This window comes from Lynx canadensis, chromosome B1 (assembly GCF_007474595.2).
Source record: "Lynx canadensis isolate LIC74 chromosome B1, mLynCan4.pri.v2, whole genome shotgun sequence".
In the NCBI taxonomy this organism is placed as follows: Eukaryota; Metazoa; Chordata; class Mammalia; order Carnivora; family Felidae; genus Lynx; species Lynx canadensis.
Window position 1 is genome coordinate 38,032,658 of NC_044306.2, and position 72,089 is coordinate 38,104,746.

Here is a 72,089-nt window from a genome sequence, read left to right on the forward strand (position 1 = left end):
AATCTGGGCAATTTTATGTTCATCAGCGGACACTTCTAGGATTCTGATTGCTTATGTCTTGATTGCGCCTCTAGGTACTGTCTTACTTTTACACACACACACACACATACATATGTATATATATATACATATATATACACATATATATGTATATATATTTCCATAATCAGTTGCTCTAGTAACGAACCCTCTACCTTCACTGCCCTCTTTTAGCTTCTCTCGGTCTTTTTTCTTCCTACCATTTCCTTTGAGCATCTGTTGGGTCATTCTTTGTCCATTTGATAAGCTTAATGAGGTACTGCATCTTTGTGAGATCTGTGAGATCATTTTCGTGTCTATTTGCGTGGTGTTTGTGTTGTACTTTCCTATGATCCTGTTGCCAGAGATTGATTCTAGAGCTACTTTAATTAAGTGGGCTGGGTTGTTGGTGCACTACTAAGAAAGAATGAGTTCATCAGTAAGTATATTTTGTCATGAAGCCCTTGGCTTGCCTCCTATGTCTTCGCCATTGTGTCTTACTTGAACATTCAGGACACTCTCTTCTATAGATGTGATCTGACTGGCTCTATCACAAACCTCCTGTGGACCTTGTCATATGCAGATAAGATAAGCCAAGAGATTCACATTGAGTTTTCATTGACATTAAAATATTTTGACAAGGGCTCCTGGTAACCCACAAATCCTCACAACAGTTGTGGAGATGTATACTGTAGTTTATATTTTTTGAAAACTGTAAATGGGGTGCCTGGGTGGTTCAGTCAGTTGAGCGTTTGACTTTGGCTCAGGTCATGATCTCGCGGTTTGTGGGATCACCGAGTTGGGTTCTGTGCGGGGCCTGGAGCATGCTTCAGATTCTGTGTCTCCCTCTCTCTCTGCCCTTCCCATGTTCATGCTCTGTCCATCTGTCTGTCTCTCCCTCTCAAAAATAAAACGTTAAAAAAACCCTGAAATTGAGGTCAATATATTTATTTTAATTCTATTTTACATTAACATTCTTCATCTCATCTTGTTAAACTTGTCAACATCTGTTCGGGTGGTGTCTCCGTCCATTCGGACTGCTCTAACAAAATAGAATAAAGAAATTTATTTCTTATGGCTCTGGAGGCTGCAGATGTTTCGGGAAGAAACACAAACTCCACACACACATGCACAAACATACATACACACACACAATGAGAGTTACAGCACATGGATTCACATGTAGACACACCTACTTCCCTGCACACAAACTCACACCACCTAATGACACTACTGTGCTACCAGGGACGCTCCAATGTGACCATCGCTCTTTTCCTGGGAAACCCCTACATAAAGCCATGCCCCTTATTCTCTTTCCAAAAGGAGGCAGAATCCGGGTGGCTCTGCACAATAAGCCTGCAAAACAGCCCCACCTTTCTCATATTCCAGATTTCTCCTCACATAGGTAGGCACTGCAAAATACTTTCCCCATTCACATTCCCACAGGGTGCTCTGCAATGTCAGAAAAGAAAACACTATGAGGAACAGATCATGCTGTGTTTTTTTGCACATCTCTTTTGTTATGTTAGTGACAGGAACAAACCAGATGGGAAAGAATGATAGAGGCCAGGGAACCCCAAAGCAAGAGCAGAGCAAATATAGTCACAAAGGTATCATATATTCCTACAGGATGTGTGTTTCAAGTCCTCTTTAATTTTTTTATGCTTTTTTATTTTTCAGAGAGAGAGACACAGAGTGTGGTCAGGATGGCGGCTGATACACAGGGATACACAGAATCCAAAGCAGGCTCCAGGCTTTGAGTTTCAGGACACACCCCTATGCAGGGATCAGCTTCTTGCACTGTGAAATCATGACGTGAACCATGTTCGGGCATTTAACAGACTGGGCCATCCATGCATTCCACAAGTTGGTTAGGAAAAATGATATCCAAGAATGCAAATTGGATGCTCGTGAAAAGCTCAGGATCCTGCAGACAGTAACTGATTCTGATATTTTGCAACAGTTTTGTAATCACGTATGTGTTGGTAGTGGACTGTCACTGGAAATTGTCACTTTTGACTAAGTGGTATATAACAATCAGTGTGCACACACTGAGAGTCATATGCCTTAATTCTTTTTAAGGAGAAAGAAAATAATCTTCATTCTTACACAAGGAAAGGGAAGCTTACCTCCGAAGTCGATGTGGAATCTCCGTCTCTGTTCTCCATGGAAATTCCATCATTCAGTTCACTGATGGAACGTAAGAAGATACACAGATAGTTTCAGGACACCAGTGGGAGTGCTCAGGAATGGTTCCCTGGTTTTTGCTTCATGGAGTTATTGACACAAGTATATGGAGACCGGTTGTTCCTGAGTATCAACTGACCTGCTGCTGGGTCATCCTTGGTACATGAAAGAAGGTAAAGGAAAGGAGCAGGGAAGCAAATGGAAACAAGACCTGTGAATTTTCGCTGCAGGGAATATAATCAATGGGAAATATTGGAAACAGTGAGATGCATGCTATGTTTTGCTGATGGATTCCAATGACGCTAATGCTTGTTTCAAGATCAGGAAATGATCCTGCATTGCGGACATTTTCAAGACAATGTGTTTGCCCTGACTGTGCAGGACATATGCAACCAGGGTGGTGGGAACAATCCTCACTACCAAAGTTTGCTCTGGGTTCCTGTTTACCACGGTCCTTTCAGTGTGCACATTAAGGTTTGAGTACTTCCTAAGGCTTATGATACTGTTATGAAATTGACTAGAAATCTTCCTGATTCTTCACTGCCTAGACCCCATATGAGAGATGCTGTTAAGTGTGAAAGATGTTGGGGCATTTTTTTCTCCTTTATCTCCACCTCCCTAGAGGGAATACCAAACAAACTTTCAGGTGCAGCTGTCCTGAGGGAAGAATGTACTGTTGTAGGCAGTGTGCACTGACCCTGACTTAGAGTCCTGGAAATTGGTCACCTAAATTGTTGTGTATGAGTAGCACATATCTTCTGAAGAAACACCCACTACACACACACACACACACACACATCACAAAGAGACATCCACCACCCTCATACACAAAAACCACACCAGCTATATGGTCTATGTGCTGTCCATACCGGTAGGACAAGGTTTTTGTTTCACCGTACAATCCGTTTTCCTAACAAAACCCCATCTGCCACTCCCAGCAGGAACCCAGAAATCAGGGATTCTCTCCAGACCAAAACAGATGAGAAAGCCTCACCCTCAGAGTCATCAAGAGTTTTTCTCAAGAAGTTTCCAATTCAGAATATATACCATGAACCTTTACTGTGGCCTCACTCTGTAATTACAGAATAGGCAACAGTATGAGGTTCACATCATCCTGCGCACAGGGTTTACACATGGATTTTGTTCTCTTGGTGATGTTAGCAGCTAGTCGGGATGCAGGTTTTTGAGTCAATGACTTCAAACAATCATACAAAGGTGACCTGTGAAAAGGCTTCCGTTATCAAGGTCACATCTCCCAAGTCAGTTTAATCAGCACATACAAAATTCTTTTCCACAGAGGAAAATGATCTGACAAATGCTGACTACCATACAGTTTCTCACTGGTGGTGTAATTATTACTTTTTTCCCTTGGGGAAATCATATCAGTTGGTGATAGAATCACAGGAAAAACCTTCAGCAGTAATAAATTGGATATAACCTCATGGATGGCAAAGCACAGATGTTCATATCTTAATTCCCTTGAAATCAAAATAAAGCAATCGTGCTCTTTCAGGTACAGAAAATATCTTTACCTCAGGAAGAGTTATGGGTGCTTTTTCCACCTTTGTTCTGGGAAGCTTTTGCATCAGGTCTTCGGGGACAGCTAGGAGGAATCAGAGCAACCATCAAGACACTGGTGGGGCAGCTCAGGAACTAGTCAGGGGTTTTATTTATTGAACATGAGGCAAGCGTGTGCATGTGGGTGAAGAGTAATTATGGACTGTGCTGCAGCTGGGCATTCTCTAGGGGGACCAAGGATGGCACAGAAAAGGAGCAGGAAATAAATGGGCTACAGGGGGTTTGTCTTTCCAGCAGAGATGATCCTGAGGGAGACGAGATAATGAAAGTCGTGGAAAGCCTGAAGTGCCTTGCATGTCAAGATTGAGTCTCCTGGCCTCTCTTGATTGTTTGAAGGTCAGCCGATTTATCACTGTCTGCCTCTTTGAAAATCTGTTCTTCTGCCAGAATCCCCATCGTGTATTTGCTAGGATTTTGTATTCATCATGTCTATTTTGGAATTTGTCCTTGACGAAATGCAACTTTGAATGTGAAGGTGTATTTCATCCTAGGAAAACAATCCGCTTAGAATTCCTCATGAATCATTTTGTCATAAAGATTATTACATCTAGAAACCTTGAAAATACTGACATCCCATCATGTGGAAGGAAACACTATTGATCCCCTTGCTATACTCCTCCCACTTTTCTTTTGTCTGTAAGATGTACGTGTGTCCAGGGAGTCAGTGCTGTCCATCATGGCCCATGCCATCCAACAAATGACAAGTTCCTTGTGGAAGGGAGGCCTGGAATGAGCACTGAAAATGTCTACCATTGCCATGCAGGAGGTTTGAAATAAAAGTGCTAGACACCTAGCTTACTACCCAGTTTTACTTAAGTTCCTGTTTCAGAATGGCCTATGGGTGTGTGCTTACAGTTTTGTGGTATTTCTTTCCTTTTGTGTTCATGGTTATTTCTTTAGTTTGAGAAAGTGCATGAGACGGGGAAGAGCAGAGACGATGAGAGAGAGCATCCCAAGCAGGCTTCGTGCTGTCAGCATAGAGCTTGACGTAAGGCTTGATCTCCAGAAACTTGACAACATAACCTGGACTGAAATAGTCAGACGCTGAACCGACTGTGCCACACAAGAGCCCACAGAATTGGAGCACTTTTAATGCTTATGGTAATGTTATCAAATACACTAAGTTGTCTCTCTTCCTTTTCTGCTATTGGCTATGTGTAAGCAATGACCCCAGCTATGAGAGATGTGGACTTGCACTGTCCTCCATGCAGCGTCACACTTTCCAGAATCTCTGGGCTGACCAGAAAATGTGGTACTTTTATGTGCATTTGAGACAACGACACGCCCAAATCATCTGCACCTACTTCTGTGCCCTGCTTATGTGACTACTTAGGACACTGTGTAAGTTTAGGAGGTGATTGGGCCTTGTAGAGCCTAGCATTTCCAGGCATCTAAACATTGCTAAAATTCCTTTCCTCTGTGACTAATGGTGCCATGGCTGAGTGCTAGGTGTATATTAGTAGTGCAGAGCAACTGGGGACTGACTTCTGGGTTCAGACCTTGGCTCTCCATGTAATAGGGCAAGTTTTAGGGTCATAAAGCAAACATAGTCATAGTGCTTTACTGGACATCTCTCTCAGTACACCTTAACCATCATTCCCAGGAGGAACACAGACACAGGACACAACCTACTTTATCCCTTAGAGTTTTCCACAAAGACTGATTTTGCTAAATACGAACACTTTTCCTTTGCCCCAGCATCAATCTGTAGTTGAGAAAATAAAACACGATGAAGATCAAACCATCCTATACACTTTGGCATAGGTCTTTCATTTGGTGAAGATCAGGAGATAAAACACTATGTACAGTGGTTGAGTCATTTCCCACCCCCAAGTTAAGGAGGACACATGTAAGGATTTTGAGCTTGTTATGCCAGATGTGAGAAGTTCGTTCTTATCATCAAATCCTAAATTCTTTTTAGGAGGAACATGTCCTGAGGAAAGTGTTCACTGGCATATAGTTTGAAAGAGGGGCTCTCACGTTTTATTGCCCTTTTGTACTTGCTGTCACTGGGTAATAGACTTTCACTCAGCATTCCCCCAAGCAAGGAAACTGCATATCTCATCATTAAGGTTCATTGTCAGATTTACCTCTCTGCATTGGATTGAAGAGGTAAGAAAGGAAGTAACATTTCTCAGAGAAAGTCAAATGAGCTTACCTCGGAAAGAGATGGGACCACTTCCTCTGCCCTGTCTCCGGGAAGGTCCTTAGATGGCTCCTCTCTGGCATCTAAGAGGACACAGAGTAGCTGTCAGGACATTGGTTGTGCTGCTCAGGAATGACTCAGGGAGATTTGCTTGAGTGGACATGGAGCCACAGTGCATGCATGCGATTCCTGAACAAGCAAGGACTGACCTGCTGATGATCCAATGTCTTTGGTGGACAAAGAGGAGCAGGAAGGAAATGAGATAGAGAGCCTTTGCTTTCAAGCCAAAGGGATCTACTCAATGTGAAATCATCAGTCTCCATTAGGGAAATGCTCAATGCACACTGTGTTTCAGTGATGGAGTCCGCTGACTTGTCCTGCCCACTGGAAAGGGCCATTTCAGGTTCCAGGCCTGCATATATGCTGCTGGCGAATTTGTCTTCTATCCTTCTGCGTTATTAGGTTTGTACAGGATGAAATACACATTAATTTGATCCTTCTATGACTCTACAAGTACACACTGGGTGGCATTCTTTACACGAATAATGCTGTGGACTCAGCACTAACATCTACTTCCAAGACGTTTCCATTCTATTGTAAATAACCTCTGTCTTTACACTGCTGCAGCCATCCTTCCTTCTACTTTCTGAGTCTACAAATTTGTCTACTCTAGTTTCCTCATATAGTTTTATGTCTTTCCAGGTGTGTCTTCTTTCAAAGAGCATATTACTTATTCAACGTTCATGCATTTTTAGCATATGGTAAAATTTATGATATTTTATGTTTGAATGATTTTCCATTGACTGCACGGATCATATTTTATTTATACTCTCATCACTTGATGGAATTTTGGGTGGTGTCTCTATGTCTACTGGAAAATCTTCTGCCATGAATATTTGGTGCACAATTTCTGTCAGTTACTGTAATGGGGATACTTGGAATTCTGCATTTGTCAGTCGCATAGAACCCTGAAGCACATAGAATGTCTTTCAACATAAACTGTGTTTTGACTGCATAAGAAGTATGTATGTTCTTTCCTGAATTGTGATATATGTAATACCCTCATGTAAGATGTTGTGAATAGGGGAAAGTGGAGGGGTGGTATATTGGAACTTGCTGTATTATGTGTTAAAAGTTTATGTTAAGTGAACCTGTTGCTAATCATATCTATTTTCGAAAACTAGGAAAACACTGTTTCATGGGGAGATCTATATTGATCTCTGTTCAAAAGGTAGCTAATGTGCATACATTCAGGTACTAGACACTTGTGTACCATTCAACATGGATCCTTCATTGATATAAATGTTTCTTAATTTCTATAGTTATCGTACTATGATTGACTTAAGGAATTTAAATTTTTAGCCTTGAAATCGCTGAAATGCCTGCCTCGACATTTTATACTGTTCTGAAAGTACAGGACAATGAATGAAAAAAATTATTCTTAATCAACTTAATGAGTAAATTTCCACGGTACCTTCCTCTGGTACAGGAAGATTGTGCACCCTGGTGTGCAACCAGAAGCAGTCTCTTATCTTTATGGATATTGTTGTCCTGGGTGGCACATCTTGTGCTTCATTTCCAAAGCAGTTTCCTGGGCAATAGTATGTTGTATAGTATACAATATAGGAAATAGTATAGTACTATTTCCTAGAGAAGTAGTAAGGATGGTATCTTGATGGAAGAAGACCATAGAACAATTTGTCATGCTTTTCTCGTAGTTCATCCTTCCACTCTCCCTGCTCACCAGCTGCCTGACAAATCTCATGCATCAAAAATGGACTTAGGAAAATGTTGAGCTTTGGTTTGCACCTCAAACGGCTCACAGCCAGGTTTGGTGGGCCAATCCTGTTATTTAGCAGAGACATTAATAGAAATGCAGTAAAGTACAGTCACCACACATGATGGCCAGGGTTGACATCCCAATAAGAATCTACACATAACTGACAGAAGTAAGAGAGGGCTCTGTTCCTCAGTTTCCTGTTCTCACATGTGAACGTGTTAAGATGCTGTGCTCATTCATGTGCTCTGATGGGGCTAAAAGTGATGTACTACAAGTGAAACCTCGAGAACAATAAATGTTGGGTTCTTTACAATTTCTCTGTAAGTGTTCAGTTACTGCATGTCTACAGAAGGAGTTAGACACATGATAATGGTTGACTCCAGAGAGGATACTTGGAGGGCTGCACCATGTTGGAGGGTGGAAGCTCACTGTTTCACCTTCCCATGGTAGTGATTCTCTACAGCTCAGAGAATACATGTATTATCTACCCATCATCCCCATGTCAGTACTCGGGAGGGCAAGCAGAGGCTGTCACCAATATTTCACAGTGGTTGACAAAGAAATTAAGGGACACTAAGTGACCTGATTGGAGTGTCCACCATGATGTATGACATATCCTGGAGAGCAAGGTAGTTACATCTCTGGGTCAGAGATTGCTGACCACCTGAGACCTGCCCAGGGTCTGTGAGGAAGTGCTTTGTACCTCTGAATCAGGAACTGTCCTCACTTACGGACATCCTCCTGTCCCAAGATTCTGTGGGAGACAGTGTGTGCCGGGAAGGAGGTGCCTGTGCTATGGAAATAATCTGCATCCTACCCCAGCCTCCTGCCTCTCTGTTTCAGTCCGTGACAGAAAATATGGTGCAGTTTTCCAAATGAAGACCCAATGGAAGACCAGGGAACTGTACCTTTAGCCATCCTCCCCCAGCTTTTCAGAAAGCTCACTCACCTAGTGCATTCCCAATAGCTATTTGAACATTCACATGGACCAGTGGTCTACTTGGCCCCAAAGATCATTCAATATTTGGGCCATTCCAGACCAACTGCCACACTAGGACTCAGACAAGAATTTGCTTCCCTTCAACTGACCAACCCTGATGAGAAGTTTGTGGGGATGAACAGGAAAGTTACCATCTGTGCTGGGGCTTGCTGATTGAATGAATTGTTTATGATGCTCAGAGTGTTACTACTGATCTGAGGAAAATCCTAAGGGGCCTGGAATAAGGTCTGGCCTAGAGCCACTGGCTTGGATGCAGTGGCTGCAGTGAACACCTCCTTGCTCCTTCCTTCCTCTACCACGTCTAGTCTTTATTTTTACCTCTCTTTATCCTACCTGGACACAGTAGGTGTAGAGTTCAGACTCCTGTCTGTTTTTAGAGCGTCTCCTCCTTGTGCCCAGCTTGGAGACCCCACCTGAGGTCTCCCTTTGTTATCAGGCAGTCCGTTACTAAGTTGCCAAACATTGCCAAACATTTATTCCACCCACCCAATGGCATGTTCCCTTCTCCTTTGCCCTCAGGCATCACCCAGACAGCTCGTGGTCCCTTCCATACCAACCCAGGACAATACCCAAGAAATCCTAGTTTCTTTCCATCTAAAAATGTCGCGATTTAGACTACTCATATTTACGTTCAGAATTTGACATCTGCATTCAGAAGAGTTGAGCTCCAATTCCCTTCCCTGTCATGTCTGTTGCTGGGGTGGAATCAAGATTCTCCTGACCCAATGAGAGCAGTGTGGGTGTGTTCTCTGTGTGTGTACTCAGTAAGACTGTGTACATACTGGGAATTCAGAAATAGCACTGTTTTCTGTATTGACGAAGATCTTTATGAAACCCAGCTCCATGGAAAAATCAAAAGTAGAACTTAAGTTTTACAGCAAAATAAGATAGTACATTCATAGAACTGAGTTGACAAATTAGGGGTGGAGGTGAACACCAAGAGAAAAGTTCAGTGGCAAATAGCCTACTTGAAAGAACAGAATTCAGAAAATGAGTAGGAACATACCTAAAGAACAATTCACATTTCCCATCATGAGGGAACTTCTCACCAGTGACCAAACTGCAACAGCTCAGCTCACACAGTAACAATTGGAATGGAAGCAAAGGTGCATCATCACATCTCCATGGTGATGGGTCATCAGGCAACTTTCAGAGTGAAGGCACCTCTACATTCTGTGGTTCCAGCTTGATCCTGTCTTGCCTAGTGTATGTCCTCATGGGCAAGTGGGCCATTTAAGACAGTATGTTTTGTTTTCAAACATGATTCCTATCCCACACCATATTCTTCTCTGTGAAAACAGGGATAACAGAAAAAAAAGGAAAAAAAAAGAAAAAGTCCTGATTTCTAATGGAGTTAATGGTGAAATTTTCAGTGTGGAGAGGAATAAATGGAATATGTTCAGAATACAAAGATATTCCTTTCTTGGGTGGAAATCCCAGGTCATCCCATTTCTGATATTCCTCACTGATGGGACAAATTTAGACAAAACAATTCACATTTGTTCTAGGGAGAAAATGAGCATCAGTAGGAATTCAATTTTAAAAAATTATAATACTTTCTCAGAACATAACTATCAAGTTATATCTTATCATAATCCTATATTACATATGTTTACACTGTATGCAACAAAATCCGTACACTTAGTTAACCCTTCTGAGCTTCTTGAATATTGTCGCTGGTGCAATACATATACAGTGAGCAATTAATAAAGTAAGACTCAGTATATTCCCATCCAAGTGTTCAGTAAAAACATAATCAAGGCTATTTTTGTCTCAATGTAGTTATTAATGTGTTTATTGATTTCTTTGTTCATTTTCATGTGTATTTACCTAATTTATTTGGAGAGCTTGAGATGGGGAGAGGGTGTGAGGTAGAGAGAGAGGGAGAAACAAAAGCATGCTTCATGCTAGCACGGAGGTCAACGTGGGGCACTAGGGAGGTCCTGAGAAGGCCCGGATTTGTGCAGGGTCACCCTCATGGTCAGGGGCAGGAGCCTGGCCTCAACCCAGCCCTGTGTCCTCAACTCTGAGGCACTGGCTGCACCCAGGTCTCCTGGGGGCTTTTGGTGAGGTGTGTTGGTGTCACTGTATGGACAGGGTATGGGGTGGAGTGGAGCCCTTCTGCAGCCGGAGGGCATGGTTCTTGCATGAGGAAGAAGCCTGGTAAGGGGACCCCAGTCAGTGACCTCACTTTCTTGACAACAGAGCACAACAGAATTCACAACCCGGTAACTAGGCACCCACATTCTGGAGACAGCGTCTTGCTGGGCTTATTTGTTTGGAAACCTGCACATAAGCAACATGCTTTCCTGCTGTGTGCCCATGTCACAAGGCTATCAGCTCAGGAGAGCCAACAGTGACACTGGTTCCCGATCCTGGAGACAGTGTGTCATGTCTCACACTGGGCGCCTCTGGATTCTAGCTTGGAAAGACCCAAAGGTAACAGGGAGAGTCCCAGATCTGGCCAGTCAAGCCTGATACCTCTTTTACTGACCTGGGCGGTCCCACTTCCCCTCCCCATGTGTGTGTCTATGTGTGGAAGCAAGGGTCATGTGTGGCAGGCCCGCCTGAGGAGGTGCAGTCTGATAAAGGTTCAGATGCCCTGTGGATGGCCATGCTCACAACCCAGGTCAAGGCTGGCTGAGAAGGACAGGGTGTTCTGGGGCTTCCCTCTTGTCCCCAAGGTTCATCCTGAGACCTGAAGTTGTATGTCACTGCGTCCTGGGTGCAGGGCTGTAGACAGGTTAGTTATCAATCTGGGAGCATCAGTGGAAGAAGGCAGAAGGACCGTGACGATGTCTGGGAAGGTCTGTGATACCTCTAGGACAGCAGCTATTCAGTGCCTTTGCAGAAGACTACAGATAAGATCAGGGATTGGCTGGCAGACCCATGCTCCGTCTACCCTGTTGAGGTGCCCATGAGTCCAACCTCCCAGGAGGGCCACTCTGGACACAGGGAGAAAGTGACCAATGGGGAGTCTCCAGAAACAAGGGCTGACCCTAGCCCTGTTCCTGCTCCTGCCCGCAGCCCTCCCACAGTTCCTGCCCCTGGCCTTGCTCCTGCCCCTTTGGTGCCACTGCCCCTGCCCTGCCCTTGGTCCTGTTCTTGCCTTGCCCCTGCTCCTGCTCCTGCCTCTGCCCCAGTCCCTGTTCCTGCCCCTGTTCTTGCTTTTTCCCCTGACCTTTTCCCTGTCACTGCCCCCACCAGGATCCCAGAGACATTGTGAGCCCCCACAGCCCCATGGGGACACCCAGTTGTAGGATGACCCTTAGTTCAATCACCCAAGCCCAACACCCTAGCAGAATGCTTCTTCCTCTCCCTATTTGTGCTTTCATCCCCTAGGATGTCCCCATCCAAATCTTCATATCTCTAATGTGAGTACAATAGTTTATGTGTCAATTGTAGAAGAACGATTAATTATCTGATTTTAAAGTGAGATCATTCTGAATTATTAGGATAAACCCAATGTAAAAAAGATTGTTCCTAATTGTGGAAGGAGGAAGAAGAAAGGGTCACAATTCCTAATGGAAACCTCACCTGGACATTATTTTTCCCAAATGTTTGATTGAAAATTATTTCCCATTAACATAAAATATACAACAGTGCAACTACACAAACACTTGTGCATTGTTTTTATGACTGTTAGTATTCTTGGTACTGAATATGAGACAGGATAATGCAGAACAGAAAGTAAAAAAAAAATGCATGTACCATAGCAGTGTGAGAAATGGACACATTATCTTGACATGAAGTTGAATATGTTGCATGAAATCTGTCTCTCCCTCTCTCTGTCTTTGCCCTCTTTCTCTCTCTTTCCCTAGTTAGGTGATAAATAGGTGATGGATATAGATTGATAGGTAACATACAGATTTCAGATATGTATGTACATATATAAAATACTCACATACTCAAATTGGATGTAAAATAATGTTGAGAATGTATTTCTAAGACAACATAGCTTTTCTGACAAATTGGATGAAATACATTTGAGTAAAATAAAAACTGTGATATGGTGATGAGTTTCACAACAATGTAAATGACATTAATGTTGTGAGGTCTTGTTTTTCAGATACACAAAATATGTTTTTTCTTGGTGCCTATGATAAACATATTTTCCATTTACATTACTGTTAAACTATGCCAACTTTTACAAATAAGCATTAGAATCAGCCAACCCAGTCCTCCTTCTCTTCCATACCTTCATACTCCTGCATCACAGGCCTAAACCCACTGACCTTATGATTGTTCACTTTGCCCTTGTCCACACAACGAAACAATTCACTATACTGTTTATGATGTCTACGGATCTGATTGAAATATTAAACTTTTGGAATACTTTCAAGTGTAAGGCTTTATTCCGCATAGACACTTGGTCTCTCTCTGAGCACCACCTGCCTCCTGAGCATCCTCTAGGCCATCATCATCATCGCCAGCACCTCCTGGTTGGTCAGATTTAAACAGAAATGCACAGGGGCACCTGGGTGGCTCTAAGTGTCTGTCTTCGTCTCAGGTCATGATCTTGTGGTCCATGAGTTCAAGCTCCACATCGGGTTCTGTGCTGACAGCTCAGAGCCTGGAGTCTGCTCCAGGTTCTGTGTCTCCCTCTCTCTCTTCCCCTCCCCTGCTCTTGATCTGTCTCTGTCTCTCTCAAAAATAAATAAAGATTAAAAGTCTTTAACAGAAATTCACAAAGTACATCTTTCATTCTTTTATCATCCAATGGGTTCCGTTTGTCTCTCAATAGTAACTGTATCTTCCATACTTCTGTTTCTAACGTGACCCAGAGGAATCTACTGCATGTCAGTAAATACTGTCCATTTTACCACATAAGCTCCATCATCAGGTGCTGTTTTTCATTTTGACATTATCCAGGGATTTTTTCTTCATGGGAGTCAGGCTGCTCTCAAGTGCATACCTGGTGACCCTCTTGTCCAGGCATCAGAGGCAGTGCCAGCACCTTCACAGCACCAGCCTCTCCTCAAGAGTCTCCCCAGAGACAAGGGTCACCCAGAACATCCTGTTGTTTGTGAGTTTCTTTGTGGCCATGTACTGGGTGGACGACATCATCTCCTCCTCCGCAACTCTGTTATGGACATAAGATAGAGTCATCCTGGATTTTCATAAGCTTGTGTCCAATGTCTATGCCACTATCAGTGCATTGGTGTTAATTTGTTCTGATAAAAGAAAAAAATGTGTTTCAAAAGTGTAGGAAAATGACAGTCAATTTACAATTATTTATTCATGAAGTAATTCACCTGAAAATTGGTTCTTTTCCTTTAATCAAATGTCAGATTGTTTGTTTATGTAACATTTAAACTGTAGTTTTAATTTAAAGGTAATTTAAAGTTAAATTTTGGGGATACCTGGCTGGCTCAGTCAGTTGAGCATCGGCTTCAGCTCATGTTATGATCTCACACTTTGTGAGTTACAGCCCCATATTGGCCTCAGATTCTGTCAGACTGCTAGCAAGGTGCAGTGTTTGGATATTCTGTCCCTCTGTCTTCCCCTTCCCAACTCGTGCTCTCCCCAAAATGAATAAATATTTATAAAAATAATATCAGGAGTTCTGGGTGGCTCAGTGCGTGTTAGCGTCTGATTCTTGATTTCTGCTCAGGTCATGATCTCATGTTCTATGAGTTCAAGCCCCACAGCAGGCTCTCTGCTGACAGCACAGGGCTTGCTTTGGATTCTGTGTCTCCCTCCGCCTCCCTCCCCTTCTCTCCTGATTGAGCTCGCTCTCTCTCTCTCAAAAATAAATAAACACTAAAAAGTTAAAATAAATAAATAAACTTAAAAAATAAAAATAAATAAAACAAAAAATATCTTAATTTATCTAAATATTTTTGAAACCTGTGATGTGAAGGACCCTCCAGTTTGTTTAGTTTAGTATTCAGGAAGATTAGATATTCCTATGCATTTACAATTCCTTTCTCTTTCACTTTAATTCTCAAACTCCCTTTAGGAATATTGTCTCTTGTACAAGAAAATTACACTCCAAATTATTGTGAATTAGTACAATGTTAGTATTATCTATTGGTAATGCAGTATTTTTAAACTTAAATTTACTCTTATTCAAGACACTTAGCTATGTATCCAATTTTACTTAGCAACAATTTCTCTCTGCCCTCTTTATACTTACTTCTCTGTGTTCTGGCTTCTATTAAGGCTGCAGAGATTTTACCCTCACCTTTGTAGTTTTTCTCTATTTTATCTTTCATTGCTTTTAAACCTCTCCCCCCTTTTCCTCAGTGCTTTTACTTTTTTTTTTTTTTTGCTTTTTTTTTGCTTTTTTGCTTTTCTTTTTTTATTTTTTTTAATTTAAATTCCTGTTAGTTAACATACAGTGTAATATTAGTTTCAGAGGCACAAAATAGTGATTCAACACTTCCATACATAACGCCCTGCTCATCAAGACAAGTGCACTTTTTAATCCTCATCAACCTTTAAACACAGCATCCACCCATCTCCCCCCTGGGAACCATCAGTGTGTTCTTTATACTTACGAGTCTGTTGGTTTGCCTCTCTCTCTCTTTTTTCCCCCTTTGTTTTGTTTCTTGAATTCCACATATGAGTGAAGTCATATGGTATTTGTCTTTCTCTGACTGACTTATTTCACTTAGCATTATCCTCTCTAGCTCCATCCATGTTATTGAGATTAAAATGTTTTTGATGGCTGAATAATATTCCATTGCATACATATATGTCACTTCTTTTTTATCCATTCATCAAATGATGGACACGGGCTCTTTCCATAGTTTGGCTATTGTTAGATATGCTGCTATAAACATCAGGGTGCATGTATACCTTTGAATTAGTATTTTTTTTTTATCCTTTAGATATTTCCTTTTCTTTTGTGTTATCCAGTTTGGTGAATATTTTACGTGAGTAATTTTAATACATGTTTGTTACAATGAATTTCTGATTTGTAACATTATTGTCTAATTTTGAATTTAGAAATTTATTAATCATTTCTTTAATTTTATTTTCTTATTTTTATATACTCTAGTGAACCAACTTTTTTCTTCTCATTTTGATCTTCCTACATCTGTAGTGAAAAGTGAGTTCCTCATAATACTCCAGTCTTTAATGTGCTTGGTTGCAATATTGCTTCTCAAGATTCTAGCTATTATATCTTTCACCGACTTAGATTAATCTTTAAACTTTTAAAATTTATTATTTAAATTTAAGTTCATTAACATACACTATAATATTGGTTTCAAATGCATAACCCAGTGAATAACCACTTACATGCAATACCCAATGCTCATCCCAACAAGTGTCCTCCTTAATGCCCATCACCCTGCTGCCCCATCCTTCACACAGCTCCCCTCCAGCAACTCTCAGTTTGTTCTCTGTGTTTGTCTTTTATGGTTTGCCTCCCCCTCTGTTTTTCTCTTATTTTTTTCCCTTTCCCTATGTTCATGTGTTGAGTTTCTAAAATTCCACATATGAGGGAAATCATGTATTTGTCATTCTCTGCCTGACATATTTTGCGTATCATAATACCCTGTAGTTCCATCCACATTGTTGCAAATGGTAAGATTTCACTCCTTTTCATCACTGAGCAGTATTTCACACTGCTCTCTCTCTCTTTCTCGCTCTCTCTCTCTCTCACACACACACACAAATCACCTTTTCTTTATCCATTAACCATTTGATGGATTTGGACTCTTTCCATAATTTGGGTATTGTTAATGGCACTGCTATAAACATTGGTGAGCATATGCCCCATCATAACAGCTTTTTGGTATCATTTGAATAAATCGCTAGTAGTGCAATTGATGGGCCACCAGGGTAGTTCTATTTTTAATTTTCTAAGGAAACTGAATACTGTTTATCAGAGTGCTGCATCAGTTTCCCTTCCCACCAACAGTGCAAAAATATTCCCCTTTCTCTCCCACCTTGACAACATCTGTTTTTTCCTGAGTTGTTAATTTAAGACATTTTTTTTTCAGGTGTGACATGATACCTCATTGTGGTTTCAATTTGTATTTCCTTGATGATGAATGATGTTGAGCTTCTTTTCATGTGAGCATTAGCTCTCTGGATGTCTTCTTTGGAAAAGTGTTTATCCATGTCTACTACCCATTTATTCAATGGATTGTTGTGCTTTTATTTTTTTGTTTGTTTTTAATTTCTGGGGGTGTCTGATAAGTTCTTTATAGATTTTGGATACAAACTCTTTATCAGATGTGTTATTTGCAAATATCTTGTCCCATTCAATTTACTTTTATTTTTTTTAGCAGAAGTGTAAATTTTTTTTAATATATGAAATTTTTTGTCAAATTGGTTTCCATACAACACCCAGTGCTCATCCCAAAAGGTGCCCTCCTCAATACCCATCACCCACCGTCCTCTCCCTCTAGTTTTGCTGATTGTTTCCTTTGTTGTGCAGAAGCTTTTTATCTTGATGAAGTCCCAATAGTTCATTTTTGTTTTTATTTTTCTTGGCTCCAGTGACGTGTCTAGTAAGAAGTTGCTGTAGCTGAGTTCAAAGACATTGTTGCATGTGTTCTCCTCTAGGATTTTGATGGTTTCGTGTCTCAAATTTTGTTCTTTCATTCATTTTGAATTTATTTTTGTGCATGGTGTAAGAAAGTGATCCAGTTTCATTTTGCTGCATTTCGCTGTAAAGTTTTCTCAAAAACATTTGCTGAAGAGATTTTTTTAATCTTTATTTTTCAGAGAGAGAGAGACAGTGCACAAGTTGGGGGAGGGGCACAGAGACATAGAGACAGAATCTGAAGCAGGCTCTGGGCTCTGAGGTGGGCTCTGAGACCCTGATTTGGGGATGGAACTCACGAAAGGTGAGATCATGACCTGAGCCAGTGTTAGATTCATAAACGACTGAGTCACCAAGGCACCCAAGACTATTTTTTCTTCCATTGGATAATCTTTCCTGCCTTCTTGACGATGAGCTTACTATATAGTTGAGGGTCCATATCTGAGTATTGTATTCAGTTTCAGTAATCAATCTTTATTTGTTCCAGTACCATACTGTTTTCGTGACTTCAGCTTTGGAATATAGCTTGAAATCCAGAATTGTAATGCCTCCAGTTTTATTTTTCAGGATTTCTTTCGCCATTCAGGGTCTTTTGTGGTTCCATACAAAGTAGGATTGTGTGATGTAACTCTGCATAGAATGCTGGTGGTATTTTGTTAAGGGTAGCATGAAATGTGTAGGTTGATTTGGGTAGTCGTTTTCAGGTTGGTTTGGGTAGTATTGTTCAGAGTATAAAGCTCTTTAGTTAGGTTTATTCCTAAGAATCATATGTTTTCTGGTGCAATTGTAAATGGGGTTGATTCCTAGATTTATTTTTCTGTTGTTTTGTTATGTTGTATAGAATTGCAACAAATTTCTGCACATTGATTTTATATCTTGCAACTTTGCTGAATTTGTGGATTAGTTCTAGAAATTTTTTGGTGGAGATCTTTTGTGTTTTGAATATAGAGTAGCATGTAATTTACACATAATGAAATTTTGAGTTTTCCTTGTCAATTTGTATGCTCCTTTTATTTCTTTTTGTTGCCTGATGGCTGAGGTTAAGACTTCTACTACTTATTAATTAGTAATGGTGAGTGTGGGCATCCTTATCTTGTTCCTGACCACAGGAGAAAGGCTCTTGGCTTTTCCTCAATGAAGGTGAAATTAGCTGACGGTCTTTCATTCATTGTCTTTGTAATGTTGAGGTATGTTTCATCTACTCCAACTTTGTTGAGTTTTTTTTTTTTAATCAGAGAAGGATGCTGTACTTTGTCAAATGCTTTTTGTGCATCTATTGACAAGATCATATCATTTTTTTTTTCTTTTATTAATGTGGTTCTGTCACATTGAATGCTCTGCAAATATTGAACCAGCCCTTCAGTCCAGGAATAAATCCCTGATCATGATGAATAATTCTTTTAATGTACACTTGAATTCAATTTTCTAGTATCTTGTTGAGAATTTTTCCATACATGTTTATCAGGGGTATTGGCCTGTAATTCTCCTTTTTAATGGGGTCTTTGCCTGCCTTTGGAATCAAGGTCATATTGGCTTTATAGAATGAATTTGAAGTTTTTGTTCTGTGTCTATTTTTATGGAACAGTTTGAGAAAGATAGGATGCACTCTTCTTTAAATATATGGCAGTATTCCCCTGGGAGTTGATCGGGCCCAGGACTTTTATTTGTTGAGAATTTTTTGATACTGATTCAATTTCCTTGCTGGTTGTGGGTCTATTTAAATTTTCAATCTTTACTCTTTCAGTTTGCAAGTTGGTAAGTGTCTAGGAATTTGTTCTTTTCTTCCACATTGCCCAGTTTTTGGCATATACTTTTTCATAGTATGCCCTTACAACTATAACAACTTTGTTATAATTAACTTTAAACCTTATCCTTGTCATAACTGCATTTATGTTTCTGTATCATACACCATGTGTTACTTCAGTGGTGACTTTATCCTATAAACAACCAAGGAGGCTGAATATGCATGACTTGTACTCTAAGACATTCTGTAAATATCAAAATTGCAGAGAAATGAAAAGATCAATGATTGCCCACCTTTACAAGAAGAAACAGTGTTGAATATTTGGAATACAGGGGACTTTTATGACAACAGGGACACTGTGTATGATTCCAAAATGGTGCCTAGAAATAACTATCCATTTCTCCAAACCCACACAATGTGCAACACCAGAAGGGCACAATAATGTAAACTCTGGAATTTGGGGGATTATGATGTGCCAAAGTATGCTAAGCAATTGTAACAAATTGTACTACTCCAGTAGAGGATGGGTATATGGAGGAGGCTATGCATGTGTGGAAACAGAGTATATCTGTAGCTTTATCTCAAATTTTCTGCAAAACAATAATTTGAAAACTTGAAATGTTTACAAAACATAAGATTTACTATATAAGAAAATTGAACAAAAGTCTATTTGCACCACTTGCCACCTAATCATAAACAAGGTCATCAATGACAGTCCCAGAACTTTCTGGTTGCAATATTAAAAAAAAATCCACCATCTAGGAATATAAACTAAGAAAAAAAAGAACTATTAATGAATTGAAGAGCAGATTCTTTAAAAAGATTTTCAAAAATGATGAGGCAATTGGAAAATAGATAAAACTCAGAAATTGTGCTAGACTTCTCAAAAAAAGAGAAGACAACTAAGTGAAACCATAATGAATGGGGAGAAATAAGAACCAAGAACACACAAATGGAAATAATTATAAGATTATATTAAAATTATATGCAAACAAATTGAACACTACGGAATAAACGTATACATTGTGAGAAACATATAATCTTCCAAACTGAATCAGGAAAAATATAGAACATTTGAACAGACCCATAATTTGTAATAAAATTGAATCATTAAACAAAAAAATCTCCCAAAAACCAAACTCCAGGGACTGCATTGAATGTGTAGATTGTTTAGGGTAACATAGATATTTTACCAATATTAGTTCTATCAATCCATGAGCATGGAATGTTTTTCTATTTCTTTGTGTCTTCTTCAATTTCTTTCATAAGGTTTCTATAATTTTCATAATACAGAACTTTTACCTCTTTAGTTAGGTTTATTCCCAGGTATCTTATGGTTTTTTTTTTTTGGTGCAATTGTAAATGGGATTTATTCCTTGATTTCAATTTCTGATGCTTCATTATTGATGTATAGAAATTCAACCAATTGCTATACATTGATTTGATGTCCTGTGACTTTGCTGAATTTATGTATCAGCTCTAGCCAATTTTCAGTGGATTTTTTTGAGTTTTCCCTATAGAGTATCATGTCATCTGTGAAGAGACAGAGTTTGACTTCTTCCTTGCTGATTTGCATCTTTTTGATTTCTTTTTGTTGTCTGATTCGGAGGCTAAGACCTCCAGTACAATATTGAACAACAATGGTGAGAATGGACATCCCTGCCATGTTAAGATCTTAGGGAGAATGCTCTTAGTTTTTCCCCATTGAGGATGATATTAGCTGTGTGGCGGAAATGAACAACTCAGGAAACCACAGCTGTTGTTGAGGATGCAGAGAAAGGGGAACTCCTTCGCACTTTTGGTGGGAATGTAAACTGGGGTAGTCACTCTGGAAAATAGTATGGAGCTACCTCAAAAAGTTAAAAATAGAACTCTTCTATGATGCAGCAATTGCACCACTAGGTACTTACCCAAAGGATACAAAGTGCTGATTTGAATTGGACCATGCACCCCCAATGTCTATAGCAGTTCTATAAACTATAGCCAAATTATGGAAATAGCTCAAATGTCCATCAACTGATAAATGGATAAAGATGTGAGATACACACACACACACACAAGGGAATGCTACCTGGTAAAAACATCTAACATTTTCCCCTTCCCCTCCCCCATGGTCTTGTATTAAGTTTCTCAGGATCCACATAAGAGTGAAAACATAAGGTATCTGTCTTTCTCTGTATGACTTATTTCACTTAGCATAACACTTTCCAGTTACATCCACGTTGTTATAAAAGGCCCTATTTCATTCTTTCTCATTTCCAGGTAGTATCTCAGCTATGATTTGTTCAAGTACACCTTCAGCCCCTTTTTCTCTCTCTTCTTCTGGAATTTCTTTGATATGGATATTGTTCCATTTGATTGCATCACTTATTTCACTAATTCTCCCCTCTTGATCCTGGATTTTTTTTTTATCTTTTTCTCAGCTTCCATTTTCCATAATTCTACGTTCTATTTCATGTATTCTCTCCTCTGCCTCTACAGTCCGTGCTATGGCCATCTCCATTTTATTTTGCACCTCATTTATAGCATTTTGTAACTCCTCATGACTATTTTTTAGTCCTTTGATATCTGTAGCTATAGATTCTCTGTTGTGCTCTATGCTTTTTTCAAGCCCAGTGATTAATTTTATGACTACTATTCTAAACTCTTGTTGTGTTGTATTGCTTAAATCGGTTTTGATCAATTTGTTACCTGTCACTAATTCCTGGAATTTCTTTTGAGGAGAATTCTCCCATTTTGTAATTTTGGGTAGTCCTTGTGGTAGCTCCAAAGTACAGGGCATTTTCCTGTTGTCCAGAGAATCTTGTGTTGGTGGGCAGGGCCACAGTCAGACCCGATATCTGCCACCAGCCCACTGCTGGGGCCACAGTCAGGCTGTTGTGTACTTTATCTTCCCTTGTCCCAAGGGAAGGACTCAAGGTGGAGTGGTGTGGCCTCTGTCTGGGCTGCTTGCACACTGCCAGGCTTGTGGTGCTGCATCTATGGAATCTGGCCCAGGCCATATTAGCCTGGATGGATAAGTAAGTTGCACAGGCACAGGAGGGGCAGGCTTAGCTAACTTTCCCATAGCTGGTGCCCTGTGGAAGGGGCTGGGTAGCTCTGGGAGAGGGCAGTCCTTTCAGAAGGATGGATCCACAGAAGTCTAGTGTTGGGTGTTTGTGTGGTGCAAGCAAGTTCAGTGATGGGAACTGTTTCCCTTTGGAATTTCAGATGGGGGATAGAAGGGGGAATGGAGCTTTCCAGCACCTTTGTTCCCCCAGAGTTCTGTCCTTCTGGGCCTTAACAACTCTCCATCCTGACATCCTCTGGCCCTCCTTGCTCTCTGAGAGCAGAGATGTTGACTTTTAACATTCCAGAAGTTAAGTCCCACTGGCTGTCAGAACTCATGCAATCTGGCTCCTTCTCTTTTGCAAGCTAGACTTCAAGAGCTCTGTCTTGCTCAGCAGGCTGCCCCTCCAAAGCCCAGGCTCCCTCCTGCCAATCAATGTAGCAAACTCCTCCTCTTTGCCCTTCCTACCATCTTCCAGTTTTAATACACACAGTATCATGTCATCTGCAAGTAGCGAAAGTTTGAATTTTTGCCCATTTAGATGTCTTTTATTTCCTTTTTCTGTCTGATTACTGAGGCTAAGACTTCCATTACTATGTTAAATTCCAATGGTGAGAGTGGACATCACTGTCTTATTTCTGACTGTGGAGGAAAAGCTCTCAGTTTTTTCCTTCCCATTGACGATCAAGTTAGTTGTGAGTCTTTCATACATGATCTTTATACTGTGGAAGTATATTACCCATACTCCTACTTTACTGATGACTTTTCTCAAGAAATGACACAGCAGTTTGTATACATTTTTTTCTACGTAGTTTTAGAGGACCATATAGTTCTTATCCATTTTTAATTCATATTGTACATCACGTTGAAATTTGTGAATATTGAACCACCATTTCAGTCCAGGAATAAATCCCACTTGAATGATTACTTAAATGTACTGTTGGATGTCACTTGCTAGGGTCTTTTTGAGAATTCTTGCATCCATTTTCATTAGGGTTACTCCCTGTATTATCTTTTTTAGTGGAGTATTTTCTGGTTTTGTATTCTTGCATTGAAAGGTAAAGATTGCCTTGTAGAATGATTTTGGAAATTTCCTTCATTTATATTTTTTTTGGGGGGGGAGCTGCTTGAGAAGAATGGGCATTAACACTTCTTTTAATGTTTGGTGGAATTCCCCTGGAAAACCATCTGGCTGAGGACTGGTTTGCTTGGGGCGTGGGGTTGATTATGAATTCAGTTTCTTTGTTGGTTATAAGTGTATTCAAGCTTTCTATTTCTTCCCGTTTCAGCTTTAGTAATTTGTGTGTTTCTAGGAATTATCCAATAATTTCAGATTGCCCAACTGGTTGGCATCAATTTTTCATAATATCCTTTTACAATTTGTTGCATTTCTGTGTTGTTCATGGTAATCTCTTCTTGCTCATTCGTGATTCTACATATTTGGTTCCTTTCTCTTTTAGTTTTAGAAGTCTGGATGAGGGTTTATGAATTTTACTAACTTTTCAAAGAAACACCTCCTGTTTCATTGATCTGTTCTACTGATTATTTTTCTTTTTTCTATATCATTTATTTTAGTATAATTTTTATTATTTCCATTTTTTCTGCTAGTTTTCAGACGAATTTGTCGTGCTTTTTCTAGCTCTATGAGGCGTAAATTATGGTTGTGTATTTGACCCTTTTCCTACTTCTTCAGGTAAGCCTATATTTCAAAACACTTCACTGTTATGATTATTTGCTCCATCCCAAATGTGGACTGTCATGTATTCATTATCATTTGTTTCCATGTATTTCTTCTTCTTTTTTTTAATTTCCTGGTTGGCTCAGCCATTCTTTAGTAGGATGTTGTTTAGCCTTCATGTATTTGTGGTCTTCCCAATGTTTTATTTGTGGTTGACTTCAAGTTATATACTGCTGTGGTTGGAAAATATGCATGGTACAATCGCAATATTTTGTACTTATTGAGGTAGTTTCTGACTACGTATGTGATCTAATCTGGAGAATGTCCCATAAGCACTTGAAAAGAATGTGTATTATGATGTTATAGGATGGAATGTTCTGAATGTATCTGTTAAATCCATCTGGTCCTGTGTCTCTTTCAAAGCCATTGTCACGTTGTTGACTTTCTCCTTAAATCATCTGTCCATTGTTGTAATTGGGGTGTTAAAGACTCGTATTGTATTATTATCAAAGGGTTCCTTTATGTTCATTAGCAATTGTTTTGTGGATTTTGTTTGTATCAAGTTGGGACATAAGTATTTACAATTGTTAGATCTTGTCAGACCTCTTTACTATGATATAGTGATGTTCTTCATCTCTTGTTAGTTACAGTCTTTTGCTTAAAATCTTGTTTCTTTGATAGAAATATTGCTACTCTGGCTTTGTCTTGACTTCCATTTGCGTGATAAATGCTCCCCAGCCCCTTACTTTCAATCTACAGGGGTCTTTAGGTATAAAAGCAGTTTCTTATAGGCAACATATTGATGAGTGTTGTTTTTCTTTTCCATTCTGACACTCTGTGACTTTTGATTGGAGCATGTAATCATTTTACATTCAGATTGATTATTGATAGATATGAATTTAGTGCATTTTATTATTTTGTCATTGCTTCTGGAGACTTTCTCTGTTTCAATCTAGTCTTCATTTCATTGGGTCTTTCTTCTTGAGTCCCCCTTTAATATTTCCTACAGGCTTGGTTTAATGGTCATCAACACTTTCTTTTTTTTTTTTTTTTTTTTTTTTTGGTCTGGGTAAGTCATTATCTCTCCTGATATTATGATCAACAGCCTTAATGGATAAAGTATACTTGGCTGCATATTTTTTCCCATTCAGCATGTTGAATGTATTATGCCACTACTTCTGGTCAGCCCAGTTTTTATGGAGAGGTCTTGTGCCAACCTCATTCATCTTCCCTTGTAAGATGCAGACTTCTTTTCTCTTGCTGCTTTTACAAGGTTTTCATTATGTCTATACTTTGCAAATTGTACTATAATATACCTTGATGTTTGCCTGCTTTTGTAATTTTGATGACACTTCTTTGTGCCTCTTGGATTTGGATGTCTCAGATGAGAGAAACCTTCATTTATAATTTCTTTCTCATGCAATTGTAAATGACATTTTTTTCTTTCTGCTACATCATAATGAATGCATGAAATGCAACAGATACCTGCATATTAGTAGTTAATTTTACTTTACTGAATTAATTTTCAGTTCTAATATGTTTAGTGGATTCAATAAGGTTTGCATATAAAATGTCATGTCCTAATTCCTAAACACCCACACTCTTCCAAAACTCAATCAGGAGGAAATAGAAAGCTTGAACAGACCCATAACCAGCGAAGAAATTTAAACAGTCATCAAAAATGTACCAACAAATAAGAGTCCAGGACCAGTTGGCTTCCCAGAGGAGTTCTACCAGAGGTTTAAAGCAGAGATAATACCTATCCTTCTCAAGCTATTCCAAGAAATAGGGAAGGAAAACTTCCAGACTCATTCTATGAAGCCAGTGTTACTTTGATTCCTAAACCAGACAGAGACCCAGTAAAACAAGAGAACTACAGGCCAATATTCCTGATGAATATGGATGCAAAAATTCTCAATAAGATACTAGCAAATCGAATTCAACAGCGTATAAAAAGAATTATTCACCATGATCTAGTGGGATTCATTCCTGGGATGCAGGGCTGGTTCAACATTCGCAAGTCAATCAATGTGATACATCACACTAATAAAAGAAAAGAGAAGAACCATATGATCCTGTCAATCGATGCAGAAAAGGCCTTTGACAAAATCCAGCACCATTTCTTAATAAAAACCCTTGAGAAAGTCGGGATGGAAGGAACACACTTAAAGATCATAAAAGCCATTTATGAAAAGCCCACAGCTAACATCATCTTCAATGGGGGAAAAACTGAGAGCTTTTTTCCTGAGATCAGGAACACGACAGGGGTGTCCACTCTCACCACTGTTGTTTAACATAGTGTTGGAAGTTCTAGCATCAGCAATCAGACAACAAAAGGAAATCAAAGGCATCGAAATTGGCAAAGATGAAGTTAAGCTTTCACTTTTTGCAGATGACATGATATTATACATGGAAAATCCGATAGACTCCACCAGAAGTCTGCCAGAACTGATACATGAATTCAGCAAAGTTGCAGGATACAAAATCAATGTACAGAAATCAGTTGCATTCTTATATACTAACAATGAAGCAACAGAAAGACAAATAAAGAAACTTATCCCTTTCACAATTGCACCAAGAAGCATAAAATACCTAGGAATAAATCTAACCAAAGATGTAAAAGATCTGTATGCTGAAAACTATAGAAAGCTTCTGAAGGATATTGAAGAAGATATAAAGAAGAGGAAAAACATTCCATTCTCATGGATTGGAAGAATAAATATTGTCAAAATGTCAATACTACCGAAAGCTATCTACACATTCAGTGCAATCCCAATCAAAATTGCACCAGCATTCTTCTCGAAACTAGAACAAGCAATCCTAAAATTCATATGGAACCACAAAAGGCCCCAAATAGCCAAAGTAATTTTGAAGAAGACCAAAGCAGGAGGCATCACAATCCCAGACTTTAGCCTCTACTGCAAAGCTGTCATCATCAAGACAGCATGGTATTGGCACAAAAACAGACACATAGACCTATGGAATAGAATAGATACCCCAGAACTAGACCCACAAACGTATGACCAACTAATCTTTGACAAAGCAGGACAGAACATCCAATGGAAAAAAGACCGTCTCTTTAACAAATGGTGCTGGGAGAACTGGACAGCAACATGCAGAAGGTTGAAACTAGACCACTTTCTCACACCATTCACAAAAATAAACTCAAAATGCATAAAGGACCTGAATGTGAGACAGGAAACCATCAAAACCCTAGAGGAGAAAGCAGGAAAAGACCTCTCTGACCTCAGTCGTAGCAATTTCTTACTTGACACATCCCCAAAGGCAAAGGAATTAAAAGCAAAAATGAACTACTGGGACCTTATGAAGATAAAAAGCTTCTGCACAGCAAAGGAAACAACCAACAAAACTAAAATACAACCAACGGAATGGGAAAAGATGTTTGAAAATGACATATCGGACAAAGGGCTAGTATCCAAAATCTATAAAGAGCTCACCAAACTCCACACCCGAAAAACAATCCAGTGAAGTAGTGGGCAGAAAACATGAATAGACACTTCTCTAAAGAAGATATCCAGATGGCCAACAGGCCCATGAAAAGATGCTCAACGTCACTCCTCATCAGGGAAATACAAATCAAAACCACACTCAGATATCACCGCACCCCAGTCAGAGTGGCCAAAATGAACAAATCAGGAGACTATAGATGCTGGCGAGGATGTGGAGAAACGGGAACCCTCTTGCACTGTTGGTGGGAATGAAAATTGGTGCAGCCACTCTGGAAAACAGTGTAGAGGTTCCTCAAAAAATGAAAAGTAGACCTACCCTATGACCCAGCAATAGCACTGCTAGGAATTTACCTGAGGGATACAGGAGTACTGATGCATAGGGGCACTTGTACCCCAATGTTCATAGCAGCACTCTCAACAATAGCCAAATTATGGAAAGAGCCTAAATGTCCATCAACTGATGAATGGATAAAGAAATTGTGGTTTATATACACAATGGAATACTACGTAGCAATGAGAAAAAATGAAATATGGCCTTTTTTAGCAACGTGGATGGAACTGGAGAGTGTAATGCTAAGTGAAATAAGCCATACAGAGAAAGACAGATACCATATGGTTTCACTCTTATGTGGATCCTGAGAAACTCAACAGGAACCCATGGGGGAGGGGAAGGAAAAAAAAAAAAGACGTTAGAGTGGGAGAGAGCCAAAGCATAAGAGACTGTTAAAAACTGAGAACAAACTGAGGGTTGATGGGGGGTGGGAGGGAGGGGAGGGTGGGTGATGGGTATTGAGGAGGGCACCTTTTGGGATGAGCACTGGGTGTTGTATGGAAACCAATTTGTCAATAAATTTCATATATATATATATAAAAAAAATGAAAAGTAGACCTACCCTATGACCCAGCAATAGCACTGCTAGGAATTTACCTGAGGGATACAGGAGTACTGATGCATAGGGGCACTTGTACCCCAATGTTTATAGCAGCACTCTCAACAATAGCCAAATTATGGGAAGAGCCTAAATGTCCATCAACTGATGAATGGATAAAGAAATTGTGGTTTATATACACAATGGAGTACTACAGGGCAATGAGAAAGAACAAAATATGGCCCTTTGTAGCAACATGGATGGAACTGGAGAGTGTTATGCTAAGTGAAATAAGCCATACAGAGAAAGACAGATACCATATGGTTTCACTCTAATGTGGATCCTGAGAAACTTAACAGAAACCCATGGGGGAGGGGAAGGAAAAAAAAAGAAAGAGGTAGAGTGGGAGAGAGCCAAAGCATAAGAGACTCTTAAAACCTGAGAAGAAACTGAGGGTTGATGGGGGGTGGGAGTGAGGGGAGGGTGGGCAATGGGTATTGAGGAGGGCACCTTTTGGGATGAGCACTGGGTGTTGTATGGTAACCAATTTGACAATAAACTTCATATATTGACAAAAATAAAAAAAGTAAAATGTCATGTACTTTGCCAATTGTAATTTTTCATTCTCCTTACCAATTTGAAATACTTGTCTATCTTTGTCTTCTGTTATTGCTGTGTTTACCACGTTCAGTACTATCTTGAACAAAGGTGGTGAAAGTGGGTATTTGTGTTTCCCTCCTGATCTTACAGGAAATGTTTTCATTTTTTTCACTATTGAATATGATTTTAGCATGTTTTCCCCATATTTGAACCTTTAATATTGAGATATGTTCTTTCAAAAACCGCTTTCTGAGCCTTATAATGAATGAATGTTGTAGTTTGTCAAATGCTTTCTCTGCATCTACAGGGAGGATCCTATGGGTTTTACCCTGCATTATTTTGATGGCATTTATCAAGTAGTTTTAATTGTGAATTTTCAACCACCCATGCATCACTACAAAAAATCACAGTGGAGGATGGGTAATGATTTCTAAAATTTAATATTGAATATTGTTTGGTAAATTTGTTGAGGAATTTCTGCATCTATATTCATCAGAGTCATTGGCCTGTAGTTTTTATTATTTTATATTTTAGTGTCTTTGGTTTTTGATATCTGCGTAGTAGTTGCCTTTATAATCGATTTGAAAGTTTTTCTTTATCTTCTATTTCGTTTTGGTTACTTTGAGAATGGTTGTTAATGCGTCTTTAAATATTTGATAGAATTCACCTGTGAAGCCATTAGATTGTGGATTTGATTTGATTTGTGTGCGTGTGTTTTGGTTACTGATTCAATTTCATTATAATAGCATGTTCAAACTGTCTATCTCCAGGAATTTGTCTGTTCCTTCTGGTTTGTTGAGTTGTTACCATGTAATGTCTTTCTATATTATTTTATAAATTTTCTCATTTCTGTGTTTCTTCTGTCAGTTTAGTTTATTTCTGATTTTATTTATTTGAGTCTTCTCAAGTAAATGTTTTGAGACTGGCTGTAGTTTTTCATTTATGATTGTTTTTTCAAAGAACAACCTCTTGGGGCACCTGGGTGGCTCAGTCGGTTGGGGGGCCGACTTCAGCTCAGGTCATGATCTCGCGGTCCGTCAGTTTGAGCCCCGCATCGGGCTCTGTGCTGACAGCTCAGAGCCTGGAGCCTGTTTCAGATTCTGTGTCTCCCTCTCTCTGACCCTCCCCCATTCATGCTCTGTCTCTGTCTCAAAAATAAATAAACGTTAAAAAATTTTTAAAAAAAAGAACCACCTCTTGATTTAAATTATATTATTTTATTTTAGTGTTTTAGAAGTTTGACTTTTTTTAAATTTGAAAAACAGGAAATGCTGAGTCTGTTATTTATGGCCTGGTACCTGCTTAGGTAGCAAGGGTTGTAGATGGAGACCACTCTTCGTTGTCATGGTGAAATAAATCTTACATTTTTAAAGACTATGTGCCAACAGTGATTTTTATTCAAAGAAAAATGAGAATAAGGTATAGAGAATTTCATTATACTTTATGCTTCCACACATGCATGGCCTCGTCCAGAATCAACATACTCTACCAGAGTAGAACATTATTTACAATAGATAAAGCTACACTGACACATTACAATCAACCAAAGTGAAGCCCCATTAATGTTCCCAAACCAGAAGAAAGTTATAGGACTACTGTGTAGAAAGACACATCATCATCCTGGCATTCTTTCCTGCAGGCAACAGTGAATGTACAATGCAACTAAAAATATTTTGTCTACTGACTATTTCTAAGATGGAATGATGAGACTTTATAAAGACCAAAAGTCTGGTTGGGAGTGGGAATGTTTCAGGAAAAGTGTGTTCTGTGTGTTGAGGATATTGGAGAATTTTAGCTTACAGCACAGGAAGTAGGTAAGCATATGCTTTACTGGGACATTTGGCATTAATTTTGGGCTTGCTCAACCTTAAAGCAAGGTGGCCTCTCTTAGTGTCTTCAGCTTAGATAGTATATCCCAGGGCCTGCCAACAGAGATAAGTTCATTAGTGGGGATGAGCCCTGAGCTGTTGTGGTTACTTGTGTGGACGGGACACACTCCTCTATACCCACTCTCCTCATATTCCTGCTTGGGAATGACCTTTGCCCACATCACCACCGGCACAGTGGAATCACAGAGGGAGAAGAACCTGGTGGTCAGCTCACCTGGAAGCCTAAAGGTCAGTCTCTCCTCCTTTGCGCATGAACCTGGGGCAAGTGTGGGGTACTCTGACATATACCTTGACACCACCTAGAGAGTGTGGATCTCTCAAAACTGGCTAAAGGACCAGAGATCTAAAGGAGGGTTATCACTTCAGACATACACCCAGGACCATTCCCAGTTCTGATCCAGATATCTCTCCTCTGCCAGCCACAGGTATTTATTTCCTGATGACTAAATCTTCTTCTGTTTAACCAAATCAAGCATCTCCACTTGAACTGGAGAACCCACGTGACATGGAGCAGCTGGAATAAGTTGACTTTTCAGATCATCCCAATCAGACAGGATGAGACTATCCTTGTGACTCCCAATGTGTGTATCATTCATTTCAACCCAAGTCTGCCTTTATGAGAACATCTGCCCCTACAGTCCATCAGTCTGGCTCCACAGATGGGGGTGTCCATTCATTCTGGGCAAACTAAAACATATCTTTGGGGGAAAATTTTTTGCCAAATTTACCATTACCATTTCCTGCAAGGAGTGGGTTTCCTGAAAATGGAAGTGATGTCCTTAGTCACTTTTCAAAGTCAGACACTTTAATTCCACACCAGAAAACTGAAGATGAGTTCAGAACCTCCTTAGGTGTGTTACTAAACTTAGTAACTTATGTGCTTATCTCAAATGAAAAATCAACTGGCATTTACATGTACAGCTCAACACCTCTACAAGGCCAGACAATTTAAAATTTTTCTCAGCCACAAATTTTGATATACCTCAAAAACAAACTTATCTCACACTCCTAATGTTCTAGGTTGCTCTAGCCTCAAGTATTCATACCACCGCTGGAATAATATTCCTTAGACAAACTGGTACGGAGAGACTGAGCATAATATTCACTAGGTCACTTGGACTTTAATTGACTGGGGTCCCAGAGGCCACCTTGAAACAAAATATTCGAATAAGACCATATCCTTCGACCAATCTAGTAAGAATAATAAGACAGAGGTTGGTCTGGCCCTATATTTCTACTCATAAAGGAAAATGTAAAATGGTTGTTAATCTTTGAGACCTAGGCCTTCCCTTCTTGACTCATAGTGTTAGCCATGATGAAATTTATATAAATACACATATTAACAAAACATGGGACTCCCTGACCAGTTTGCATGGGCCACTATTTGCATTCCTTCTCCCTACATTCTCTTTATTGCCTCCACTTTACAAACCCAACAAATAGAAATAAGTATAACATTTCTACCATCATGGACTGGTTTATGTCCTGAGTAAATAAATATAACATCCACCAATTAAATCTCTCCTCTTTGTTAGTACTTAGTGTGTCTCAGCCTGGGTTTCTGTTAATAGCTCTGAGCCCTATATGCATCCATCAGGAAGAGGCTCACTTTCCAAGATTGTTCAACACTGGTATTCAGCTGTAAGGCAAAAGTGATTTGTTGGCCTGTTAATCATGGGCGCCTTAGCAGCAGTAAGCATTATCACCTCTGCCACTGTCACTGGAATCAGCCTGCACCAAACAGTCCATGTCCTCAATACATTTATGGTCAACAGTACCAAAGAATAATAAACCAAATTTCTATTCCTATACAAGTTTTGGCCTGCCTTGAAGCTTTTGTGCTGCAGTGGAATTTATTGGAAAAAGACAGGAAGCCTTCTTCCTCCACTCTAAACTGCCCCGTGACCCTAACTACCAGCATATTTGCATAACTGCCATTCCTTATAGTCATTCCCAAGCCTGGGATGCTTTCCAGACACACCTTTGCAGTGTTTTGTTTTTCTATGTCTCTAACAATATAGGAAATTTGGATGTGATATTGAGCCAACAGCTACAATATTACAGATGACCAAATTAGAAATGAATGGCCTGATTCCTGGGCAGTGTGGCATGACTTAAATCTTTTCTCACTTAGAGCCAGCACACATATCAAATTCTGGATAACTCTGAGAAGCAGAATACTTATACCGTGTCTCTTTTTATAACTTTGCAGAGTCACCCGCCAGCCACCCAAAAACAAAAGAAGGACCAGGAGCTTGTCATGACCGTCTGTGAACAAAAAACTAGAAAAAAAAAACCAAAGAAAAAAAAGGTGGGATTGTGGGAATTGAGTATAGGAATCCCTGAGCTTGTACCAATGGGTTAACAAGGCTAAGGATGAAATCATCCATGATTAGGTAAGCAGAGCAAAACTTCCCTGAGCATGGAAATAGAGGAATAGGAAGCCACAGGATGAAAGCATCCAGAAGAGGTAAAGAGGGTGAAAGCACCCCCAGCATAGAACAAAGACACAGGAATAGGAAGCCACAGATAAAAGCATCTAAGATTAAGTAAACAGGGCTAAAGCACCCTTACATTCCCAGGAAATGGGCACCAGGAAGAGGCCTGAGCAGGGTCTTCCAGGAGTGCCCTGCCCTAGAGGATCATGTGGCAAACTGCCAGGTGTCTCTTTATATCTTGTAGGCACCAGGGAATGATTCCACCTCATCTCTCAGAGAATCCAACAAACAACCCATGAAGATGGCCCAGTTATGTCCCCCAGTCACAGTTGTGGATACTGAGGCTAGTAGCACAGCCTGGGGTCACTAGTAAGACAAGCTAGGTGAGAATCGCAGTCCCTTTGACATTTGATTGTCCTAACCTCAGGCCTGCATCTCAGCATTCTGGAAATCAGGTCCTGCCTCCGGAGCACCCCACCCTCCTGCCATGAGGCCCCTCTGAACTCAAGGGAGCTGAGCTGACCCATCTGCCTGGGACCAGACATGGTGGCTGGGGAAGGAAGACCCTGGGCTCTATAGGTTCTCCCGGTACTGGACCATCTGAGCTCTGTTGTCTCTCCCAGTAACAGACCAGCTGGGCTCCATGGACTCTCCTGCTATTGAACAGCTGCTCCCCTTCAGGTGAGGACTTCTGACTGTGGATCTCCTGGGGTTTGGTTTCCTTATGCTATCAACTGGCCTGCTGCTCCCCAGACCATAAGCCGCCAGGTGATCAGCACTGCCCCCATAGGGTTTCATTTGCCTGAATTCCTTCCAGGTAATTGCACATCTCTGACAACTGCTCCCCATGGAGGTTGCCTCCCCTTGGACTTCCATGTGTTTGCTCTTCATCCAAGGAATACATTGGCTTTGGAGTATTTTGGGAACAGAGGCGTGGAAACCTTTCTCTGGACTTAGGTCGTGAGGAACACTTTTCCCCCTTTGTGGTGTCAGTGTCCAGCTTCCTGCATTTGCCTCTTTCTGTTTTGGCCACAGGATGAACATCCATGTCTTGTCGGGAGTCAGGCTGTGGTGTCACAGGAGGAACAGGGGTCTCAACCCCAAGACCGTGCCCTTTCTTACCAAAGTGGTCTTATTTTTTCACATCCAATTTTTAATCCATTGTGAATTTCAGTATCAAATGAGAAAAATTCTATTTCAAATAAACACAAAATACAAAAATTAATCTGTCCCATCTTAGAAAATTTGGGCAGACACAAAAGCATCTATTGCAAGGTTCCAGTTATAGGAAACATCCATAGTAGGTTAACAGCAGGGAGAAAGCAGATTCATGGTTCCCAGAGGCTGGGTGAGGGGACAAATGGGGAGTGAGGGCTTCAGGTACATGGTGTCCCTTGGGGACGGAGATATTCTGCAAAAATATTCTGTGGCGTGTTTGCAGAGCATTGTGAGTGTACTCAAAGCCCAGGAATCATACAATTTCAATCATATACACATTTCTTAAAAAGTTAATAATAAATACTATACAAAACACAAAATTATAAAATAATAGTTGAACTATAGCAGGAAGAAAGCACAAATAGGGAGAGAAAGAATCATTCTGCTGGGGTGTTGGGGTTGGGTGATTGAATTAAGGGTCATCCTACAACTAGGTGTCCCCATCGGGCTTTGGGGGCTCTCAATGTCTCTGGGATCCTGGTGCGGGCAGTGACAGTGAGAGGGGCAGGGGCAGAGCAGGAGCAAGAATAGGGACAGGGGCAGGAGAAGGGGCAGATACAAGGCAAGAACAGGACCAAGGGCAGGGGCAGTGGCACCAACAGGGGCAGGAGTAAGGCCAGGGTCAGGAACTGTGGGAGGGCTGGGGACAGGAGCAAGAACAGGGCCAGGGGCAGGGGCAGAACAATGGTAGGGGTAGGAATAGAAACAGGGGCAGAGGCAGTGGCAGGGGCAGGAGTAGGAACAGTGGAAGTCACAGAGGCAGAAGCAGGAAGAGTGTCAGGAGAAGGAGCTGGAATAGAAGCAGGAATAGTGTCAGAAGCTGAGGCAGGAGCAGAGGCAAGAATTGGAGCAGGAGCTGGTTCACTCTGTACAGGTGCTGGCTGTCCCTGCACAGGTGCCAAGTCATCTTCTGGCTCCTGGACTCCTGCAGGAGTCCCTCCAGACAGCACCTTCCCTGCAGAGCGGCTGATGCCAGCGATCATGTGGCCTGGAGACACAGTGGCTTCTGCTCCTGCACCTGACTCTTCAGAATAATACAGAGTGATATTTTGAGCAAGTCTAAGTCCTCAGCTGTGAGATGAGAAAGATAACCCCCATGCCTGCCTCTCCAGGTTCCTTGGCATAGAGAGAACACACCTCTGAGCCTCCCAGAGAAGCCACAGCCAGGAACACACACCAGGACCTGTTCCCTTCTGCAAACCACAGCTGGGTACTCTGAGGCCAGAGTTTGCTCCTGTCCCCCACCATGACCTGGGGGCTCCTCCCTTGGTGAACAATTACTGGCTGGCCCCATACACCCACATCACCCATCCTCAGCCTTCTCACCCTCTGGCTCTACCTCCGCAGGCTGTAGCTCCTGGACCAGTGACTGGCGGACCATTGTCCTGTACATTGTTCTGGACTGTGACCACTCCAAGCAATCTCCACTCCCTTTTCTGGAGACTTCCCACTGGTCACTTTCTGTGTCCAGGGTGGCCCTCCTGGGTGGTTGGACACATGGGCATCTCAACAAGGTAGACAAAGCATGGGTCTGCCAGCCGCTTCCTGATCACATATGTAGTCTTCTGTAAAGACATTGAATAGGAGCCATCCCAGATGTATCACAGCCATGCCCAAACATCCTCAGGGTCCTTCTGCCTTCTCCCACTGATGCTTCTAGATTGGACACTGACCTGTGGACAACCCTGCACCCATGACACAATGACATACAACTTCAGTGCTCAGGATGAACTTTGGGGACAACAGGAAAGCCCCAGAACACCCAGTCCCTCTCCACCAGCCTTTACCTGGGTTGTGAGCATGACCTCCCACCAGGCCTCTGAATGCTCATCAGACTGCACCTGCCCAGCAGGCTCTCCACATGACCCTTCCTTCCACACATAGACACATACACATGGGGGGGTGGGGAAGTGGGGCCACACAGGTCAGTAAGAGAGGTATCGGGCTTCACTGGCCAGATATGGGACTCTCTATGTTACCTTTGGTTCTTTCCAAGCTAGAATCCAGAGGTGCCCAGTGTGAGACATAGCACACTGTCTCCAGGATCGTGAAGCAGTGTCACTTTTGGCTCTCCTGAGCCGAAAGCTTGGTGACATGGGCACACAGCAGGAGAGCATGTTGCCTATGTGCAGGTTTCCAAACAAATAAGCCCAGCAGGACTCTGTCTCCAGAATGTGGGTGCCTGGTTACCTGAGTTCTGAATTCTGTTGTGCTCTGTTGTCAAGGAAGTGAGGTCAAGGAAGTGAGCCTGGTGGCTCCTTGCCAGGCTTCTTTCTTATGCAACAGCCAGTCTCTCAGGCCTCAGTTGAGACGGGCTCCACTCCACTCCATGCCCTGTCCATATAGTGACACCAACACACCTCACCCAGAGCTCCCAGGAGTCCTGGGTGCAGCCAGTGCCCCAGAGTTGAGGACATAGAGCTGAGTTGAGGCCAGACTCCTACCCTTGACCATAAGTGTGACCCTGCACAAATCCTGGCCTGCTCAGGGCCTCCCAAGTCTCCCCATCTGCACTGTGTGGTCATTCTGGCATCTACTTCTAGGCACACCATCAAGGGAGCGGCCTATAGAAACACCCATACCTGCTATCGCATGAGGCTTATGCATACACTTGTCCAGGGAAGGGTGAGAAAAAGGTGACCGTGTCATATAACACACTCTAAAAGGCCTGAGTCTAAAGGGCTTGAGTTGGCTCTGGGGTCCAGAAAGAGCCACCCCTTCCTGCCTGGTTCCCAGGCCCAGTGGGAAATTTTAAATGAACTCATACAGATCTTGTCCCACCTGACACACACTTACAGGGGCTCCCATGATATTTGGGCTCAGGGCCCAGTGCCTCCTCTGGGCCAATGTGCTGAGCAGTCCCCATAGTGTCTCCCAGTGTTTCTGAATCCTGGTCACACATCCCTCCACTCCCGGGTGGGTGGCCCATGTGACTTTGTTCTAAGGGATAGAAGAGAATGATGGTGTGTCATTTCCAAGCTGCTTTGTGCTAGTCTGTGGTTTCTCCTGGTTTCCTCTCTCCTTTGTCCATTCTCTGTTTCTGCCTCAGACTGTCTCTGTGTTTCCACATGACCAGAGCTAGTGGAATTCAGATTCCATATGAGAATCCTCAGAATCCTCCCTGGAGCCCTGTCTCCCACACGTGTCTTGCTATTCATATCACTCCTGAGGCATCCTCCCGCATCCAGGACTGCCTCTGGAACCACTTCCTAAGGAGGACCTGAGACTCCAGCAAGGAAGCTCATGACCTTGGTCCCCACAATGGCATCCATTGCTCTGCTGCATCCACAAAGGTCTTCAGTCCTCCAAGTCCCAGGTTTTCCTCTGCTCATGACCTTGAGGGAGTAGAAGCGTTGTCCTTGGATGGAATATATGCAGTATGTTCTCCACATCCATCCTGTTATTGCAAATGGCAAGATTTCCTTCTTCTGTAAACAGTATAATGCTAAGCAAAATAACTCATAAAATGAAAATTCCATTTTATTTCACTCATATGCACAATTTGGAACCTAAGCAAATCAATATTAGAGGAAAGGAGAAGCAATCCAACAAACTCAGAAACAAACTGTTGGACACCAGAGAAGAGGTGGGTGGGAGATTGGGTGAAATGGGTGATGGGGATTATGACTATATATACACATCTTGAACATTTTTGGCATTTGAAGTATTTTGTGATTAATGTTGAAAATGTAAAAATAAAATGTATATTCCCTTACTTCTAATTGCATCCAGGAAAAAAACCTCTAGAAACAGCAAGAAATGGATGACAAAAGTTTATTATCAGGGAGCAGAGATTTACAGTGACTGAAATTGTATATGTATATTTATTTTCACATGAGAATGTCTTCCTATCATCTACCTAAGATTACTTCTTTTTCATTGTAACATAAATCCTAAAAATCATTCATCATCATGTGTCTTGAACCTGTGGGGGTGTGATAAGCCCAATTAAATTTTTGAAAATTGTGTTCTATGAAAATTTCCTTTTTGATAGTAACATAATACCATTTAAGCAAACAATAAAAAACTAGGACAAAATAGTGAAAAATGACACAAACATATGGGAAGATATGCAATCGTAATGAATGGGAAAAATTAATATTGATGGAATATATACACAACCAGATTAACCTAGAGATACAGTGGACTCACTATCAAAATGTTAATAGCATTTTTCACAAAAGTAGAATAAAAATGCCAATATTTGAATGGAACCACAAACAAATCCACATAGAAAGCAATTTTGAAAAAAAAAAAAGAAAAAGAACAAAGCTGGCAGCACCACAATCTGAGATTTCAAGATACACTGCAAGGATAAAAACCACAAAACATCATGGTATTGGCACAAGCATAGTTACATAGATCAATGAAACTGAATAGAGACCCACACTTATATGGTCGATATATTTACACCATTAGAAAATTGAACAGGCATATGCAAAAGAAAGAACCTGGATCATTTCTTAATGATATATAAAATACCATCAAACTCTACTAAAGACCTAAATGTGAGACCAGAACACCATATATATATTTTTTAATTTTTAATTTAAATTCCAGTTTACCTAAAGTGAAATATAGTTTCATATATAGCATATAGTGATTCAACATTTCCGTACATCACACAGTGATCATTACAAGTTCACTCCTTAATCCCCATCACCTATTTACTCCATTTCCCACTGACCTCCCTCTTGGGACCATCAGTTTGTTATCAATACTTAAGAGTCTGTGGTTTGATTTGCCTCTTTCTCTTTTTCTTCATTTCCCTCATTGATTTTCTTTCTTGAATTCGACATATGAGTGAAATCACATGGTATTTGTATTTCTTCCCACTGGCTTATTTCACTTAGCCTCATACCCTCTCTCTCAGTCACATGACCTTGCTATAGCAAGCATGACCTTGACCATAGCAAGAATATGTTGTTGTTGGCACAAGAGCAGATACTAAGATCAATGGAACAGAATAGAGAACCCAGAAATGGACCCACAAATGTATGGCCAACTCAGCTTTGACAAAGCAAGAAAGAACATCCAATGTAATAAATACCGTCTCTTCAGCAAGTGGTGCTGAGAAAACTGGACAGCAACATGCAGAAGAATGAACATGAACCACTTTCTTTCTCCATACACAAAAATCAACTCAAAACACATGAAAGACCTCAATGTAAGACAAGAACCCATCAAAATCCTCGAGGAGAAAGCAGGCAAAAACCTCTTTGATCTTGCCTGCAGCAACTTCTTACTCAACACGACACCAGAGGCAAGGAAAACAAAAGCAAAAATGAACAACTGGGACTTCAAAATAAAAAGCTTCTGCACAGCGAAGGAAACAATCACCAAAACCAAAAGACAACTGACAGAATGGCAGAAGATATTTTCAAACGACATGCCAAATAAAGGGTTAGTATCCAAAATCTATAAAAACTTATCAAACTCAACCCCCAAAAAACAAGTAATCCAGTGAAGAAACGGGCAAAAAACAGGAATAGACACTTCTCCAAGGAAGACATCCAGACGGCCAACCAACACATGAAAAAATGCTCGACATCTCTCATCAGGAAAATACAAATAAAAAAAAAAAAACCAGGAGATACCACCTTACACCTGTCGGAATGGCTAACATTAACAACTCAGGCAACAACAAATGTTGGCGAGGAGGCGGAGAAAGAGGATCTCTTTTGCATTGTTGGTGGGAATGCAAGCTGGTGCAGCCACTCTGGAAAACATTATGGGGGTTCCCCCAAAAGCTAAAAATAGAATTACCCTATGACCCAGAATTGGCACTACTAGATATTTTTTCCAAGGGATAAGGTTGTTCTCTTTCAAAGGGACACATGCTCCAATGTTTATAGCAGCACTATCAACAATAGCCAAAGTATGGAAAGAGCCCAAAAGTCCATCGATGGATGAATGGATAAAGAAATGTGGTATATATATATATACAATGGAGTATTACTCGGCAATCAAAAAGAATGAAATCTTGCCATTTACAACTATGTGGATGGAACTGGAGGGTATTATTCTAAGCGAAATTAGTCAGAGAAAGACAACAATGCTAAGACTTCACTCATATGAGGACTTTAAGAGACAAAACAGATGAACATATGGGAAGGGAAACAAAAATGATATGAAAACGGGGGGGGACAAAACAGAAGAAACTCATGAATATTGAGAACAAACTGAGGGTTTCTGGAAGGGTTGTGGGAGGGGTGGTGGGCTAAATGGGTAAGGGGAATTAAGGAATCTACTCCTGAAATCATTTTTGCACTATATGCTAACTAACTTGGATGTAAATTTAAACAAATAAAAAAAATAAAATTAAAAAAAAAGAAAATAAAAAGAATACGTTGTTGTTTGTTTTGTTTTCTTGGTGTAGTAATATTCCATTATATGTGATACCTATATATGCATTTCCTTTCCTATTCATTGGTCAATGGACACTTGACCAATTTTGGCTATTTTAGGTAATGCAAGCATAAACATCTGGGTGCACATATTCCTCTGAAATATTATTTTTGTGTTCTTTGGGCAAGTACCTAGTAATGCAATCGCAGAATCATAGGGTACTTATATTTTTAACTTTTTTTTTTTTTTTTTATTTTTTTTTTTTTAAATTTTTTTTTTTCAACGTTTTATTTATTTTTGGGACAGAGAGAGACAGAGCATGAACGGGGGAGGGGCAGAGAGAGGGAGACACAGAATCGGAAACAGGGTCCAGGCTCTGAGCCATCAGCCCAGAGCCCGACGTGGGGCTCGAACTCACGGACCGCGAGATCGTGACCTGGCTGAAGTCGGACGCTTAACCGACTGCGCCACCCAGGCGCCCCTTATATTTTTAACTTCTTGAAGAAACTCCATACTGTTTTCCAGAGTGGCTGCACCAGTTTGCATTCCCACCAACAGTGTAAGAGGTTACCTCCTTCTCCACAACCATGCTAACACGTGTTATTTCCTGTGTTGTTGATTTTACCCATTCTGAGAGTGTGATCTGATATCTCATTGTAGTTTGAATTTGCATTTCCCTGAGGATCATATATTGGGCATATTCTAAAGGGTCTATTGGCCATCTCTATGTCTTCTTTTAAAAAATGTCTTCTCGTATCTTCTGTCCATTTTTAATTGTATTAATCAGTTTTTGCATATTGGGTTTTATAAGTTCTTTATATATCTTGGATACTAACACTTACCAGATATGTTATTTGAAACTATCTTCTCCCAGTTTGTAAGTTGCCCTTTAGTTTGTTTGACTGTTTCCTTCACTGTGCAGAAGCTTTTCCTTTTAATGAAGTCCCCAAAAGTTATTTTGCTTTTGATTCTCTTTCTTCAAGACACCTATCATCAAAGAAGTTGCTACAGCTCAACTGAAAGAAGTATTGCCTGTGTTCTTTTCTAGGATTTTTATGGTTTTAGGACTCACATTTACATTTTTAATCAACTTTGATTTTAATTTTGTGTATTGTGTATGAAAGTGGTATAGTTCCATTTTTCTCATGTCGCTAGCCACTTTTCCCAACACTCTTTGTTGAAGAAACTGTCTTCTGCATAGGATATTCTTCCCTTTTTTGTCAAGATTATTTGACTAAGGGGCGGATTCATTCCTGGGTTTTCTATTCTGTTCTATTGGTCTGTGTGTCTATTTTTATGACAGTAGTATACTGTTTTGATTATTCCAGATTTTATTTATTTATTTATTTACTCCAATACAGTGGAGTGTTGACATCAGGAGTAGAACCCAATGATTCATCACTTGCATATAACAGAGCTCAACCTATCAAGTGTCCTTCTTAATGCCTACAACTATTTAGCCCATCCCACCCTTTACTTTCCCTCAGTCAACCCCCTGTCGGTTCTGTATATTTAATAGTTTTTTATGGTTTACATTGCTCTCTGTTTTTATCTTACCTTTCCTTCCCTTCCCCAGTAAATCTGTTGTGCTTCTTAAATTGTACATATGAGTGAAATCATATGATACCTGTTTGTCTCTGGCTGACTTATTTTCCCTAGCTTAATACACTATTTCCATACACGTTGTTCAAAGAGCAAGGTTTCATTTCTTTTCCTTGCTAAAGAGTATTCCATTGTATATATATGCCACATCTTCTTTATCCATTCATCAGTTGATGGACATCTAGGCTCTTTCCCTAATTTGTCTGTTTTTGATACTGCTGCTATAAATTTGGGGTGCATATGGCTTTCAAATCAGCATGTTTGTATCCTTTGTATAAATACCTAGTAGTGAAATTGCTGGCTCATAGCCTAGTTCTATTTTTAATTTCTTCAGAAACCTCTGTACTGTTTTCCAGAGTGGCTGCACCAAGAATACCTAACAATTATAAATATTTATGATCCCAGCATCGGAGCGCCCAAATATATAAATCAATTAATCACAACCACAACCACATTTACTAAAACCAATGCTGTAATACTAGGTGACTTTACTACCTCACTTACAACATTGGGCCACTCAACCTTTGTAATATAATTTGAAATCTGGTATTGTGATACCTCCAGCTTTGCTTTTCTTCTTCAAGGTTGCTTTGGTCTTTGGTGTTTCCATATTCATTTTAGGATTGCTTAATCTATCTGTGTCAAAAATGCTGTTGGTATTTTGACAGGGATTGCATTAAAAGTGTAGACTCTTGGGGCGCCTGAGTGGCTCAGTCGGTTGAGCGGCTGACTTTGGCTCGGGTCATGATCTCTCAGTCCGTGAGTTTGAGCCCCGCGTCAGGCTCTGTGCTGACAGTTCAGAGCCTCGAACCTGTTTCAGATTCTGTGTCTCCCTCTCTCTGACCCTCCCCTGTTCATGCTCTGTCTCAAAAATAAATAAATGTTAAAAAAATAAAAAAATGTGTAGACTCTTTTGGACAGTATAACCTTTTTAACAATATATGCTTTTTAATCCATGAACATGGGACATTTTCCCATTTCTCTGTGTCATCTCCCATTACTTTCCAGAGCACAGGTATTTCACCTCTGTCCTTTTTAAATTTTGGTTTATTTTTAAATATCTGATGCAATTGTAAATGGAATTGAATGCTTATTTTCTTCCTGCTGCTTCTTTACCATTGTATAGAAATGTAATAGATTACTGTACATTGAGTTTGTGTTCTGCAGGGTTACTGAATTTGTGTGACAGTTCTAGCAGTGTTTCTGTAGAGTCTTTTAGGTTTAGTATAGAGATTATCCTGTTATCTGCAAAAAGAGAACCTAGTTAGTATTCTTCTGTGTGATTTGCATATCCTTTATTTTTATTTAATTTTTATTTTTATTTTTGTCTATTTGCTGTGGGTATGACTTCCTGTACTATCTTAAATAACAGTGGTGAGAACACACATCCTTATCATCTTCAACATAGAGGAAAAGCTCTCAGTTTTTCCCCATTGAGGATAATATTAGCTGTGGGGTTTTCATAGATGGTTTTTATTATATTGAGGTATGATCCCTCTACACATGCTTTAATGAGGGTTTTTAAAATAAATGGATGCTTGTCAATTATTTTTGTGTGTGTCTATTGAATGGATTAGATTGTTCTTATCCTTTCTCTTATTTATATGATGTATCACATTGATTAATTTGTGAATATTGAGTCACCCTTGCAGCCCAGGAATAAATCTCACTTCATCATGGTGAATAATTTTTTAAATGTATTGTTTGGATGACTACTATTCCATTGAGAATTTTGCATCTCTGCTCATCAGGGATATTGGTAGTTATCTTTCTTATTGGAGTATTGATCTGGTTTTGGTATCTGTGTAATGCTGGACTCATAGGGTGAATTTGCAAGTGTCCCTTCCTTTTCTATATTTTAGGAATATTTGAGAAGAATGGGTACTAATTCTTGTCTAAATGTTCGACAGAAAGTTCCTGTGAAGGCATCTGGCCCTAGATTTGTGTTGTTTGGGAGATCTTTGATTATTTACTCTCTTTCTTTGCTGGGTATCAGTCTGTTAATGTGTTCTATTACTTCCTCTTTCAGTTTTGGTAAACCCCATTTCTCTACATTGTCCAATTTCTTGGCATATAGTTTTTCTTTACATTATTATATAATTGGTGGCAGTTTTGTGGTGTTAACTGTTATTTCTCCTCTCTCATTTGTGGTTTTATTTATTTGGGTCATTTCTCTTTCTGATATTACGACTAGACGTTTATCATGTTTTTTTCAACAATATTAGCTCCAGGTTTCATCGATCTGTTCTCTTTATTCTTTGTTTGATTGTTAGTTTTTATTTCCTATATTATTTATTTCTACTCTATATTATTTCCTTCCTTTGGCTGGTTTCATTTCTTGTTTGCTTTCTATCTCCTTTAGGTGTGAAATTGGGTTGTTTGAGCGTTTTCTAGTTTCTTGAGGTAGATCTGTATTGCTATATACTTCTCTCATGCTCACTTTTCTTGCATACCAAAGGTTTGTACCATTGCATTTTCCTTTTCATTTGCTTCCATGCATTTCTAAAATTTCTTCTTTGATTTCCTCATTTCCTCATTATTGTTTAGCAGCATGTTGTTTTACCTCCATGTATTTGTAGACGTTAGAATTATTTTCTAGTGATTGACTTCTAGTTTCATAGTGTTGTGACCAGAAAATATGCATAGTATGATTTTAATATTTGGTATTTGTTCAGGCATGTTTTGTTACCTAGTATGCAATGCATTCTAGAGAGTGTTCTGTGTGTGCACTTTATGAGAATGTGTATCATGCTGTTTTAGGATGAAATGTTCTGAATATATGTGTTATCCAGTGTATCATTCAAATCTACTGTCTCCGTGTTGATTTTCTGTTTATATGATCTTTCCATTGAAGTAAGTAGGATTTTAAATCCCCTAACTTATTTTAGTACAATCGGTTAGTTCCTTTATGTTCGTTAGTAATAATTTTAGATATTTGTATGATACCATGTCTGCTGAATAAACATTTGCAATTACTATGTCTTCTTCTTGCATTGACACTTTTATTATTTTGTACTGCCATTCTTTATCTCTTGTTTCAATGTCTGTTTTAATGTCTAGTTTCTCCATGTAAACTTTGATGCTCTAGCTTTCTTTTGACATTCATTTACATGATTCACGCTTCTCCATCCCCTCACTTTCAATATGTAGGTGACTTGAGCTCTAAAATACATCTCTTCTAGGCTGCTTTCAGTTGGATCTTGTTTCCTTATCCGTTCTGAAACCCTTTACATTTTGACTGGAGCATTTAATCCACTTTCATTCAAGCAAATTATTTTTAGATGTTTGTTGGCAGGTTATATTTGTTGTTAGATATTTATTGATAGTTATAGTTTCTGGAGATTTTCTCTGATACTTTCTTGTCATTGTCACTTCTATCTCTTTTGTTCACTCAATCAGTCCTTTATATTATGTCTTTCAGGACTGGTTTAGTGGTCAGAAACTCATTAAGTTTTCATTTCTCTGGGAAAATTTTATCTCTCCTTTTTCTCTGAATGAAACCCATTCTGTATACTGTACACTTGGCAGCAGCTTTTTCCCAATCAGCACCTTGAATACATCATCCCACTCACTTCTGACTTGTCAAGATTTTGCTGAGAAATCTACAGATAGCCTATGGGCCTTGTCTTCTTTTGTCTTACTGATTTTAAGATGTTGTTTTTATCAGTATAAGTTGTAAATCTATTGACCACATACCTTGATTTGGGTCTGCTCTTGTTGATTAGGTTTGGGCTTTCTGTGCCTCCTGGGTCTGGATATCTGTTTCCTTTTCCAAATTAGAAAATTTTACAGCTATTGTTTCTTAGAAGAAATTTTCCACTTCTTTCTTTCTCTTCAATCACTCCTATAATACATGTTATTATATTGGATGGAGTCACTGAGGTCCCTAAGTCTATTGCCAATTTGCATAATACTTTTTCCTTTATGTTCAGCTTGATTAACTTCCAGAACTGTGTCTTCTAGGTCATTAATTCATTCCTCTGTTTCTTCCATCCTACTTTTTACTCCTTCAAGCATGTTTCTCATTTTAGGCACACCACTGAGTTTCAAAACTCAAATTTTAGGGATTCTCTCAGAATTGACCTCTGCTGCTTCTTGGGGGAGGGTCTGGCCATGCTTTTGCTGGCCTTTGCAAAACAAACAAATGAACAAACAAAGCAAAAAAAGCAATTGCATGACTAAGCAATTGTTCAGTTTCACTCAGAGCAGAAAGCAGGCACCCCTGCTTGTAGCCCTCGGCTGGAGCAAGTGCCCTCTCTTATGCCTCGAAATAGCACAGCACATTGGCAGGACCAATCTTTATTGTGACCCAAGGGATCCTCAGAACACACTGTCACTCCTGGGATTCTATTGTGTTTCACCATTTGAGCCCCTTAACCAGGCACTTCCCCTACTGTGGAAAACTGCTGAAAGGTTGAGATTTTGCACAATGTTCCTTATACTACTTTGCTGTAGCTTCTGTAAGCAGGCTCCATCTTGGTGGTTGGACCCAGAGCAATTTCTCCCCAGGTAAACTCTGCATCTCCTACCTTCCAAACAGTGGTCCGTTTTCTACGTAAAGTTTTGCAGTTTTTGTTCATTACAGATTATTTATTTCTTTGGATTTCAGAATGATTTGATAACTGTCTAGCTGTGTTCAAAGCATGAGACAAGCTTAAGGTCTCCCTACTGCTCAACCATCTTAACTCCTGCCTCCATCACCATACATGGTTATATTTTTTTCTTGTGATGAGAATTGTTAAGAGGTACTTCTAGCAACTTTCAAGTATGCAATACACTATTACCTATATTAAATACCCTTATGACATTATTTTATAACTGGGCGTTAGTACGTTTTTACCCCATTAACCGATTTTGATCATTTTTCTATCCCTACCTTGGGAAATCACCAGTCCATTCTCTATACTTTTGAGCTCTATTTTTTAGCTTCCACATATAAGTATTTCTAATGGTATTTGTCTTTCACTGTTTGACTTATTGTACTTAGAATAATTCCCATAAGACCCATCCATCCATGTTCTAAAAGGCAGGATTTTTTTTGACTCAATAATAGTCCCTTCATATTTGTCCCACATTTTCTTTGTCCATGTATCTATTTGGTGGACCCAAGTTGTTTTCATATTTTGGCTACTGTAAGTAATGCTGGAATGCACATGTAGATCCATATATATTTTTTAGTGTTTATATCATTTCTCGATATATACTCAGAAGTGAAATGCTAGATCATGTCTTAGTTGTATTTTTAATTTTTTAAAGAAACCTTTACACTGTTTCCCATAGTGGCTGCATGAATTTACATTCCCACCAACAGTACACAAGTGTTTCCTTTTTTTTCTATATATGTGCAAACTTTTTTTATTTCTTGGCTTATGATAATAGCCATTCTAATCCATATGACGTAATGGCTCCTTGTTTTCATTTGCATTTCTTTGATAATTCCTGGGGTTGGCCATCTTGAAATTTACCTCTTTTGCCATCTGCAGGTCTTCTCTTTATAGCTATCTATTCAGATTTTCTGCTTGTATTTTATTTGAAATTTCTGAGATTTATTTAATTTTTAGAGGGACAACATGCAAGCAGGGGAGGAGGCAGTGGAAGGGATATAGACAACTCCAAGATAATTCCACATTCACCCCGGAGTCTGATGCAGGGCTTGATCCCACAACCCTGGATCATGACCTGAGCCAAAAATCAAAAGTTGGATACTCAAATGACTGAACCACCCAGGTGCCTCAATCGGCCCATATTTTAAAGAAATTGTTTTTTTCTTTGTTATGAAGGTATATACATTAAAGAGTAAACCCCAATCAAATAAATAATTTATAACTATTTTCTCACATTCAGTAAGTTGCCTTTTCACTTTGTTTTTGGTAAATAGATACGTTTCAATCATAATATCATAGTTATCTGTACCATTTTAATAACAACAACTTCCTATAAAGATAGCACTAAAAACAAAGAATAGAAGCTTGAATTTCTCTAGAGAACCACCAATCCACTAAAGATGTATGGTTTATAAAACAATGTCCACAGCTCCCCCCCCCAAATTTCCATATTTTATCCACTTCTTGTGGATTAAGGTATTTTGACTGAAGTTCAATCAAATATGACTAGGCAATATATTATTCAGAAGAACAACCTGGGCACTATGTTGAACAGGGATTCTCTCATACAGAAAATGTAGTGGTAATTATTATGAATATCAGTGACACTCAGAACCACCTGAAGGAAGCTGAACTTACCATGGCCAAAATAATATCTGATCAAACCTGGTGGAGAAAATTTCTCATTCATTAGATTGGATGAAATTATTTCAATGTAGTCAGTACACTGATATGATATGACTCAGGTCAAATGACTGTTTCTAACATATAATTAATAATTGTATCATTCAAATATCCTCCACCAATTTAAACCCATTTTTGCCATCCAGCTACCACATCATTTCTTCCTTTCTTTTCCTTACAGCACAATTCCTGAAACTCACTGCACTCCTTGTCTCCATTTTTGCTCTATGTATTCTCTTAAAGGGAGGGTGAGTTTTGGCTTCCTCCCAAACTCCACTCTAGCTTCTAAATTTAATATCAGATCCCAGATCGAGCTTTCTACCCCACTTAAACCACTCACCTGATGCTTCTTCTCTGGATGCTTCTCATCACATGCTGTCTGGGACCCCACTCTCAGCCGTCTTCATTCCCTGGAAGACACTTCAAATTTAACAAGTCCAGAATTTACACTCTGAGTTACTTTGTTCCAACTTTCTCCCATTGTCCTCTCCATCTCTGCTAATTAAAAATTCACCTCTAGTTTCCAAGATCAAACACCTTGGAACTTTTTTGGCTCCTCTCTTTTGCTTACACCTTGTCCTTTGTTAACATAATTGTCCAATCTACCAGAGAAGACCATAACTAAAACACTTTGACTTCCTAGCAACATCCCAGACCCTGTGACCACCATTTCCATTTAATTTTTCATTAGCATCTCTTTCCACCGTGTTGTTTTTAAATGTTTATTTTTGAGAGAGAGAGACAGAGAGAGAGACAGAGAGAGAGAGAGAATGTGACCAGGGGAGGAGCAGAGATAGAGGGAATCCGAAACAGGCTCCAGGCTCTGAGCTGTCAGCACAGAGCCCGTGCAGGGCTGAACTCATAAACCGTGAGATCATCACCTGAGCCAAAGCCGGACGCTCAACTGACTGAGCCACCCAGGCGCCCCCAAAGTAATATCTGTGTATGTTATGTTTGTTTTAGATTATTTTGTTTTATATACAAGTTAGTTAGTATACACTGCAGTCTTGGCTTCAGGAGTAGAACCCAGTGATTCAGCTCTTATTTATGACACCCAATCGTAATCCCGAAAAAATGCCCTCCTTAATGCCCATCAACCATTTAACTTACCCTGTGCCCCCTTCCAGCAACCCTCCGTTTGTTCTCTGGATTTAAGAGTCTCTTAGGGTTTGCCTCCCTCTCTGCCTTTATCTTGTTTTCCTGTTCCTGCCCTTATGTTCACCTGTTGAGTCTCTCAAGTTCCACATATGAGGAAATCATATGATATCTGTGTTTCTCTGACTGACTTATTTGGCTTGTTGCAAATGGCAAGATTTCATTCTTTTTCATCATGGAGTATATACCCATTGTGTATATGTACCACATATTTTTTATCCATTCATAAATTAATGGACATTTGGTTTCTTTTCATAATTTGTTTATTGTTCATAATGCTGCCATAAACATTGAGATGTATGTGCTCCTTCAAATCAGGACTTTTTTATTCTTTGGATCACTTCTTAGTAGTGCAATTGTCAGTGTTGCAGAGTTCTACTATTTTTAATTTTTTGAGGAACTCCCACCCTATTCTCCATAAGGGCTACACCGGTTTGCATTCACACAAACAGTGCAAGATAGTTCCCCTTTCTACGTCCTTGCCCACATCTGTTATTGTCTGAATTGTTAATTTTAGCCATTCTGAGAGGTGTGACATGGTATCTCATCATGGTTTTGATTAATATTTTCCTGATGATGAGTGTTGTTGAGCATCTTTTCATGTGTTTGTAAGCCATATGATGTCTTTTTGGAAGTGTATATACATGACTTCTGCCCATTTCTGCACTGGATTATTATTATGTGTGTGTGTGTTGAGTTTTGTAGGCTCTTTATGGATGTTGGATACCAACCCTTTATCAGCTATGTCATTTTCAAATATCTTCTCCCATTCTATCAGTTGCATTTTAGTTTTGCTGATTTTTTAAATTTTTTGTGCAGAAGTTTTTAACTTGATGAGGCCCCAATTGTTCACTTTTGCTTTAATTTCTCTGGCCTCTGGAGACATGGAAATTAAAAAGTTTCTGTGGCCTAGGTGAAAGACGTTGCTGCCTGTTTTCTCCTATATGATTTTGAAGGTTTCCTGTCTCACATTTAGGTCTTCATCCATTTTGAAGGTATTTTTGTGTATGGTGTAAGAAGGTAGTCCAGCTTCATTGTACAGCATGTTGCTTTCCAGTTCACCCAGCACCATTTGATAAAGAAAGTATATATATTTTTTTCCATTGCATAATCTTTCCTGCTTTGTTGAAGACTCACTGGCTATATATGTGTGTCTCAATTTCTGGGTTCTCTATTCTATTCCATTGATCTATGTGTGTGTGTTTGTGCCAATATCATACCATCATTATTATTACAGCTTTGTTATATAGGTTAAAGGTCAGGATTGTGATGCGTCCAGGCTTGGTTTTCTTTTTAAATATTACTTTGCAAATTCAGGGTGTTTTGTGTCTCCACACAAATTTTAGAACTGTTGCTCTAGCTCTGTGAAGAATGCTGGTGTTGTTTTGATAGGAATTTCACTGAATGTGTAGATTGCTTTGGGTAGTATCTACATTTGAACAATATTCCTTGTTCCAATCCATAATCATGGAATGTTTTCCCATTTTTTTGTGTGTCTTCTTCATTTATTTCATAAGCTTTCTATACTGTTTAACATACATATCTTTTAACTCTCTGCTTAGGTTTATTCCTGGGTATTTTACGGGTTTTGGTGCCATTGTAAATAGTATTGATTCCTTGATATTTCTTTCTGTTGCTTCACTATTGGTATATGGAAATTCAACTGATTTCTATACATTGATTTTATATCTTGCGACTTTGCTGAATTCATGTATCAGCTCTAGCAGTTTTTTGGTGGAGTCTTTTAACTTTTCTATGTTATCTGTGAGGAATGGAACTTTGACTCTTTCACTAACATCTTTTACTGAACTTCCAGATTCCACCCCACTCTGCATTCTGATCTTTCAACCCAGCAGCCACAGTGACACTGTCACAATGTCAGGTTGCATATGTCATTCGTTTGGTCAAGACCCTCCACTGGCTTCTAATCTCATAGTAAATTTTTCATCCTTTTTTTCCACCTGCAAGTCCCTAAGGGCCCTGATCTTTTCTTCAGCTGATGCTTATTTCATGAGCATTCTGTATTACACTACACGTGAGGAGTTAAAATTACTTCTCCATTCCACGTCCTTTTCCACCTGCCTGCAATTTTTCTTCCAGATTCCCACACACTCATGCCCTTACTTCTTGAGGTTGTTCCCTCCAAAGTCTCCTTCCTATCGAGAACTTCCTTAGTCCTGTCTTCTCAACTGTTTTACCTGCCTTATACTTTATTCTCTCTTTTTTATGTATGTTGCCCTCTTTTAATTAGCTCTCTAAGAATGACATAGGTTTTTACATGTTTACCTAAAGTCTTAGTGTTCATATGTTACAGTGGTAGCATAAGCATCACTACATTAGTAAATGGTGTCTTTTTTATTCCAAAGCTGCATTATCAGCCTATACAACTGTCCCTTGAGGTCTGGATGAGAAGACAGTTTTTTTTTTTTTTTTTTAATTTTTTTTTCAATGTTTATTTATTTTTTTTGGGACAGAGAGAGACAGAGCATGAACGGGGGAGGGGCAGAGAGAGAGGGAGACACAGAATCAGAAACAGGCTCCAGGCCCTGAGCCATCAGCCCAGAGCCTGACGCGGGGCTCGAACTCACAGACCGCGAGATCATGACCTGGCTGAAGTCGGACGCTTAACCGACTGCGCCACCCAGGCGCCCCGAGAAGACAGTTCTTAATTGTCATCTGAAAATAGAGACTAATGGGGAACATGTGTGCAGACCACTAGAAAGTTCTTGAACCTATGGGGTGCATTAAGGAAATGTGACACACTATTCCATTCATCCGGAGTAAGAGTTATTGTTTAAAATTTTGTTGACAAGAACTGAGACAATATAACCTACCAGGGCTAGGTGACATAGGAAAACAAATTCACCCATGGGAAAGTTTGGAACCCAGATGCTTCTCCTTCTTTGTTATACTCCTAAAATTAAGTTCAGTTTTTCTTTTGGTGGCTCCTATGTCTAACCATCCAAACACCAGGTCTTGTTTAGCTTCTATAGATGACATGATAATTATGGAGATGAGCTACTGAATCCCACCTTAAAACTATCTTAAATAGGCCTCTGCTTATATACACGAATGCACTGCAATGACAATGAAGTAAGTATGTATTTCTCAGTTTTATTAAATTGGAATGTTCAAAACTCAAGAGGAGGGTGAGATAAGGAAAGTGTTTTCAATAAGATGTTAAAGGAATCTAATTCACATATTCAAACTCTTAGTAAGTCATAACAAATACAGTATATGTTTCAGAGAAAGAAGACAATTTTTGTAAATCTTATGAGACAATAAATTTATAGATTTTTGAAAACACCTTTCAAAATTGTGGTATTTTATTTGAATTGGAATTACACTTGTCTTTTTATTATTTTACTTATTTTTCACAATGTCACTACTATATGCTTTTAGTAAAACATCTTTGAAATTAAAAAAATAGTGTTTATTTTTGAGAGAGAGACAGAGAGTGAGCAGGGGATGGGCAGGGAGAGGAAGAAACAGCATCCAAATCAGGCTCCAGGCTCTGTATGGTCAACAGAGAGCCTGATGTGAGGCTCAATCCCATGAATTGTGAGATTATGACTTGAGCCAAAGTCAGACACCCAACCGACAGAGCGACCCAGGCACCCCAGTACTTTTATCTTTAAAAGAGAAGTTGTTTGAACTAATTTAGAATATTGTAATTATATGTCTTTCCTCTTTAAGCTTGTAGTTACTTTGGGGTGTGTGTGTGTGTGTGTGATATATATATATAATTTTTTTAATGTTTATTCATTGGAGAGTGTAAGTGGGGAAGAGGCATAGAGAGAGGGGCACACAGAATTGGAAGCAGTCTCCAGGCTCTCAACTGGCAACACAGGGCCTGACCTATGGCTCCAACTCATGTACTGCAAGATCATGACCTGAGCTGAAGCCAGATGCTTAACCAACTGAGCCACACAGATGCCCCAAGAATGGACCACTTTCTTTGGCCACATACACAAATATAAACTCATACGATATTAAATATCAATAGTTAAAATGGCAGAGTAGTAGGGTCCCTGGACTTGACTTCTCCCTTGTACATAGTACACAGTTACATCAGCTACAATCATTTTGAACATCTAGGAAATTGACCTGAGAATTAAGAAAACATTATACATAATCTGAGGGAGAGAAGTGGCAGGTATTCTGTGTGGAGACATAAATTGAGGGAGAGAAAGCCTCAGTGTCAGAGAGGGGAGACTACTCTTTGTAGAAAGGAGAAAGACAGAGGGGGAGAGAGAGTACTGCATTGGGTTCACATAAGAAAAGGACTCCTCCCAAATCATTTAACTGGGGAATCGGGAGGAATTTCCTATTGCAAATTTTTGCAAACAGTGGAGTTCCAATTATGAGCTTTTGTAAGTGTGTGTCAATTTCCAGAGTGGGATGTGGGATGGGGTGGGATGTGACGCTACTGGGGATGGGGCAGAGGCCCAGAGCAGAAAGCATGGCATGGGGAAATCCTGGTTCATACTGGCTGAGAATATTCCCCTTCCTGGAGTACGTTTGGAAGAGGCTATATAGCTTCTTAAGAACAAAAGACCCTCTGGCACCTTTGAGCAACTGTTCAACAACAAAGACAGAGTCCCACACATTGGGTGCATAACCTGGTCACAGATTTCTCTGTGGTTCACTATAAACTCCAGGCCCTTGTTCAGGGATGCGATTTTTTTCCGGCACAGAAGGGCACCAGGTGTAGTGCTGAGAGGCTCTCCTCCAGAGGAGGGGATTGGGTCCACAGCTTGCTGAGTCCTGTAAGATTTGGAGTTTTTAATACCAGCTATGCACCAGAGATAAAACACAGGAGAGCTGTGATGCTGGGCATGTCAATGTCGAGGCAGAGATGAGTTGAGGGCAGAGATATGATGGAAGCCTGAGGCACAGAAGTGGAAATTGTTTTTCTGTTAGGGCTCCCTGAACAACAGCGGGTGTGAAATCTCCCACCTGGGACAGAAGAGCAGGGCGATGCCATCTTCCCTCTTCACCTACTGCCCAGTTGCAAGGTCAGAATTCGGAGAGCAATGCAACACCCCTAGTGGAGGCTGGGGCTGCTTATATCAGCCACCCTCTACTCATCCACCACCCCCCCACGCCCTGCGGGGCCTCTTTACAGGACATTTCTGCCAGCAGACATTTCCCACAGAGAACCAACACAGCCCTCCCTGCCATGGATACACCAAGTCTACTGATCACAGAGCGCTCCAAATTATCAGCTCTAGTGTGGTGGAAATAGCACCAGCGGTTTTTCTTTTCTTTTCTTTTCTTTCTTTTCTTTTCTCATTTCTTTTTTTCGTTTCTTTTTTTTCTTTTTCTTTTCTTTTCCCTTTCTCCTTTTCTTTACTTTCTATTTCTTTCCTTTCCTTTCCCTTCCTTTCATTTCCTATCCTTTCCTTTCCATTTTCTTCCCTTGCGTTCCCTTCCCTTCTTCCTTTCCTTTCCTTTCCTTTCCTTTCAATTTGTTTCTTTCCTTTCCTTTCCTTTCCCTTCCCTTCCCTTCTTCCCTTCCCTTCTTTCCCTTTCCTTTCCGTTCCATTCCATTGCTTTCCATTCCATTCCTTTCATTTCCTTTTTGCATTTTCCTTTGAGATGCAGGAAAGTTAGTCCTAAGAAGAGAATACATTGTAATCCACTCCTATCTCAAGGAACAAGAAAAATCAGTAGAACAAATCAATGAACCGAAGAGCTGTTTTTTTTTTTCTTTTTGAAAAAAATGAACAAAATTGATAATGCTATAGCTACACTTCTCAAAAAGAATAGAGTGGTCCCAAGTAGACCCACAATCAACACCATAGAAATATAATCAATTATTGTAGAACAGTATGAAAAATGATATGCCAAAAATCTGGACAACCTAGAGGAAGTGGACAAATTCCTAGACACCCACACCCTACAACAACTCAAAATGGGAAGGAATAGAAAGTTTGATCAGACCCATAACTAGCTAAGAAATTGAATCAATTATAAAAAATCTCCCCCCCAAAATAAGAGTCCTGGTCCAGTTGGATTCTGAGGGGAAATCTACCAGAAATTATTTATTTTATTTATTTATTTTTTTAAATATGAACAATAACTTTTATTATTATTTTATTTCTTCCAATTTGAGTAGTCACTTTATTTTTTTTATTTTTTTTAATGTATATGAAATTTATTGACAAATTGGTTTCCATACAACACCCAGTGCTCATCCCAAAAGGTGCCCTCCTCAATACCCATCACCCACCCTCCCCTCCCTCCCACCCCCCATCAACCCTCAGTTTGTTCTCAGTTTTTAACAGTCTCTTATGCTTTGGCTCTCTCCCACTCTAACCTCTTTTTTTTTTTTTTTCCTTCCCCTCCCCCATGGGTTCCTGTTGAGTTTCTCAGGATCCACATAAGAGTGAAACCATATGGTATCTGTCTTTCTCTGTATGGCTTATTTCACTTAGCATTACACTCTCCAGTTCCATCCACGTTGCTACAAAAGGCCATATTTCATTTTTTCTCATTGCCACGTAGTATTCCATTGTGTATATATACCACAATTTCTTTATCCATCTATCAGTTGATGGACATTTAGGCTCTTTCCATAATTTGGCTATTGTTGAGAGTGCTGCTATGAACATTGGGGTAAAAGTGCCCCTATGCATCAGTACTCCTGTATCCCTTGGGTAAATTCCTAGCAGTGCTATTGCTGGGTCATAGGGTAGGTCTATTTTTAATTTTCTGAGGAACCTCCACACTGCTTTCCAGAGCCGCTGCACCAATTTGCATTCCCATCAACAGTGCAGGAGGGTTCCCGTTTCTCCACATCCTCTCCAGCATCTGTAGTCTCCTGATTTGTTCATTTTGGCCACTCTGACAGGCGTGAGGTGATACCTGAGTGTGGTTTGATTTGTATTTCCCTGATAAGGAGCGATGCTGAACATCTTTTCATGTGCCTGTTGGCCATCCGGATGTCTTCTTTAGAGAAGTGTCTATTCATGTTTTCTGCCCATTTCTTCACTGGGTTATTTGTTTTTCGGGTGTGGAGTTTGGTGAGCTCTTTATAGATTTTAGATACCAGCCCTTTGTTCGATATGTCATTTGCAAATATCTTTTCCCATTCCGTTGGTTGCCTTTTAGTTTTGTTGGTTGTTTCCTTTGCTGTGCAGAAGCTTTTTATCTTCATAAGGTCCCAGTAATTCACTTTTGCTTTTAATTCCCTTGCCTTTGGGGATGTGTCGAGTAAGAGATTGCTACGGCTGAGGTCAGAGAGGTCTTTTCCTGCTTTCTCCTCTAAGGTTTTGATGGTTTCCTGTCTCACATTTAGGTCCTTTACCAATTTTGAGTTTATTTTTGTAAATGGTGTGAGAAAGTGGTCTAGTTTCAACCTTCTGCATGTTGCTGTCCAGTTCTCCCAGCACCATTTGTTAAAGAGGCTGTCTTTTTTCCATTGGATGTTCTTTCCTGCTTTGTCACAGATGAGTTGGCCATACGTTTGTGGGTCTAGTTCTGGGGTTTCTATTCTATTCCATTGGTCTGTGTGTCTGTTTTTGTGCCAATACCATGCTGTCTTGATGATGACAGCTTTGTAGTAGAGGCTAAAGTCTGGGATTGTGATGCCTCCTGCTTTGGTCTTCTTCTTCAAAATTCCTTTGGCTATTCGGGGCCTTTTGTGGTTCCATATGAATTTTAGGATTGCTTGTTCTAGTTTCGAGAAGAATGCTGGTGCAATTTGGATTGGGATTGCATTGAATGTGTAGATAGCTTTGGGTAGTATTGACATTTTGACAATATTTATTTTTCCAATCCATGAGCAGGGAATGTCTTTCCATTTCTTTAAATCTTCTTCAATTACCTTCATAAGCTTTCTGTAGTTTTCAGCATACAGATCCTTTACATCTTTGGTTAGATTTATTCCTAGGTATTTTATGCTTCTTGGTGCAATTGTGAATGGGATCAGTTTCTTTATTTGTCTTTCTGTTGCTTCATTGTTAGTGTATAAGAATGCAACTGATATCTATACATTGATTTTGTATCCTGCAACTTTGCTGAATTCATGTATCAGTTCTAGCAGACTTTTGGTGGAGTCTATCGGATTTTCCATGTAGAATATCATGTCATCTGCAAAAAGCGAAAGCTTGACTTCATCTTTGCCAATTTTGATGCCTTTGATTTCCTTTTGTTGTCTGATTGCTGATGGTAGAACTTCCAGCACTATGTTAAACAACAGCGGTGAGAGTGGGCAGCCCTGTCGTGTTCCTGATCTCAAGGAAAAAGCTCTCAGTTTTTCCCCGTTGAGGATGATGTTAGCTGTGGGCTTTTCATAAATGGCTTTTATGATCTTTAAGTATGTTCCTTCTATCCCGACTTTCTCAAGGGTTTTTATTAAGAAAGGGTGCTGGATTTTGTCAAAGGCCTTTTCTGCATCGATTGACAGGATCCTATGGTTCTTCTCTTTTTTTGTTGTTAATGTGATGTATCACGTTGATTGATTTGCGAATGTTGAACCAGCCCTGCATCCCAGGAATGAATCCCACTTGATCATGGTGAATAATTCTTTTTGTATGCTGTTGAATTTGATTTGCTAGTATCTTATTGAGAATTTTTGCATCCATATTCATCAGGGATATTGGCCTGTAGTTCTCTTTTTTTACTGGGTCTCTGTCTGGTTTAGGAATCAAAGTAATACTGGCTTCATAGAATGAGTCTGGAAGTTTTCCTTCCCTTTCTATTTCTTGGAATAGCTTGAGAAGGATAGGTATTATCTCTGCTTTAAACGTCTGGTAGAACTCCCCTGGGAAGCCATCTGGTCCTGGACTCATTTGTTGGGAGATTTTTGATAACCGATTCAATTTCTTCGCTGGTTATGGGTCTGTTCAAGCTTTCTATTTCCTCCTGATTGAGTTTTGGAAGAGTGTGGGTGTTCAGGAATGTGTCCATTTCTTCCAGGTTGTCCAATTTGTTGGCATATAATTTTTCATAGTATTCCCTGATAATTGTTTGTATCTCTGAGGGATTGGTTGTAATCATTCCATTTTCATTCATGATTTTATCTATTTGGGTCATCTCCCTTTTCTTTTTGAGAAGCCTGGCTAGAGGTTTGTCAATTTTGTTTATTTTATTTATTTTTTTTTTATTTTTTTTTCAACGTTTATTTATTTTGGGGACAGAGAGAGACAGAGCATGAACGGGCAAGGGGCAGAGAGAGAGGGAGACACAGAATCGGAAACAGGCTCCAGGCTCTGAGCCATCAGCCCAGAGCCCGACGCGGGGCTCGAACTCACGGATCGCGAGATCGTGACCTGGCTGAAGTCAGACACGTAACCGACTGCGCCACCCAGGTGCCCCAATTTTGTTTATTTTTTCAAAAAACCAACTCTTGGTTTCATTGATCTGCTCTACAGTTTTTTTAGATTCTATATTGTTTATTTCTGCTCTGATCTTTATTATTTCTCTTCTTCTGCTGGGTTTAGGCTGTCTTTGCTGTTCTGCTTCTATTTCCTTTAGGTGTGCTGTTAGATTTTGTATTTGGGATTTTTCTTGTTTCTTGAGATAGGCCTGGATTGCAATGTATTTTCCTCTCAGGACTGCCTTCGCTGCGTCCCAAAGCGTTTGGATTGTTGTATTTTCATTTTCGTTTGTTTCCATATATTTTTTCATTTCTTCTCTAATTGCCTGGTTGACCCACTCATTCGTTAGTAGGGTGTTCTTTAACCTCCATGCTTTTGGAGGTTTTCCAGACTTTTTCCTGTGGTTGGTAATCTACCAGAAATTTAAAGCAGAGTTAATATTGCTTCTTTGAGAAGGATAGGTTCCAAAAAGTAGAAACAAAAGGAAAGCTTCTGGACTCATTCTATAAATGAATATTACCTTGAGTTTTAAACCAGACAGAGACCTCACAAAATTGGAGAATAACAGACCAATATCCATGATGAACATGGATGCTAAATTTCCCAACAATACAGTATCAAATTGATATCAATAGTACACTAAAAGTATTCATTCTGATCGAGTGGGATTCATTCCTAGGCTGCAGGTCTTGTTCAATATTACAAAATGCATCAACGTGAAACAGCACATTAATAGAAGAAAAGAACCATATGACTCTGTCCATAGACGCACAAATGGCATTTGGCAAAATACAGCATCCTTTTTTTTAATTTTTAAATTTAAAATTTTATTTTTAATATACTTTATTGTCAAATTGATTTCCTTTCGACACCCAGTGTTCATCCCAACAGGTGCCCTCTTCAATGCCCATCACCCACTTTCCCCTCTCCTCCACCCCCATAAACCCTCAGTTTGTTCTCTGTACTTAAGAGGCTTTTAAGGTTTGCCACCTTCTCTCTCTGTTTATAATTTTCCCCTTCCCCTCCCCCATGGTCTTCTGTTAAGTTTCTCAGGATCCACATAGGAGTGAAAACATATGGTATCTGTCTTTTTCTGACTGCTTATTTCACTTAGCATCATTTCTTACGAAAAATCCTCAAGAAATTTGGGATAGTAGGAACATATCTTAACATGACAAAAGCCATGTATGAAAAGCCCACAACTAATATGTTCTTCCATAAGGGAACAGTGAGAGCTTTCCCCCTGAGATCAGGAACACTACAGGGATGTCCACTCTCACCACTGTTGTTTAACATAGTGTAGGTAGTCTTGGGCTCCCTCCACAATCAGACAACAAAACGAAATAAAAGACATCCAAATTGGCAAAGAAGTCAAACTTTCATTTTTCTCAGACGACATGATACTCTATATAGAAAACATGAAAGACTACCAAAAAGCTTCTAGAACTAATACATGAATTCAGCCAAGTGGCAGGGTACAAAACCAATGTACAACAATCGGTTGCATTTCAATACACCAATAATGAAACAACAGAAAGAGAACTCAAGAAATTGATCCCACTTACAATTGGTACCGAGAAACATAAAGGACCTAAGAATAAACGTAACAAAGATGTAAAGACCTGTGTGCTGAAAACTATAGAAAACTCATGGAGGAAATTGAAGAAGATCCAAAGAAATGGAAAAACATCCCATGCTCATGGATGGAAGAACAAATATTGTTAAAACATCACTACTACTCAAAGCAATCTACAAATTCAATGCAATCCTAATTAAAATTGCACCAGAATTCTTCTCAAAGCTAGAACAACCCTAAAATTTGTATGGCACTACACATGAATCCAAATAGCCAAAGTAACATTGAGAAAGAAAATCAAAGCATGAGACATCACAATTCTGGACTTGAGCTTCTTCTAAAAGGTGTAATCAACACGACAGTATTGTACTGGCACGGAAACAGACACATGGACCAATTCAATAGAATAGATAATCCAGAATTAGACCCACAAATGTATGCCCAAGTAATCTTTGACAAAGTAGGAAACAGTGTCCAATAGATAAAAGACAGTCTCTTTAGCAAATGGTGCTAGGAGAGCAAGGCGGCAACATGCAGAATGAAACTGGATCACTTTCTTACACCATATACAAAAATAAACTTAAAATGAATGAAAGACCTAAAAGGGAGGCAGGAAACCATCAAAACTGTAGAGGAGAAAACAGGCAACAACCTCTTTGACATCAGTCAAAGAAACTTTTTACTTGACATGTCTCTGAAGGCAAGGGAAATAAAAGCAGAAATGAACTATTGGGACCTCATCCAGATAAAAAGCTTCTGCACTGCAAAAGAAACAATCAACAAAACCAAAAGGCAACCGACGGAATGGGAGAAGATATTTGCAAATGACATATTAGACAATGGGTTATATCCAAAATCTATACAGAACTTACCAAACTCAACACCCAAAAACAAATAATCCAGTGAAGAGATGGGCAGAATTCACGAATAGAAACTTTTTGAAGGAAGACATCCAGATGGCCTACAGACACTTGAAAACATGCTCAACATCAGTCATCATCAGGGAAATACAAATCAAAAGCACACTGAGCTACGATCTCACACCAGCCAGGGTGGCTACAATTTAAGTCTCAGGAAACAACAGATGCTGGTGAGGATGTGGAGAAATAGGAACCCTCTCGCACTGTTCGTGGGAATGCAGACTGGTGTAGCTGCTCTGGAAAACAGAGTGGAGTTTCCTCAAAAATTAAAAAATGGAACTACCTATGACCCGGCAATAGCACTACTAGAAATTTATCCAAAGGATACAGGAGTGCTGATTCAAGGGGAACATGTACCCTAATGTTTATAGCAGCACTTTCAACAATAGTCAAATTATGGACACAGCCCAAATCCTTACAAACTGATGAATGGATAAAGAAAAGGTGGTTTGTATATACGATAGAATACTTCTTGGCGATGAGAAAGAATGAAATCCTGCCATTTGCAACAATGTGGATGAAATTAGAGGGTATTGTGCTAAGTGAAATAAGTCAAGCAGACAAAGACAGATATCATATGTTTTCACTCATATGTGGAATTTGAGAAATTTAACAGAAGACCATGGGACAAGGGAAGGGGAACATATAGTTTCAAACAGAGAGGGAAGCAAACCATAAGATATTCTTAAATATAGAGTAAAAACTGAGGCTTGATGGGGAGGAGAGTCCCCTTGATGGGTACTCTCCTTGATGGGGAGGAGAGTCAGGGAGAGGGGGAAAATAGGTGATGGGCAATGAGGAGGGCACTTATTGCCATGAGCATTGGGTGTCGTATGTAAACAATGAGTCACTGGAATATATCCCCAAAACTAGGAGCACACAATACATTGTATGTTAGCTGAATTGACAATATATTTTAATAAAAATATAAAAAATAGAATAAAATGAAATTATAAGTCTCCTAAAATAAATAAAGAACAGGAGTATTCTCCTAGACATTGATATTCACAATGTATTAATAAATAACTCTTGGGATGCAATGAAAATAAAAACAAAGATGTACAATTGTGACGGTATCAAAATAAAATTGTGCACAAGTAAAACAACATGCACACGCACACACACACACAGAAACCCAGAAATTTAACAAAAGGACCACATCCAAATGGGAGAAGATATTGGCAAAAATTATTTCAAAAACTCGGGTTTATTATTATCAAAATATACAAAGATATACAACTCAACTCTAACACACACACACACACACACACATGTACACACACACACAGACACACAGAGTGATTTAAACAATGGGTAGATGACCTGAATATTTTACAAAAGACATCCGCAACCAAAAAATAAAATGAAAAGATTGAAATGAAATGAAATGAAAAATTACTCAGCATGAGTGTCCAGGAAATGCAAGTGAAAAGCACGAGATACCACCTCAGGCCTGTTTTAATGACTAAAATAATTGTAAGAAATAATAAATATTGACAAGGATATGGAAAAAAGTGTATAAATTATCATACACTATTGGCAGCAATGTAAATTTGTTCCACCACAAAAAAAACAGTATGGAGTTTTCAAAAAAAGAAGAGTAGAAATACAAAGTGATCTAGTCATTTTACCATGAGTACACAATAAAATGAAAACCGAATTTTAATATATGTGAATATTTTGTTTATTGCAGAATTATTTATAGTAGTCAAGACATGGTAGCAAACCAAGTGCCCATCCAAATATGAATGAATAAAAATGTGGTTAATATATACAGTGGAATATTAGTCAACTATAAAAAATAATGATACCGTGCCATGTGCAAGAACATGAATGGACCTTCGGGGTATCATGTATTGTGAAATACATCAGAGAAAGGCAAATACCGTATTCATTATATTAAATTTAACACAAAACGTACAAAAAACAAACATTAAATAATTAACCAAATAGGGGCACCTGGGTGGCTCAGTCTGAATGTCCAAATCTCTGAATGTCCGACTTAGGCTCAGGTCATGATCTTATTGCTCATGGGTTGGAGCCCTGCATCTGGCTCTGTGCTGACAGCTCAGAGCCTGGAGCCTGCTTCAGATTCTATGTCTCCTCTCTCTGCTCCTCTACTGCTCATGCTCTGTCTCTCTCTTTCAAAAGTAAATAAAAAAAATTAAACCAAATGGACTTATAAATAGAACAAACTGGTGGCTGTCACATAAGCGGTGATGGTGGGATTGGTGAAAGACACAAAGGGGATTAAGAGATACAAACTTCAAGTTATACTATAAATGTCACAAGGATTCAAAAAGTACAGCATAGGGAATATAATTAATGATATTGTAATAAAACTGTATGAGTAAAGATGGTGACTACATTTACATTAGTGAGATTCAAACATTGAAAATAATTTTTAAATCAGTATGTTGTAAACCTGAAACTAATATAGCATTGTATGTAATATAATTCAATAATAATAATAAAATTACCGTCTAACAAGCCCTTATAAGTGAGACAGCAGATTTTACATTAGAAAATTTAATGCAAGAGGGGAATGGAATAATAAGTGGAAAATACTAGGAGAAAGAAAACTAGCAAACAAGAATATTATTACCAGAATAAATGTCCATCAAAAATAGGACAAAATTGTCCTTTAAACAAGGAGATATCAAAATTGTTCTCGTTAAACAAAATTTGATGCAATGTATCACCACTAGACCTGGTTTAAAGATGGGATAAAATCAATAGTTTTAATTGAAATAAATTGACAGGGAAAAAAACAAATGATCTTATTAAAGTAAAAATATCACTGGTTAGAGTAAATATATAGATAAATAGAATATTGGAATAGTTTTATGGTGCTGGGTAAATCAATTATAATACTAGTACACGAGAAAATATTGGGAATAATAATAAGTACAAAATCTTTAGTATATACACAACGTAAGAAATAAATTCTGGTATCAGAACTTAAATGAGTGGACTAATAGTAGTGCACAGCATTTTAATGACATTGATGTTATCTTGTTACCTGTTTAAAGAGACATTTGTGTCTATAATAGTTTTCTATCATGTTTCAACACAGTAATAGTAGATACACAAAGGTTAAAGAGAAAAGAATCAAATTGTATCACCAAAAGATGATCAAACCACTAAGAAAGACAGGAGGAACATAGGAACAAGAGAACTACAAAATATAAAGAAAATTGTTAATAAAATGGAAATAATAAGTTCTTACATTTGAGTAGTTTCTTTAAATGTAAATGGAGAATTATGCCAATCAATGCAGACATGTGGATTGTTCAATGAAAAAGAAACAAAAGCAAACTAAAAAATATGTTATTTGCAGGAAACATCTTTGATTTATAAACACATAAATCTGAAAGTGAAGGTACAGAAATAGATACTTTATGCAAATGTTGACAACAGGGGTAGTAAAAAACAGGGGGAGTCAGCTATGCTTAAAATACACATGAAGTCAATATTTGCCACAAGAGAAAACAAGTTCATTACATAATGACTAAAGGTTTGAATCAATAGCATGATACAACAGTTATAAATACATATGTCCCCAACATCTGAATATTTAAAGCCAATATTGATACAGCTTCAGGGAGAAATAGACAGCAACATCATATATAATAGTAGACTTCAAGAACCCACTTGTTATAATTGGTATATCATCCAGAGAGAATATATATAATAATCGTTTTAAAAATCAGACTTGAAAAAGGTATAAACCAACTGTGCGAATCAATCCCATTCAGAACATTCTACCCAACAACAGCAAAATACATCTTCTTATCAAGCACACTTAAATACATCATTGTTTAAATTGTATCACATACTAGGTCACAAAGCAAATATAAAGTGATTTAAAGAAATGGGGTTATCCCAACGATCTTTTCTGAGAAAAACAAAATGAAAAATGATATCAGTAACTTAAGGAAAAAAGAAAATTCAAAATTATATGAAAATTAAGCAGCACACTGTCGAACAAACATGAGGTTAAAACAAAAAAACAAAAGAAAATTTGTCTCCAGACCACGAAAAAAAAAAAGTTAAAACACAGCGTACTAAAGCCTATGGGATGCAACATGAAAAAATTAGTAAAGATGGAAAACACCTACATTAAAAAATCATTTTAATAAACAAGATACATCTCACCACATTTGAAAAAGGGGAAACTGAGCTCTAAGTTGGCAGAAGGAATTCACATGGTGTATGTCAGAAATAAATCAAATAGAGAACAAATTTAAAAAGTAAAATCAATCCAGTTAAGATATGTTTTTTTTTTCTTGGAAATATAAGCAGATTCAGTTTTTTTTTTTTTTCCCGGACTGAGACAGTGAAAGAAAGGATAAATGGAAGGAGGAAGGAAAGGAAGGAGAGATACAATAAGAGATTATTATAAATGTCATGTCAAAAATTTATATAACTTAGATAAAGAAAATAATTCCTATAAAGACAAAATCTACCAATATTGAATTGCAAGGAAGTTGAAAGTTTGAACAACCCAATAATAATCATTGAAACAGTACCAGTATGAAATATCTTTCAATAAACCAACCCAGAACTGGATATATTCCAGGATAATTCTATTAAATAATTTTAAAAATACTTAATCGTGGGAGATGCAGGAGAGAAGCATCAAAGGAAAAGAATTCAAAAGGGAAGGGCTGGAGAAGGTGCAAGGCCTCAGGACATGTTTACTTAGCCGAACTTGGCTGTGGCTCCTAAGGAATGCCTAGAGACATTAACATCCTCCAGGGCCAGATCCTCCTTCACACCTGACCCTTCCTAGTGTTATAGAAACCAATTAACTCAAAATTCAACCTTGAATAGCTAAACCGCTAGACTCATTAACACACTTGCTTACCTGACTTTATGCACGTGGTCTTTAGCAATTGTCCTCATAAAGAGAAACTCCATTCTGGAGTTGGGGCCTCATTCTGACTCCAGTATGAGGACCTTCACTTAACTGCATTTTGTTTGCAGACTCATCTTTTGCGACTCCAGCGATACTCCCTGCAGCACTTAACATTGACTCTTTCTCAAGTCTTCCAAAATGATAAAGAGGAAACATTTCTGAGCTCATTTTATGTGGCCTTATTACACTGATACCAAAGCAAGAAAATTACACTACAAAATAGGAAAGCTACATGTCAATACCCTGATGAATATAGATGCAGATATTCTTTTTCTTTATGTTTTTTTCTTAATTTATTATTGAGAGAGAGAACACAACTTGGGAAATGCCATAGAGAAAGAGAGACACAGAATCTGAAGAAGGCTCCAAGCTCTGAGCTGTCAGCACAAAGCCATATATAGGGCTCAAACCCATGAACCCTGAGATCATGACCTGAGCTGAAGTCAGATGCTTAACCAACTATACCATCCAGGAGCCCCTAAATGCAGAAATTCTTAACAAAATAGAGGAAAGACAAAACAAACATCACATAAAAATACTCATATGTCATTTTCAGGAGAATATCTTCCTAATACACAACATATATAAATCAGTCAGTGTGATAAGCCACATTAGGAAATTATGGAGGGGTGACCTGGATGGCTTGGTTGGTTAAGCCACTGTCTCTGGATACCAGCTTAGGTTATAATCTCCCAGCTTTATGAATTTGAATCCTGTCTCATTCTGTGGTGGCAGTGTGGAACCTGGTTGGGATTGTCTCTCTGTCCTCTCTTTCTGCCCCTCCACCCACTCATTTTGTTGCCATCTCTCAAAATAAATAAATAACCTTAAAAAATATGGATTAAGATTACAGGACTATCTCAATGGATGCAGACAAAACATTTGACAAAATTCAGCACCCTTTCATGATAAAAATTCTCAACAAATAATTTAGAGGAGTAAGTTATCACAACACAATACATGGCATGTAACTAAACCTCACATCTTCCTCCTGCTCAATGGTGAAAAACTGAAGTTTTATTTTTCCTGTATAATTTTAATAAGGAAAGAAATTACCCATTCTCATTCCTCCTATTCAATATCATATGGTTATTGCTAGTCAAATTAATTGTGTCAAAAAAATAAAAGGCATCCAAGTCTGAAAGGAAATTTTAAAATATTTGTTTGCAGCTGGCTTAAACCACAATTAGAATCAATAATCAAACTTAGTAAGTTTTCTGGATTCAAGGTCAACACATTAAAACCTTTATACTACCTATGAAACATCTGAAAAGTAGATCACAAAAACAATCCCATTTTCAACAGCATCAACAAGAGTAAAATAATTGTAAATATGCCTACTCAGGGAGGAAAATAATTGTATGTACCCTGAAAAGTATAAAACATTGTAAAATTTGAAAAAGACAGAAATAGTTAGAAATATATTCTGGGTTTATAAATTGGATGAATCAATATTGTCAAAATGTCCATAATAACACTGTAAATTACACATTCAGCAGAGACCCTATCAATATCCCAATGACTGTTTTTTACAGACATAAAAAAATACACTTAAAAGTTTTTTGGAACCATAAATTACAATCAAAATGAAAATAAGTCTTGAAAAAAGAGAAAAAAAAATGGGGGAATAACACTTCCTCTTTTCAATATATATTACAGGCTAAAGTGTAGCACTGGCATATAGACATACACAATAGACCAAAGAGGATTCTGAAATTAATGCACACATAGAGAGACAATTGATCTTTGACAGTAGTTTAAAGAGCATATCATGGCCAAGCTAAAGCTCCACAACAAATATATTTTTGGAAATTTAATAATGACATGTAAATGAATTAAATCCCACTATTTCCTTATACTATACAGAAACACAACTATATGCTGTTTAAGATTTACATGAAACCCCTAAAAATGTAAATCTACTAGAAAAAAGAAACATAGAGGAAAAACTTCTTGATTTTATCCTTGGAAATTATTTCATACATGACACTAAGAGCATGTAAACACAAAATTTCATTTAAGCAAGATACTAAGTTCTAGAAAGCTGCTGTACAACATTCTACTTATATTCAACAATAATACATTGTACACATAAAACTATGTTAAGAGGATCCATTTAATGTTAAGAACTCATTTCAAAATAAACAGAATCTAAAAAAAAGCATAACATAAAAAGTTCAATGCTTTAAGTGTATTTATAGATTCATTTTATTAGATTTATTAATCCATAATTTAAATACAATCACAGATATTAAAAACACAATTCAATGTTTTTGAAATGTGTAGTGACTCATAGAAGCAAGATTATAAACTTAGAATATTTTGACCTACATCACTGGACAAACCTACATTCTTTTTTGAAGGATTATTTTAATGTATAACTTTGTCAGGGAAATCATACATTATATGGTCTTTTCTATATGGTTTATTTCGTTTAATATGATGTACTTTTGAGGTTCATATGTGCCATGTGAGATATTATCTCTTTTCATTGTGGAACACTATTCAATTGTATGGATGCACCACCTTTTTCTTTGGCTTGTATATTTTATTATTAGAGACAAGATCCACAGGGGACAGTGAACTAACAGAAATGAAAAGCTTGCAAGCAGGTGCCATAAGCCCCTGGAGGGAGTAGAATAGAGGCTTAAAGAGACCACAGGTAAGGAGACAAGAAATGAGAATGTGGCCATGAAGGTAACTCTTTAGAAAAGCCTGGGTGGATGATTACCCACCACCAGAGGGAGTCTACAGGTAACATCTTTCCCCTCCCTTTCCTCTGGCTATGTCCAAATGCCCTTTGACTTTCCTGTTCTCTGGGAAGTTGTCTTTGACAGCCAGGCCCACGTGTGTTCTGAGAGTACCCTGGGTTCTCTTCTGCCAGAACACTTATTCCACAGCACAGCAACTGCCTGTCAGCTATCTGTTTCTTCCACTGTTCTGTCAGGAGCTCCTAAAAGACAGACTATTTTCTCTGTATTGTCCATAACAAAGACAGGTCCTGACATACAACTGGCTCCTTCTATGTTTGGCAAACACTCATCAAACACTTGCTATCTACTACCATTGTATTAACAATATAGATACTTTAGGAGCTGGGGGGACACATTTGGTCTCTGCCTTCATGGAGCCTGTTTAACTGGTAAGTGCTACAAAGACACCAGGGATATGTCTACAGTGGAAGTGATACATGAGTTGGGGGAGGTGCTTGGAAGCCCAAAGGGAAAAAAGTCTCATTGGCCAGAGGAGGAGGGATTGGGTCTGGAGCAGAGAGTGGAACACAGAGAGCCAACGAGACCACCTTTTGACCTTATCTCAGAACAACACATAGCCATTGAAGGTTTTAAACATTAAAGCCCTGGTGGTAGCTTTGGCCATGACTTTACAGGGCCAATCTTTCATCACTCATGAGTGAGAGCCACCTCACCTCAAAGCTAGATTCCACTCTAAATCCCTCCCACCCCTTTTCTTTATGGCTTAGCACACCCAAAATGTACCCCATCTTCCTCCCAGACAGAACAGATCCCTCTGGGCTTTAAATCAGTTATCTCAAACTTTATGAATGTACACTCCACCAGAAAATGTTTTTTGCCCATGCAGCCTGAACCACACATTCATTTTTAAACTCTAATCATGCTCAAATATGTTTTTATACACAGCATAAAACCCACATGACCAGGATTTAGGATGTGGGGAAGGTGGCTGCAGTTAGAAGTGACTCTTTGTACACAGGAATGGCTCTTCTTCTGTGAGACTATCTCCCATTTGTGAGCCAAAGGATTCACTAAGGAGACAACCTGCCCCTGTGCCACTTACTAAATTTGACCTTATGCTCATAAAATAACTCCTATAAAAATCACGAAAGCAGCTCCAATTACAGAGATAGTACACAAAACATCAAGGTACTGGCATAAAAATAAACACATGGATCAATGGAACAGAATGGAGAGAACAGAAATGATCCCATAGAGTTCATGAATTTACCACAAAGAAGCCAAGGACACACAATGGTGAAAGGACAGTCTCTTCAATTAATGGTGCTGGGAGACTAGAAAGCCACATGAAGAAACATGAACCTAGACCCCTATCTTCAACCACAACCAAAAGTCTCTTCAAAATATGTTAAAGAGTGAAACATAAGACCTGAAACCATAAAACTGCTAGAAGAGAATGTAAATGGTAAGCATCATGTCATCAGTCTTTGTGATGAATTTTTTGGAGGGATTTCACACCACAAGTAAATAAATGTAAAAATAAACAAGTGGGACTACATCAGATTAAAGAGTTCTGCACATTGAAAGAAACCATCAATAAAAATGAAAAGGCAACCTAACGAATTTGTAAAATACTGTCAAATTGTAATCTGAAAAAGGGTCTAATATCCATAATATAAAAATAAAATAATTCCTACAACTCAATAGCAAAACAACCATTCATCCTATGAAAACATGGAAAGTGCTGACCAGTAGGAAAATCATAATCAAAATCACTAAGCGCTATCACCTCACACCTATCCCAATGGCTTTCACTAAAAAGACAAGAGCTAACAAGTGTTGGCATACTGTGGAGAATAGGGAATCCTGTGCACTGTTGGTGGGAATGTAACTGGGTACAGTCCCTCTGGATAACAGCATGGAGTTTCCTCAAAAATTAAAACTGAAACTACCATATATTCCAGAAATTCGCTTTGAGGTATTAATCTGAAGGAAACAAAAAACACTAATCCTAAAATATATACCCACACCCACAATCTCTGCTGTATTATTTACAATAGCCAACATCTGGAAACAGCCTATATGACCATAGATGGATGTATGGGTACAGGAAATATCACACACACACACACACACACACACACACACAGTGGAGTACTATTTAGCCATAAAAATAATTAAATCTGACCATTTGTGTCAACATGGATTGACCTTGAGTGCATTATGCTAACTGAAATAAGTCAGAAACAAATACACATGATCATTTATATGTGGAATTAAAAAAAAACAATAAAACTCCTAGATACAAAGAAGAGATTTGTAGTTCCTGAAGTGGGGTCAGAAGGTGGGTAAAATTGGTGAAAGTGGGCCAAAATGATAAACTTCCAGTTACAAGACACACAAATTCTGGGCATATAACTAACGTGCAGCATGGTGACTATAGCTAATGATCTTGTCTATTTGAAAGATATTAAGAGAGTTGATTTTCACTAGAAGAAAAAATGTAAATATGCATGGCAATGAATATTAAGTACATGTTCTGTTGATATTTTCACACTATATACAAATATCAAATCATTATGTTGTGTCCCTAATACTGTTATATACCAATTATATCTCAAAAACAAACAAAACTACTATGTAATGTGTAAGAAGATACATTGTGAGAACATGAATATTTAGTGACATTAAAGGTAATAATAATGGTGATCATGACTGGGCACATTCTAAGGATAGACACCGTGCACAGGGTTTCATATGCATGATCTCATTAAACCACACGCAACCCTAACAAGATATGCACATGATGTCATTTTATAGAGAATGAAACTCAGGCTTACTGAAATTAAGAAATTTTCCTAAAACAGCAAATGATAGGGCAAAGATTCAATCCCAGGTATTTCAAGTAAAACTAATTCAGAGCACAAGTTATGGGCATTCCCTAAAAAGGAATATACCTGAAGAAGGTAACTGCAAACTCAGCTGGCAGAATCCATACAGGGAGGTGGGAGGGAGGGATTCAAGTGGTAGAACCAAAGTAGCTATGCCAGCATCCTGGCTGTGGGGAGAGTCC

The 72,089-nt window shown here is 39.0% G+C and overlaps 1 protein-coding gene and 1 pseudogene across 1 annotated transcript; one reads left to right on the plus strand and one right to left on the minus strand.

The window, feature by feature from the left end:
• Window positions 1-12,808: 12,808 nt before the first annotated feature.
• On the plus strand, window positions 12,809-23,659 carry LOC115512945 (annotated as a pseudogene).
• A 6,515-nt stretch (window positions 23,660-30,174) lies between these two features.
• Window positions 30,175-35,710, minus strand: LOC115511940 (skin secretory protein xP2-like). The gene is made up of 2 exons (XM_030312485.1): window positions 35,494-35,710; window positions 30,175-35,191 (listed from the first exon to the last, which is right to left on the minus strand). The coding sequence occupies exons 1-2, from the start codon at window positions 35,558-35,560 to the stop codon at window positions 34,587-34,589; spliced, it is 672 nt and encodes a 223-aa protein (XP_030168345.1). The 5' UTR covers window positions 35,561-35,710; the 3' UTR covers window positions 30,175-34,586.
• Between the last annotated feature and the right edge of the window lie 36,379 nt (window positions 35,711-72,089).

Excerpts from the sequence above, each read along its gene's own strand:
- LOC115511940 (XM_030312485.1), bottom strand. The coding sequence starts at position 35,560 with ATGTACAGGACAATGGTCCGCCAGTCACTGGTCCAGGAGCTACAGCCT. Across the intron at positions 35,192-35,493 it reads TGCGGAGGTAGAGCCAGAGG|AGTCAGGTGCAGGAGCAGAA; the intron begins GTGAGAAGGCTG and ends ATTATTCTGAAG.